Source organism: Neofelis nebulosa, chromosome 11 (assembly GCF_028018385.1).
Source record: "Neofelis nebulosa isolate mNeoNeb1 chromosome 11, mNeoNeb1.pri, whole genome shotgun sequence".
Classification (NCBI taxonomy): Eukaryota; Metazoa; Chordata; class Mammalia; order Carnivora; family Felidae; genus Neofelis; species Neofelis nebulosa.
The window spans coordinates 2,081,903-2,153,991 of NC_080792.1; the positions used below are offsets into that span (position 1 = coordinate 2,081,903).

The window sequence follows — 72,089 nt, forward strand, 5'->3', positions numbered from 1 at the left end:
CAGTTCACTGGGCTCACAGGCCAACGAGAAGCACGCGTACCCACAGGCTCGGGCCCACGGTCCCCAGCCCAGCAGCGGTGTCCCCACGAGAGGCCTGCGGCTGCCTGACAAATGGCACAGGCCCCGTGGCCGGCCCGGCGGAAATCTACTCTCCCACAGTTCGGGAGGCCAGAAGTCTGAAATCAAGGTGTCCAAAGGGCTGGTTCCTCCTGGGGGCTCTGAGGGAGAATCCAGCCTGCCCCGGGGCCTGCGTCCGTCTCCCCTGCTCCATGTGTCTGTGTGTCTTCTCTGGTGAGGACACCAGCCATTGGAATCGGGCCCACCCTAATCTCAGCTACATCCACAGGGATCCTACTGCCAAATGAGGTCACCTTCCAGCATGCCGGGTGGACACGAATCCGGAGGCCCCGTGTGCCCCGGGACAGGCCACCAAAACTTCCATGCGATCGTTCCCAGGGCCGTGGCCCTCTCTTCTTTGTGCAGCACTTACTCAGAAATTTCTGCTGGTGTCTTTCACTCGTGTGGGTTTTTTAAGTTCCCTCGCCTGTGCCTTTACAGTCCAGTTCCTGCGGAATGAGACAAGCATCTTGCCATCCCCCAGCCAAAGTCCGTGAGGTTTACAGCGTTTCCATGGGGTGACCTTGTTTGAAATTCTTTAATGGGATCCACGCGAACTGTTACATACTGCAGATAAAATGTCCCAGAGGAGCCCATTAAAACGAGGAATGAATAATGCAGACTATGTCTCTCCATTATTGTGCCATATTGGCAAGTTTTAGCCCCAACCGCATCAAGAAATGTCCCGCTGTAGACTTTCACTTGTAACGCAGATTTAACTTATCAGAAAGACATTTGTTTTTGTTACGTTAGGGTAGGTCTGAATTTTACCCTGTGTTCTCCAGAGGAAGAAACGGAGCGTCTGAATTCAGTGAGAACGCTCTCCCTTTTATGAACAGTTTACATCCGCTATGTCTTAACCGGTCTAAAACCCCTGTGATATGACCTCCTGTCTGGAAGGCATGGGCATTAGGAAGTTCCATACCCTTGAGAGAGATGACGGGGTTACAATCAGCAAAGCCCATGCTTGTCAGGCTCCTGGCTTGAGACAGTTCCTCCTCGCTGGACGTCTACCATTCGTCACAGTATTTGTTTGGAGAGGGGACAGGGGAGCCGTTTGATGGGTGTCTGCCCACCATGAAAACCAAGCTCTGTATTGTTAAACTTAAGAAATGAGAAACTGGGACGCCTGGGCGGCTTAGTCAGTTAAGCCTCTGACTTCAGCTCAGGTCACGGTCTCACGGTTCATGGGTTCGAGCCCCGCGTCGGGCCCTGTGCTGACAGCTCAGAGCCTGGAGCCTGCTTCGGATTCCGTGTCTCCTCTCTCTGCCCCTCCCCTGCTCATGCTCTGTCTCTCTCAAAATTGAATAAAAATACATACATACATACATACATACATAACATAAAAATCAGCTTCAGCAGTAAAGATCCAGAAGAGGCACAGAAGACAGAACACATTTTAAGAGAGTTACCTGTGCTGAAGTCACACCTGATTTTTATTTTCTTCTTCCGGCTGGCCTCCGTGTTTCAAAGCTTCTACGCTGAGTCACCAGGACCCAGAGTCAAAAACAAACAGGAACTCCAGAACACCCCGGGGACGTGCCCTACCTCGTGGGGCCTGCAGGTGGTTCATGGTTTCCACGTGCGCCCCGCCCCCGACCCCGCATGCCTGACCCCTTGGCCCATCCACCTGCCGCCAGCCTTCTGGAAGACCTGGGCCAGCGCCCCGGTGCACCTGGACCACACACGCGCGCACACCAGCAGCAGCGGCAGGCTGACCCCCTCCCTGGGGCCTGTGACTGGGTCAGGGCTCCATAGCTGGACGCGCACGGCCAGGGCACATTGGGCTTTTTACACGGAGTCTGACGATTGCAGAAACACCAGTGATAACTATGAACGAGTAACTCCGCCAGAGCCCTGGGAAAACGAAGTGAGCATTCTGCAGCTTTCCTAATACCCTCCTGTCCCTGCTGGCAGTGGTCGCGGCCCAGTGCAGGAGCAGGGACAGAGGGGACAGGCCTCTCCAGGAGCTTTACGTGCCTGATTGCCAGGCACACCTGGGCTTCTTTATTTAGCCCCGCGCCTCCCTTCGCTTCCTTCTGCCTCTGTATTTAGGTGGCTCCGAGTGGGGAAACAGCATTTATAAGCCTCCATCAAACACATGCATATACCGTTCCTGGGAAAATATCGATTTGTGGGGTTTTTCTTAACTCTTTACAGAAATCAGTACATACAAAAATAATTTTATACCAAAAAATGCAAATGTAACTTTTTTCCTCTACATGCACCTTTATCAAAAAAAAAAAAAAAAAAAAAATGAAGCTGGTATTTAGTAGCCCCTATTCAAACTTGTTTAAAAAAATAGGGAATTATGGTAATTTTGGGCTTCAAAACTATGCGTACCTGCTCCTTGGCGAAGATCACTGTAAATTCTCCAAAGTATTTAAACGCTTCCAGGTTTGAATCCTCCCTCCTCTTATCTTGGGTCTAGTGCCCTCTGGTGGTAGGTCCCTGAAGTGCAGCTCCAGGCCCCCGCACGCAGGGGTCTGGGCTGGAAGTTTTGCCCTCCGCTGGCCTTCGCTCTGAGCTCTCTCATCTCTCTCTAGATGTAGAGGTTGGGTTCATCTTCTTTTCTTACACGGACTAGGTGCTATGGAAACCATATAGAAAATACTGCCTTTCAGCTGCGAGTCCTCAAGCATGGTAGCCCGATTGTATTAAGATCATTTTCTCCGCAAAAGAATCATTCTCGTATGTTACATAAACTATATTTAATACAACATATTAAATATTGTATTTAATATTTACTGGGGAAAATATTAAAAGGCAATCCAAGGTGACCTCCAAAAAAGTCAATCAAAATTGTTCATTAAAAATGTGGAAAGAGATATACACCGGGAATATGGCACATTGCAAACCCATTCCCCAGTCTGATGATTCCAACTCTTCCTTGGAAACACTTTCTTGGCGGTAATTCCTACGGAAGATTAGACAAAGACAATTGCTTAAGGAAGAGAGCCGAGAACCTCTCAGGCCACTGGGGTTTTGGCCACTTTATTGCTAAGAGGAGAGCAAAGGAGACAAGGCCCAGAAGATCTGGGCTCAGAGAAGGAGAAGAAACAAAAGATCCATATTTAAAGGGACTTGTGTGCCTAGACTCACACATGGGGAATTTGAGGGACCTCTTGCACAGAATCTGTCTCGGTAAGCACTAATTAAACGGACAAGTTAATCCATGCGATCTTTTGAAACTCTGCTAAAGAAGATGGGGCTCCAGGACTCAACTTTTTTTTAATTTTTTTTTTAATGTTTATTTATTCTTGAGACAGAGACAGAGTGTGAGCGGGGGAGGGGCAGAGACAGAGGGAGACACAGAATCCGAAACAGGCTCCAGGCTCTGAGCCATCAACACAGAGCCCGATACAGGGCTAGAACTCATGAACTGGGAGATCATGACTGAGCAGAAGTCGGACGCTTAACTGACTGAGCCACCCAGGCGCCCCATCCAGGACTCAACTCTTGATTCAGCTCTGAAGGTGCTAATCCAGGCATGGCCCATGGAGGGAGCCGCTCCTGTGGACGATCGGGATCTGGACTCTTCCATTGTCAGTGGGCACAGTTTGGAAATGAACGCATGAAATGGCACTGGCTCTCACTGCACCTCACGTTACGGAGTCTGAGAACCTTTCACCCCTGAGGGCAAATTAGACTTGATGGCTCACTGCCTTGTGTGGCGGCCTGGTTAGAGACGTTGCCAAGATGACGGCTCTGGGGGGGGGGGGGAGGGGGCAGCCTGAGGTCTGAGATGTGTGAAACGACATTGACCAGCACCAACCATAGGCTATGGAGTCGGAATAAGTTCCCGTGATGATTAAATTACATGCTGCAAACAGAGAGCCTGGCGAAGCCAAGGAATCGTGGTGAGTTCTCAATAAATTCTAGAACTTCTTTTCCTATTTTCAGGATTTGATTCAGAATTCCACATTCTTTCCTCCACCAGCTCTTGTGCTGTGCGTCTGTTCACCCATCCACATCCAACCCTAGTCTTGTTGAGCTATGTGACATCCACCGCTGCTCCCTCATTCATCTCCCGGACCATCAACTTGCTGCAAGGGCTCCTACCAGGACTTGTGGTGTCTATATGCAGTTCCCAAGTCCACTCAGGTCAGCCTCACCCGGGGAGTCCTCCATGTGGCCTGTGCACTCCTCCCTGGCTGCCCCAGCACCCGGGCTTCTCCGGTGGCACTTTGGAAATCAGGCACCTCTCTCACCAGCTCGTAATCCTTCAAGGGCAGTGTTTGTGTTCCTGTTGGTTTTTACGTACCTTGAGATTAGACCAACGCCTTGCCATGGTAGGAAGCACAGTAAAAACACACATTAAGGACCCGACAAATGGGCAGACTAGATATATATCCTAGATATAGCTGTATTTGTGCATTAGGATATATATTTATGTATTTATGTATAGTTGTGTGTTTGTATGTGGATATTTCCATAGGTAGACAATGGATGGATAGATAGATAGATAGATAGATAGATAGATAGGGTTTAAATTTAATGACAGAATTGTTTGTAAGAGCCAAGGATCAAAACAATTCAAAAGTTTAAATGCAGACATATCAGAGAATAGATATGTAATTTGTGCGATAACAATTTCATACTCTAGAAACATAGGCGTAAATAAACTGGAATCTAGATCTATCCATAACAACATAGATGAGCCTGAAAAACAGTATTTGCAAACTAAGAAAGGCACCAAATAATACAGTATAATTCTGCTCATGTCAAGTTAAGAAACAGGTGAAAAGCACATTATACACAGTTCAGTAAACACGGACGTGTGAGGAGATTATAAAGGAGAGCCAGGAAATGGTGGTCCAGGCCCAAGGACTGGCCGAGGCCCCGTCGGGGAGATGAAGGCACCGGGGACACCGATGAGGACGTACTTCTTCACCCAGACTTGGATGGATATTTATTTTAGGTCTTGGAGAACTGATGCTATTGTTAGTATGAGCTTTCTGTATCCCTGAGAATGTTCCTTGGCCCCTGGTCTCCTCTGATATTAAATGCACGACCCTGCTTTCTTTGGTGTTTGCAAGACCTGTCTTTCTCCTCATTTTTCTTTCAACTGCCTTTGTCTTTATGTTTAATGTTTATTTATTTATTTACTTTGAGAGAGACGGAGGGAGCGAGAGAATTCCAAGCAAGCTCTGTGCTGTCAGCACTGAGCCCAGGGCGGGGCTCGATCCCACAAACCCTGAGATCATGACCTGAGCTGAAATCAAGACTCGGACACAAACAACTATGCCCCCCAGGCGCCCCATCAACTTGTTTCCATCTTTATATTTAGGGTGTGTTTCTTGTGGGTGCAGGGAGCCAGGCTCTGTAGTACAAGCTCATGATCGTAGTCTGGAGCGTTCTGGCAAGAAGTTCACATCTGAGGTGATGAGTAATTTGACTGACATCTACGATCTTGCCATTTGTTTCTTTCCCTCCGTTCTCTTCTCCCGGCGTGAGGTCTTCCCGGCAAAGTCAGAGCCCGAGGTGCAAACGTTGGTGGACAATGTGTAAATTCAGTCCTGGGACGTTCTTATTCTTAACTATCGAGTGGCTCTGATGGAATAATTTTTGTTGCGGAGAAACAAATGATCGCTCTTCACCTACAAGATGCCAGTGTCCGCGTCAAGGTAGCAAATTTATCAGAGTTTCTACGACCTTAATCGCTTTTCTTCCCGAAAGGTATGGATCCCTGGAATTCTGCCCGCGCTGGCACGTGATGAGCAGGTACAACAAGGCGGCCGTGCGCCTCCATGTTGATATCGATAGCATTTCCCCTTCCAGATGTGTGGTCGCTTCTTGCATCAGAAGCAAAAGGCAAAATTAGGTCCCCACACAAAGTAGCTTCTTGATTGTGTGCAATTTAAAGTCAGTTTGACAGTTAAACATCAGTGTTAAAATGTTTCTCTCTCAGGACGCATCCTTCTGCCTACATACTTCATTTATGGTCAATTGGGTAATTTGGGGCCAGTTCATCTTTTCTTAGCTGTTCCTACTTCTGTGTTTTGTTTATGCTAATTTCCTTGTTCACTTGAACAGCACTTGCTAAAATTCCAGAGCCACTCACGGAATGACACCATTGTGCACAGCCTCATTATTTTCCACGTTCATTACCTCCACTGTATGATGCCTTTTATAAATTTAGGCTGCTTATTTTTTTCGGTCAACTTTTGAGCAGTACTTGTGTGTTTACACCATCATTATAATATCATTGCCTTATTAGTTAATTGTGACTTCAAAGCTTTACAGGAGTCAGAGTTACTAGTTTTATTTTAGAAAGACCCCGTGAGACAGCAGTGAGTCCCTGTTCTCACATTTAATAGCTTGTAAGATGACACCGAGGTTTACGTGACTCATCACACAGTGAGAACCGTCAGTTCAGATTCCCAAATTAGAACCCGCAGCACAAGTTTCCAGATCGTTGTTACATTGTGCGATGGAATACAGGTTATGTAACTGTATCGTATGTATCGTCCATCCGCGTCATATGCACGTAAAATATATATGGCAATGAACATAACCAATGTCACTAGGATCTGTATTCTGCATGATCTCAGAGCCTCCTTCAGTGGATGAGAAGAGAAGCAGCACCCGACTTTCTGCCGTGGGGTTAACTCAGGAAACTTCGTGTGCTTAAAACATTTACATCCGGGCACCTGGCTGGCTCAGCTGGGAGAGTATGTGACTCATGACTCATAATCTCAGGGTTATGAGTTCAAGCCCCGTGTTGGGCATGGAGCCGACTTTTAAAGAACGAAAATAAAACAAACAAACAAACAAACAAACAAACAAAAACAGAAAAACCATTTGCATCAGAGCACAGCAGCAAAAGCCATTTTTATTCCAGCTCTTTGCTTTGACAGGGTCAGAGCCAAACCCTCAGCAGCTCAGTATTGTATCATTGTTTGAAAACTCCAAGGAAGGAGATTCTAGAATATCCTTCCATAAACCACTCCAGTGACCGTCAATGTCTTATCCATATTCCAACTGGAAGCCCTCACACTATTAACCAAAGACGTTCTCTTGTTGTCTTCATGGGCACTAAATTACTTTGAAGTCTTTAAAAAAATGTGTCATTTTAAACCACCGAACTCCCCTTCCAGTGTCAGTCAGACCAGTCCCCGCCCTGAATTTTGGTCCCTTTTGTTTCCCATTGTGCAGGTGTTTCCACAGTTGATTGGAGGGAACGTGATCCTTCCTTTCCAGCACTCAGGCTGAGTGGGCCAACGCGGGGCTGTTTCCAACTTTGTTGGAATTTTGAGGAAGTCTCACCGAGAGCCTTGCAGATTTCAGAGAAAGGACTCCAGTGAACTCACAATGGTCCAGATTCCTGTTAGATACTCTGTGTTAACGGAGTTATGTAACCTGTAGACCACAAGTTCATACAGGCATAATCAGCGTCTTTACTCAGTTAACGAAGCTGAATACTGGAAAGAATCTTCCTTGTTTCTGTTTTCCAAATTCTCATGTCTATTAATGACAATTTCAACTAAGTGTAAGTTTTATCATTATTTCAGTTGGTTTAGGTCCCTATAATTGACTTTTTTGTCCCCCCAAACAACATTAAAGATCAGCTTCAAAATGTATGTCCCTTTAAGGATACTGTGACTCTATTCTCTAGTGTTTTCTGAATTCGGTTAAGCCTACTTTGCCTAACATGGAGCATTCTCGCACATTACTTTAAATAACTTTGATGAAAGCAATAAAGAAGATACGATAACCATACAATGCAGAAAACACGATAAGACACACCCCAAAACGTCCATGATATCTTAAGCTTACATGTTTAAGGTTTGGGTGTTTTAGTTCAATGAACTGGAAAATATGTAGATTTTACTATAGTTTCACCGATCACTTCTCAAGTGATTTTAAGAAAGTCAAGACTCAACTACGTACCAATGACAACATTTTTCATAAAAGGTGAAAATCTTTTTCTAGGCAACAGAATGCCCCAGCAAACTATTTTCCTTCAATTTTTCTCATTGAAAATCATTGCATTTTTACAGCTTAAAATGGCAGCCATCTATGATGGGCCCCTTTAGCTACTTTGAGGATAATGCGATTTTGTTTTATTTATGTTCTTTCAACTTGTTGATGGGGAAAAATGTCTATGTCACAACAATCCGATATAAAATCGGTCCAAATCAAAAACTCTATTTTAATTTTTTTTAATGTTTATTTATTTTTGACAGAGAGAGAGAAACAGAGCATGAGCGGGGAAGGGGCCGAGAGAGAGGGAGACACAGAATCTGAAACAGGCCCCAGGCCCCGAGCTGTCAGCACAGAACCCGACGCGGGGCTCGAACCCACGGACCGCGAGACCGTGACCTGAGCCGAAGTCAGACGCTCAACCGACTGAACCACCCGGGCACCCCTCAAAAACTTTATTTTAAATAACGCACTCCCTAATTGTGAGAAAAAAAAGTGTTCTTCTACTAGCTAAATAAAAACTGTTTGAAGTAGCACACTGGATAAGTTAGAGAAAAAGAGGCGCTTTAATGTGATCTGAACAGCTTCTTGTCTGATTAGTTTAATGGGATCTGATGTATTCTTAGGCTCATCAATCACATTATATCTGTGTCAAGATCTGTGCTCCAGATTCAGGACATGCTGCTGACATGTGAGCGGTCAAACAGGTACCCTAAGAGCGATTTCGTTTCTCAAGCTCCAATTCGTGCCCTAAATCTGTTATATTGAAATTTTGACTTAAAAAAATAATAATAATTGATAGTATCTTCCTAATGACAAAGATCTGATTGTATGGGGCGTTATTTCCGTGGGTTCTATGTAATTCTAAATACGGGAGGATGATGCACATCTCTCTGCTTTCAATGTCTATTGTTAGATAACGCTAATATGTAGAGTGTGGTATCTTTGAGTTTGTTTTGTTCATCATCTGAGAGTCACTGGACAGTCTCCGTTTCACCAAGTGCACATTTTAATCACCTCACTGGCCCCCCGCAGGCTATTTGTTTTCAAGTCAGATGAAACTTCTCCCCGGCGATTCCTATAACTGCCTCCATTGACCTTCTCTGGGGTTTTCAATCTTAGCTGCGTTTTGGGGACATGGCCCTATTAATTTGTACTTTATACAAGAGTTAGATTATTCTGTCCTTAATTATACTCTGTCAGTTTCCTGGCTCAGTGATCTGTAATTATGGAGGTCTTTCCTTATGACTGGGTCCCATGTCGCTATCTTTCCATTCTTGAGAAACAGTTTCTATTCTTGGAAATGCAGAGCCACTTCCTTCAATTTCTGTTCCCTCAGGACCCGTGGGTGACTTCCTCCTAAACCTAGTAATTTAATAGCCGTAACTTACACCAAAATACATGCTTTAGAACTTTTCACTCCGTAGGTCAGCTCACAACGTCCCATGTGACAGGTGACGGCTACTCTCAGAAGTTGTGTGGTCGTAGATTTTCCATCATCCGACAGGCCAGCAGCGAAAGTCTTTGCCTTTTTTTGAGGGGTCTTTTTCTCTTTGGTTTTATTTTATTGTATTTTAGTAGGAATCAGGAGCCTGTTTTCTTTCCCAGAAAAATGCAATGTCACAAAGAGAGGTCTTAATCCAAATAACACATTTATTTTCTTTCGGTTCAAATTACATTACAAAAGTTGGTTTTATATTTAGGAATTTAAAAAAGGTAACTATTTTTTGCTTCTTAAGCTTCTCACAAGGTGTTTCTATGTGATAATTTCCCTCATTCGATGCTAAGTGATATTCAAATAAATCGATGCCCCAAAATGTCTTAAAACATCATTTTCCCTTTTAAAGATGGTCTCACGCGTATCCTAATTTCTATCTCACATCAAGAAGGACTTTATAATGCCTTTGATTTTTGCCTTATATTTCCTAGTTAACGAGTTGTATAAATATTTTTTAAATAAGTTTTGACCACTTCACATGATGTACTTTCCTTCATGAAATGGTGGAATTATAAGTACATCTCCTCACATAAAGAAAGGCACATTTTAGGACACGTTAATTTTTAATTCAATTTTAATAAAAATAACTTCTAATTTATTTAACATTTTATTGACTTATTTATTTTTGCGGTCTTTACAAATAATGCCCCCCCCCCTTAGGAAACTGTACCAATTCTTAAAAAAGATAAAGAAAGGAAAATTATCTGAAGAGTTCATTCTCTTTCATTGCTGGTACTGAAAGATTTGTAATTGATCATAATTTCTATGTGTTTTTCAAGATAAAGTCATATGATTTGCTGCTTTTAAAAGTCAGTATTTATTTTAAAGATCCAGTTTGAGTTTTATCAGTTAAGTAAGTGAGGGTTAGTCTGGAGTGGAAATGAGTTTACTCAATATGTCACATGAAATATGCTTTTTTTCTCTAACATCTTACATTTATTTTTTTTCTTTGTCCCAATTTACTATATTTCAAGGTGTTCTATTGGTCGTGTTGAGATGAAAATGGCTCCACAAAGCACATTCTTCAAGTGTCCTGAACTACTCATGCACAGATGTGGTAACCCAGTGCTTATAAAAGTGTGACAACATTATAATTTTTTCTGTGCATCAGTGTCTGTGCCAATGACGTTGACTCTGTTTTCTGTAAAATGGTTTTCTAGAATATTCCAATGTTTCCTCGGCCCTAGTGTTACCTCTGTTGAATTGTATTCATTAACCTGATCTTCATGGAGTATGCAAGGATGTGCCTTCTTCTTTGCTTTAGAAAGTTATTCTCTAGAGCGTCATCAACGGGCATGATGCTTCACGCTGAACAAAATACCTTGAATTAATACTTATCTTGCGAGGAGCTCCAGCTGGGAAACACAACTTGCCATTTATATTCTCAGCGGGGCCATGCAAAGCTTTGCAAGTGAGAAGCTAGATGTGAAACGGCTTGGTCACTTCTCCAAGGCAGTCGTGGGATTGAACTTTCCATTGGAATATTTCAAGAGTGAATTTGCATTTGGGCGAGAGGTCCTGCAAAGCACGGATTTGCACACAGCCGCACACAGAGGAGAGCACACCCAAGCTTCCAGTTGTCACATCCTGCTGAAGAGCTGAATGAGACAGAACTGAATGTTAGATTCATTCCTTATCCAAATGGAACATTATTCATTAGGAATCTACTCATTCCAAAGCTTCCTTTAGCTAAGGAAGGCTGACGCTCATATAATGCCTGTTGACTCCTTAAACTGTCTATGTAATGACATCTCGAAACATAAGAATTTTGTTTTCAGATACTTTGAAATAGTTCAGAAGCAGAGAAAATAAAATTTATAAATTTGCTATCCTTTTTGTGTTTATTCATATGGAACAGCCACCAAATTACGTGGTTAGCACAGCTTGGTTTATATTTGACCAGAGCTATTTTTGAAACTATCCTGCAACTTAGAACTTCCTAATTCAGTTCTGTTTTCCTTTACATGTTTTATTATTAAGGCCAATTAATTTCATTCACCATTTTTACCAAGCTTCAAACAAATACTCATCCTCACCAGGACACAGTGACAAATGTCCTGGTGTCACTCTTGGTCACACAGCGGTTATCGAGGAGACCTTGGGTTATTCTCTTAAACTCTCTGGCTGTCTTATCTTCAGCTGTAAAGTAAGAGAGATGTTATCTGGATGATTTCAAAGCTTCTCTGAATTCCAGAATTCTATATAGTCATACTTCCTTGTGTGTCCCACAATGTTGGTTTTTGTTTTTGTTTTTGTTTTCAACTCTTCTAAGGTGACATAGAGGAAGGTTACAGGAATCAAACTGGAGATTAAGGAAAAGTCATGTTTTTCTTAAAAAAAAAAAAAAAAAAAAAAAGGAAGCAAGGAGTGCCTGGGTGGCTCAGTCGGTTAAGCGTCCAACAACTCTTGGTTTCGGCTCAGGTCGTGATCTTGCGGTTCATGAGATCGAGCCCCACGTCAGGCTCTGCTCTGACGGAGCGGAGCCTGCTTGGGATTCTCTCTCCCACATTCTCTGCCCCTCCCCTACTTGCTCTGTGTCTCTGTCAAAATAAATAAATAAACATTTTTTTTAAAAAAAGGAAGCAGAAGGAAAGAGGGAAAGGAAAATGAGCACAGAAAGGGAGAGGGCAGAAAGGCTGGAAAAGGGAGGGAGCAGCTGCCTGTCTGCCAGGCCTGGGCCCTGCACCTGCTCCTTGGGGACGTGATGCCGCACAGCATCTACCTACCCCAGCGCCACTTGGTTTCCCAATGCCAGCCAGGTGGAGGAGGCCTGTGAGCCTTGCAACCAACAAACTTTGATAAGAGCGGATGGAACCCATAAGAAGGTGCATCGCGATGAAGACACAGAGCTCCGGGTGCTTCCTGCATGGATGGCACCCGTGTGGGCAGCACGAGCCCGCCGACCCACCGACACACAGACCCACACGCCAACAGTGTCGCCCATCATGTTTGTGTTTCCTGGGACATAAGGCACGGTCGTTAACCTGATAACAGAATTTGTAGTGGGAGGATACATTACAGAAGTGTTTCCTCGATCATAAGACAAATCAGAGCCCAGGTCCCTTCAGTGTACAGAGGAGACCTTCGGGACGGAGACACGGGCACTGTGGCTCTCACAGAACAAACGAGCATTTCGATTGACACGGATGGCCCTTTTTTCATTTCTTCGTTCCTTGAAGAGACTTTCTGAAATCCAAGTAAACATCTTTAAACTGCATCACACAGTTGGTAAGACAGCATTGCCATCTGAGACCCTAAACCTTTTAGGTGTTTCTCATGTTTCCTCACTGCCACCAAAGTCTAGCCGGAATTTGTAGAGTTTTACAGCGGCTATTAAACCAACCAGGCACCAGCGTTGAGTTTAACAACTGTTCAGTAACCTTTCTCTCCGGAGAAGCATTTCTTACCTTCTCTTCCTGACCTTGACCTCTCCACAGACCTTGACATGTAAGGACACCTGTGGTCTGTGGTTGTGCTAACCACAGAACCCGATCTCCAGAGTGGGCGCGGTCCTCCAGCACTAATGGTATGCTCGGAATCATGAAAGACAGGCTTTACACAAGCTCTTTGTTCTGCATTTTTGTCGTTGTGAATAAGAAAAAGTAGATGGAGAAAGTGAGATGTGTCAAAGGACCTCAACACAGAACTCAGACTCCTTGTTATTGCATATTTGTCTATGTGGGGTGTCTCGCCTTACCTCAGGACCAAAGATCAACCGATTCCGTGAACACTGTTGCTTTAACATAGTTGGATCCCTTGATTATGGTTCCAGTTATTTGATATTGGCTCTTTGAAATAAAATCTCTCTTTTTTTTTTCATTTTAGAGAGAGAGAGCGCACATGAGCAGGGGAGAGACAGAGAGGGAGAAAGAAAAATCCCAAGCAGGCTCCACTCTCTGCACTGAGTATGGAGCCTGATGTGGGTCTCTATCCCATGACCTAGGATCATGACCTGAGCTAAAATCAAGAATCAGATGCTCGGGGCACCTGGGTGGCTCAGTCGGTTGAGCGTCTGACTTCGGCTCAGGTCACGATCTTGCGGTCCGTGAGTTCGACCCCGCGTCGGGCTCTGGGCTGACGGCTCAGAGCCTGGAGCCTGTTTCCGATTCTGTGTCTCCCTCTCTCTCTGCCCCTCCTCCGTTCATGCTCTGTCTCTCTGTCTCAAAAATAAACGTTAAAAAAATTAAAAAAAAAAAAAAAAGAATCAGACGCTCAACCAACTGAGCCACCCAGGTGCCCCAGAATCCCTTTATATGTTAACAACTGAGGAATATACAAGCATCGGTGACCCCTGAAGTGAGGCTCAGAGATGTTGGTGTGCACAATTTTAAGAAATACTGCACAAGCACCGTGCATGGGGCAGTTACATAGAAAACAAGGATGTTCATGAGTCTGTAAATGTTCCTGGTAGGAAATAGTCAGAAGTGGGAAGAATCATTATGGACATGCCAATTGATTTCATTTATGTTTGTGTTCCCTTCTCTCTCTCTCTCTCTCTGTATACACACACAGAGCCATAAAATATATGCATGTGTATATATATATATATATATATATACACATAGATATATATACCACATTTTCTTTTTTTAATTTTTATTTATTTTGAGAGAGAGAGAGAGAGAGAGAGAGAGTAGGGGAGGGACAGAGAGAGGGAGAGAGAGAATCCCAAGTAGGCTCCACACTGTCAGCACAGAGCCCAATGCGGGGCTCGATCTCTTGAACCATGAAATCACGACCTGAGCCGAAATCCAGAGTTGGACGCTTAACCGACGGAGCCACATTTTCTTTATCTCATTACGCATCTATGCACACAGGTTGTTTCCGTGTTTTGGCTATTATAAATAATGTTGCAGTGATCATGGGAATGAAGATATCTCTTTGAGACAAGGATTTTGTTTCCTTTGGATAAATACTCAGGAGTCAAATTACTGGATCGCGTGGTATTTGCATTTTGAATTTCTTGAGGACCCTTCATCCTGTTTCCATAGTGGCTGCACCAGTGTGCATTCCCGCCAACAACTGTGCTTACGTAGTTTAAAATTTATATCATCTACTAACATCTTCATACAATTATTCGCTCAAATAGTTAGTCAGCAGCTACTTTGCACATGGCCCTATTCGTAACAAGCCCCTCGGCAGCCAATATACGGCAAATGGCAACACCAAAATTCGCTGCTGTTTCAAGTTTCAAGGGGAGAATACAACAACAAAAGGGAGTAAGATGTGCCTAATGAGTAGAAAATTCTGGGAAAATAAAACGCGATCTTTCCTTATTAGATTTTTTATTGATTGCAATTCTTCATTTAATTATTCACTTATTTATTGAAAGAGCTTACTTAGACTTATCTGGATCTATTTCTTAAAATAATACATCATGCTGATATATATATATATATATATATATATATATATATATATATAAAATCTAATAAGGAATGTTCAGCATGGTGACTATAGTTAATAATACTGTATTAGTTCCTATTTGAAAGCTGTTCAAACAGTGGATCTTAAAAGTTCTCATCTCAAGAAAAAAAATAATTGTAACTATGAGAGTTGTTGATGGATTCTAATTAAACTTATTTTGGTGAAGATCATTTTGTAAGATCTAGATCTATCAAATCATTATGTTTTATACAAACTGATACAATGTTACATGTCGATAAAACTGGAAAGATACCCAAAAGACTATATAAGCACCATCCAATCAAATAGATGTCCTCTCGATGCACATACGCTCCTAGTTTTTATCTAGTTAAGATTATTCACCAGAAAGAAAAATCTCTATGTTCTTCAGGATGAAGTTAAAAGACCTGACTATGCTGTCATTTCCTACTAAAGTTGTATTTTGAAAAGGTGAAGCTTTGCTGGAGGTTCTTTCTCCAGAAATCACATACTCTGATTTCATCAGAAGAAAGATATTTTAAACTAAGAGATTTTAGAATTAAAAAAAAAATCCTTTCTCTTTCAATAAAGAGTCTCGTGTACATAAATTTTGAAGCATATTTCTCCAAATAAAGAACCCATAGTCTGATATCAGTCCTCCCGAGAACAAAACCTCTAAGTCAGTAGTTGTGATAAACAAGGAAGGTGAAATTTTTACAAGTGCAAAGAAATTGAAGGGAAGAAAACTAGGAAAGAAATCCACACCAAACATAGATAACAGGCTGGATACTGGCCATCCTTTACAGACCTATTCTAAATAATTGATGAGGAACTAATTAATAGTGAATTTTGTGTCTCTTATAATTACTAACATTGGTTAAACTGAACCCTAATAAATATCACATTAGCTATTGAAAAGTTCATTTTAGTCAGTATCACTAATCCTGCCCTCAAACATCCACATAAATTATTTCTCTGAAGCTGAAAGATTCTTGCTCTTTTCTCCTGTAAAAGGGGGCATTGATTGATTCTTACCACCAATATTTTTTACATGTTTGTAGAAATAACACAAAATTATTCTCAATATTTGAGGTCTCACTGTTTAGTTATAATTAGATGAATCAAATCATATCGATAATGAGTTTTTCAAAAGACACTTTACATTTAAAAGGAGATTTGTACCTTATCACAACACTATCCTTTAAAAAAAAAAGCAGCTGGGAAGTACCTTCCCTTTGAGATGAAGTTTGAATTGACCTACAGGTAACATTATAATATCAATTATCCGTTTGCTGCCTAATTTTGCCAGGACATCTATTGTTGATTCCAGAAATAGGTATTTCCAGGTTCTGATGAATTGTATTCAGTAAAGCTAATCCCAATAGCGTATCGTTAAGAACCTCATGTATGTGACATGTTTCAAGCCCTGTTAAGGTGCTCACACTCGGTACCTTTGCAGGATGAGGTATAATGACTGGTTCTGGCTGAAATAAATCTTCAACCAAACTATCCTCGAGAAATTAGTAAGTTGGGATTATATAAAATAATAAAAACGTATCTACGCTATTTTTCTTCGGTAAATTTCTAAACAAATTACCTCTTCAATGTTTCAGAACCATAATAAGTCTAATTTGGCTCATCCTGTGTGATGGTCATAGCAATTGTTTTGTAATACGTTGAACACGTGTGTTTTAAACGTGAATTCCATGAACCACGAAAGGGGTATTGGTAAAATTTTGTGAAGGCTCTTCCGATGCTACCAAAGTTGTTCTTGGGCTATTTCTTTATCCATTATGCAAATATTTCAGCTTATTAATAATTAAAATGGCAACACATTAATAATTAGGATCTCCATTACAAATCTGACCTTTAATTGAATTCTATAAGAATAGTCTGAAAAATGAGCCTCTTGATTTATGCTCGGAATAAAGGTTAAGCACCGTTTTGCCAGGCACTGTAGAGCTCTTTCTTGCTGAACCAGAAACACGGAGACAACTTGCCTTCTCTCCGTTATGCTCCGTTTTTACTAATGAGCTAACAACAGGGCAGCACATAGAGAAGCACATCTATTGCACGTTCGGGCTCCCTTGCCTAGAATGGATTGGGAAGCTCCCCCTTTCCAAGGGTTTAAAAACCAAAACCAGATATGAGTTGTGTCTACACAGAGCCCTCAGTGAGGCATTTTAAATGAGTTCAGTCAATTCAGACACAGGCCTGGGGAATCCAATCAATCAATGTGACTGCATTTTTTTCTCATTTAATTAGTCATTGAGGTACAGTGATTGACTCGATCCCTTGTATAGACACAGCTTTTGTTACATACACAAATTCAGGCCGGCAGACCCTGCGGAATGGGTTTATAATCTGAACTCAGTCATGCCCCTACTTGGAGGCAGCATCTGGGACCTCACATCTGTGTGGACGTTGGGGCGGGGGAGGGGCTTGTGTTGTGACAGACAGAATGACAAGGAGGGGCCTCGGATTTCTTTGTCCTCCACTTAGAGAAGCATCTTGTCACAGCCCTGAGCCTTGTCCCTGCCGTGCGTCTACACGGACACCTCACCACCTGCAGGCACCGTGCTGACAGTCAGAATCGAGATAGGGAGGAGGCTACTTCGTACGTGGGAGGAAGCGTATGTGCTGAGAAAGGGGTGCGTCCACAGGAAGACCAAGGATGGGGCGAGACAGTGCACAGCAATGTTCCCTCTGATGACTTCTGTGGACTCCGTGTTCAGAGGGACCCAGCAAGGCGGCCAGTGATACCGCTGTGTGAACGGAAACTAACCGCGGACTGAGGTTGTGTGAAGGAGCTCAGATCTGGGGCGCCTGGGTGGCTCGGTTGGCTAAGCACCTGACTTGGGCTCAGGTCACGATCTCGCGGTTCATGAGTTCGAGCCCCGTGTCGGGCTCTGTGCTGACAGCTGGATCCTGGAGCCTGCTTTGGATTCTGCGCCTCCCTCTCTCTCTGCCCCTCTCATGCTCTGTCTCTGTCTCTCAGTAATAAGTAAACGTTAAAAAATTTGTTTCTTTAAAAAAAGGAGCTCAGATTTATGTTGTAAAAGAGCTAAGGAAGGGGGTTTAAAAATTGTCAACTCACAAATATGTTTTGTTTGGCCTGCTCAGTTCTTCGTATATTTTAAAAAATTAACCACCGATGTTTCGGTATGAAGATTACACAGTGATGGTTCTTTTTACTGTATCTGTTTTTTAACTTTTAATCTGGAGCTGCAAGTGAATTGACTACACAGCACCACTATGATATTAGGGAATCTGCCTGGACAGTATAGTCACCATTACCAGGGAGTTCTACACAGTCCTATGCTTTTGTGATGTTAATTCCCCTCCTTTTATTTCTGTTTTTGATCTCCCAATTTCACTTTTCGGTTTTTATCCCAAGGAAATAAGATCAGTATCTCAAAGAGGCGTGGGCCCTCCGACGTTTATTGTAGCATCATTCACAATAGCCAAGACATGGGAACAACCTAAGTGTCCTTGACGAAGGGATAAAGAAAACGTGGTGTTCGTACACAATAAAATACTACTCAGTCATGAAAAAAGGAGGAAATCCTGCTATTTGCGACAATGTGTATAAAACTTGAGGGCATGAAGCTAAGTGAGATAAGTCAGTCAGAGAAAGCTAATGGCTCTATGATATCTCATTCGTATGTGGATCTGAAACAATTGAATGCAAAGGAACAGAGGCCAGAGTGGGTGGTGGGGAAATTAGGGGGAGGGGGTTAAAAGGTGCAAACTCCCAGTTATAAGATGAGTAAGTTCTGGGCGCCGTGACTGTAGTCAGTAATATTGCATTCACATTTGAAAGTTGCTAAGAGACTAGATGTGACAAGTCTCAGAAGGCACCTAAACAAATTGGAACTTCCGAGGAAAGGGAAGTAAGTAACCTTATTGCCGTAATCCTTTTGCGATACACGTGTGTATAAAATCACTCTGACTGTAAATGATGCAAAGTTGTATGTCGATTACACCTCAATAGGGCTAGGAAAAAACCTTTAAAAAAAGGAAAGAGAAAGATTACATAGTGAACTTTGGATTTCTGCATTCTTTGAGAACATTCGGGTAATTTAGCAACATTAGGACCCTCGTTTCTGCACGTAACAATCGACCCAACTTGGGTGGAGGTGTGTCTCATCTAGAAGGTTCACAGTAGGCCCTCTGGGTTCATTTCATGCTGTCTGTCTGCCTTCCTGAGACACCTGGACTTGGATCTTAAAGTACCTGCTATCAAGCTCACTGATCCACTAGCATTCAGACCTGTCCGAAATTGCACACGGCCACTTTTGGTGTCTCCCTTGTAAAATCGGCTGGGCACAGGTCACTCCGGACTCCCTTCAAAGATGATCCAGTGGCCGTGGGCATCTACTCATAAAATGGATTTTAATTTGGGGGCGCCTGGGTGGCTCAGTCGGTTAAGCGTCCGACTTCGGCTCAGGTCACGATCTCGCGGTCTGTGAGTTCGAGCCCCACGTCGAGCTCTGGGCTGACGGCTCAGAGCCTGGAGCCTGTTTCGGATTCTGTGTCTCCCTCTCTCTCTGCCCCTCCCCCGTTCATGCTCTGTCTCTCCCTGTCTCAAAAATAAATAAACATTAAAAATTTTTTTTAAAAAATGGACTTTAATTTGCATCTCCGCCCTGAAAGTACTGCATTAAATTAAATTCTAGGAAATGCAGTAAATTAGTTTTCTGCGTGTAGAAAAATGTAGAAGATGTAAACAGTCACAAAAGTAGTTACGAAGAACATTGTGACTGATCACAGCCAGCTCTTTCCTCACTCAAGGAGGTAATTCTGGAATTATCTGAACAAATGATTTGTTGGCATTGCTCAATAAGGGCGATGAGGAGAGTTACCATCTTGGACATCATTTCCTTTCTTATTTCTTCCCAGGGTGATTCCCCTTAGAACCAGACTTGCTCCCAAAGAATTCCCCACCCCTGGTCAAAGTTCACTTAAAAATGAGTGTTTCTCAGCTCTGCACACATTCTATGAATAGTTCATTATGATAAAGCTATTAATATTAATGTGGTATTTATTGCACACAGTCAACTTCGGATGAGGCCACTTATCTATCGTCCCAGACGAATAATAATTCGTGTTGAACAAGTAGATAAGCTGGTAATTTAGTTAAATGAATGACTTCTCTGATGTTACTCCCATGAGGGAGGGGAGGCTAGATTGTGGAAACACAAAAGACGTATCCTCTGGTATTTTCCCTACTTTTTCGGACAAGTGTATGATGTTCTGCATACTCGTGGCAAGAGGCACGGGAAGTGTGTCACAGACAGCACGCAGGATTGCTTGACCTGGTGATGGTCAAAGCGGGTCGACCAACGTACAGGCGGCTTCATTACTATTTTCACATTCTCTATAAACCACCTTTTCAAAAAATTTTTAGTGTTTATTTATTTTGAAGAGAGAGACACAGAGCGTGAGCAGGCGAAGGGCAGAGAGACAGGGAGACACAGAATCCGAAGCAGCTCCGGGCTCCGAGCTGTCAGCACAGAGCCCGACGCGGGGCTCGAACTCACGAACGGCGAGATCATGACCTGAGCCGAAGTCAGAGGCTCAACCGACTGAGCCCCCCAGGCGTCCCAAAGCACCTTTCTTTCATTCGTGTACCGGGATCCACGGTCCCACTGACTGTTTCTCTGCACGCTGCTGGCACGTGGCTCCTCGACACGGAGGGTGAAAAGGAATCGGGGCCGGGGCTCTGTGCCCAGAGCTGCAGGGAGATCAGGTCTGCCCAGGGCACTGAGCATCATGCTTTGTTATCTCACTGATCACGGTGTGCCATGTGCCTTGCAGACGGCACGACAGTGTGTGTGTGTGTGTGTGTGTGTGTGTGTGTCCAGAGGGAGAGAGGAAACTATGCGAAACAATAAACAGAAGGAGTCACATGTCACCAAATTCCCTTTAGGGACATGTTGTGGGACATGGGGAAAATACATTAAAGTGGCTTCTGGAAAGTCTTTCTCTTATGAAAGCTGAGCAGCTTATGCACATGATACAGTTTTTCAAGGGCCATTCTTGACATCAACCTGTCACCATGTTCTCATGACTTCACTCTTTGCAAGGCTGCATTTTGACACGGCCGGCTCCCCGCGTGGGATGCGGTCCCACAGCCTGAACCCACGAACGCGGCTCACTCCTGCCGACATCTGGAAGCTCCGTGCTCACCTCTGATGTAACCAGGAGCTCAGCATCACTGCTCACCGCCGCTCGCCCCGCTCTGGGCGTCTACGCGGTTGATGTGTGCTTTTCGCGGCTTTTGCAAAAAACACTAACCAAAAACAATGAGAATGGATAATTAACTGGGGTCCAAAGTGACTGCAATCCAGTTGGTGGTGGCCACGTGTGCGTTTTAACTCTGTTCTCTGTCTTGTCCTGCGAGTCTCAGAGATGATGTGGCAAATACGGAATGAAGTCTTTTCTTGCTTCCCATGTCGACGGGTACTTTAACAAATACGATAGAAGGACTTTGTTCATTTAGTTACCAAAATATATGATAACGAATGAAAAGAAGTTAGAAAACTCTCCAAATGATTCAAAGCATGAGAATGGTCCCAATGTGGATTTCTACTGACCTGCACTGTGCTACGAATCCTATGTGGAAGGACGCAGGGTCTCAGGCGACTTACCATAAACATGATTCGTTCATGTTTGGTCATATAATAATATGTTTAATTTTTCTTTGTTACCAACAATTCCTACTGAATAAAATTTGACCCAAATGGACATCCTCTTTACGTGTCTGAAGCAGAGACAAGCAGGAGGCCGAATTTTTACACCCTGAGGACTTGACTCTCCTACTTTTTTCTCTCAAGGCAAAATGGTTTGCCTGATCGGGATTCTTTTTGAACCAAAAGAGTAAAAGTCTCCCCAGACCCAGCTTGTCATTTCCTTGTACATCTCGTTGGCCACAAGAGCTGGGTGGCGGCCTTCCCGGAAGGGGGAGTGGGCCCATGGGCCCTCACAGCACCTGGACCGGGGTGGCAGGGCGGCAGGGGAAGGGGTCTGTCACAGGAAGCTGGTTCATCCAGCCTCGGCCACCATCGGAACCCCCACTCACGACACACTCTACGCGTGGTATACGTTGTGGCTCATTTGTGTTACTTATTTTTTTCCCCTAAGAAAATATTCAAAATAACTTTTTGAAGCTCCCAAAACCCACTAACCTCAGAGTTTAACAATTCATAAAAACAGTTTTCATAATCTTGATTTAACATAGCAAAACATACATTTTATTCCAAATCTGTAACATAGCTAAGTAGATGTATAACGTTTGACAATATTTAAAAATCCAGCTTTACCATGCAATTGTTATAATTTAACTTATTCTTTTTGTCTTCATTCTTCAAAAATCTGTAACTTGATACATGGTCTCAAAACAATGAACTCCCAATACGTAGCCATTAATTGTGTTCAAGTCAACCTTTTTCAACAGCATGTGCGTAAGAACCTGTGCATGGAGGGAGGGAAGAGCTCAAGGAGCTTATGAGAAAGAATGGAATTAATGGAATGAATCCATGAAAAACTGAAGTAAACTTATAAATAGTATGATTTAAGAATGTGTAGGTGAGCTTGGAGAAGTACAGATAAAGTACTCTTGTGATCGTGGTAATAATAATGAGACAACATTTACGGCATTATTACACATCCCCTCATCAGCCTTCATAACAGCCCTACGAAACTACCATTATGGTCACCACCGCCTTTCCGGTGAGGAAGTTGAGGCTACACAGGTAATTCCCCGAAGGTCATACAACCCAAAAGCTGTGCAGCTGAACTTGAGTGCTAGGGGTCTGCCTGTAGGGCTTGGGTGTGCAGCTATAAGACACATCACTTCCGAGTAGTGGGTTCATGGCTGGAATGGGTGGGGATGTGTGGAGAGAAGCAAGGATCTCCCTCCCCCTGTATTTTGGAATCATCTTTTAGCCACGTGAATAGAGTGCTCACCTATCCATCAGTCCTCTGCTTATTGGGTTGCAAAGGCCTCTGGATAGTTTTTGTGATCGAAGCTACTCTCCGAATAGGGCAGCTCCGAGCAGGTCTATCACAGAAGGTCCACTGTGGATGCTGGAAGACTCAACGTGGGGCAGGTGACATTTATTATCTACACCCCAAACACCAGGCAGTGTGCAAGCATTTATTATAGCGACGCCGTGCAGGGTGTCATCTTACAGGAAATCAGCTGGACCCAAAGAACAGGTGCACCCCCAGTGTCTCAGAGTCATTAGATGCCGAGCTGGCATGGAGCCCCCCCACCATCTGATGCCTAATCCTCAACTCTTCGCTCTCGGTTCTTGTGATGTGTCTCATTGCTCACATATGAGCCCAACGTCTTTTCCCCAGATCCTTTATAGAAAGTGCATTTAGAGGCACTTTCTTCACCAGGCAACTTTGGTTATCACTAGGACAATTGTTGGAGGAACCCTTTGTATTGGCGGGCTCTATTGTTATGTAAAGTGTTATAGGAACACAGATTCGAAACAAGCCTTCCGCTCACCTAGTTGAACAGTATTGCTGGTCTCGAAGGCCAACTTATACAGAAATTCTGGAGTCGTCGCACTCACAAATTTGTCCAGCAATGGCGGATTGGTGTGTGCGGACTGACACAGCAGAACTCTATGAGGTGTTGTCGGTGTGGGGGAGCAACGAAGTCTCATGGGCTCTTTGTTTGATGTTTTTAGGCAAACGTGAGATAGCTAAATAGGCAGAAAAGTTGCTGGAAGGTGGTGATATTCACCGAGACTTCATAAAGGTAGACTGTTACTTTAGACTGTCAGAGGGTGAGAGTGAAAACACAAAGCGCAGTGATGGGCATGACGGTGGCGCTGGCCACTGAACATGGGTGGAAGGAAGCACCTGCTGGTTGGAGGGCAGGCAGCGTCCACAGGAAATTTCACGCCCACTGATGAAAAAGAATGGGAAAAATGTCCACAGATAGGTAAACCTAGAGTGTTCTCAGCCACGGAAAGTTTAAGGTTCTGACTTCATTTTTTACAAAAATGTTTATTTATTTATTTTGAGAGACAGAGCAGGGGGAGGGGCAGAGGGAAGGGGAGAGCCCGATGCGGGGCTCGAACACATGAAACGTGAGATCATGTACTGACTGAGCCACCCAGGCGCCCCCTTACTTTACTTTGAACAAATGGCCTCGAGAGCCAGAATGAAAAGAGGGAGAAATCAATGGAGTCCCTGATGTCTGGAGAAGGCGATTAGTCCTTGATATGGGAATTGGAGGGCATTTTGTCAACCACCTGATGGATGGATACACCAGTGAATTTAAGGGGCAAGGACTCAAGTATAAGCAGAGATTTGGGATTGCCTTAAATGTGTTATTTTAACCTGTGCTTGCCATGGATCTGCAGATCTGAGTACAGGAGTCTACTGCTCAGCTGGGGGCACCCCACACCCCTGCAGGCCAGTTCCTGTGGGGGATTCCACTTTGCTCACTCAGCACCAGGCACCCCCAGAACCCCTTACTCTGGGTCACTCACAACCTCGTGCTGAAGACCACCCTAGGACTTTCCTTCAGAGGGCTAGTCCAGCGTTGCCCAGGGAACAAAGGGAAGGAGACCCTTCATGCCCCCCAAATGCAACAATTACAAGCAAGCAAATACATTCTGAATATGATCTTGGATCCTTTGGGGATGGAAGTGTGTGTGTGTGTGTGTGTGTGTGTGCACATGTAGGGTTTTTCAACAGTTTAAAGATAGCCAATCTGGAAAAGAAAGCCCAGGTTTTATGACCCTAGAAAGTGATTCGACTCTGCTTGTCCCCACATCCCCAGTCCTCATCTCACAAATAGGGATAGTTGCACGAGCGACTTCATGGTTTGGGAAGAACCGGTTGAGTTAACCCATGGAAAGCCCTTGGAAGAGTGCCTGGCATATGGAAAATGCTCAACATTGGTTAGTTTCTGTTAAAATTAAGTTCTGAGAGAAATTTGAACATGCATTTCTTTAGATCAGATGAATTACCATGGTTCGGCTGGACTTGTATAGGAAATATATATGAAATACGTGTAATGGGGCGCCTGGGTGACGCAGTCGGTTAAGCGTCCGACTTCAGCCAGGTCACGATCTCGCGGTCCGTGAGTTCGAACCCCGCGTCGGGCTCTGGGCTGATGGCTCGGAGCCTGGAGCCTGTTTCCGATTCTGTGTCTCCCTCTCTCTCTGCCCCTCCCCCGTTCATGCTCTGTCTCTCACTGTCCCAAAAATAAAAAAATAAAAAAATAAAAAAAACGTTGAAATACGTGTAATATGTGTACACGCACACACACACGCACACACACACACACACACGCACACACACACACACTACTGGAATTAGTACCATTTTCATCACAATTTTAAATGTAGCATCACCTGCAGCCGGTAAGCAGCAGGTTGGACATAAACTGATATAATCGGACTGTAAGTCTGTGCCTTTATATCGTGTATAAATAAGAAAACACACTATTAATAACAATAGCACATGACAACTTAAATTTGTACAAGACAAGGCTTTTAATTTTCTTTAGCATACCTTTTCAATGGTTACCTTATTTGATGCAACTGAGAAAATAATAAGTGTTTAAATAATTTGAGATTCAGATGATGTGAGTGAGGTTAATTCTTTAAAAAAATTTGTTTAATGTTCATTTATTTTTGAGGGGGGTGAACAGGGACAGAGAGAGAGGGAGACACAGAATCCGAAGTAGGCTCCAGGCTCCAAGCTGTCAGCACAGAGCCTGATGCGGGGCTCGAACTCACGAACTATGAGATCATGACCTGAGCCAAAGTTGGACGCTCAACCGACTGAGCCCCCCAGGCGCCCCCAGTGTGACGTTAATTCTACATAAAACCATAAGATCCAAAAGTAAGTCATCTGAATTTTGCATTGCCACTTCTGCTCTTCCTTTTTCCTACTATTCACCCTTGAGCCATTTCATGTGACAGAGGAAAGAGAAGGAAAGGAAGGTAGGGAAAACGTCAGGTTTTATATTGCATTGGTAATGGTTCTTCCTATAAGAAACTCGGGTTTTGACCCAGTGACCATTATTTGCCTACTGTGCTCATGACACCCTACTGACTGCGTTTCCGGGCTAAGAATTTCACCCAGTTCTACCATTTCCCCATACCCTACATTTCCTTGTAAGAGTTATTTTTTATTTCTTTTAATTCGGGGGTGAAAACATACCACTTTCTCTGCGTGGCTTAAGAGGACCTGAGAAAACGATGTAAGTTGTCAAAAAGTATGTAAGTATCGTGTGCTCCTCACCGGAGAACTGAAGCTTTCGTTTTATATCAACAGCTCTCTGCTCCTTTACTGAGAATCAGGGCCACCTCGAGGACAGAGGCGGTGGCGTCTTTCTCATTGTATCCTTAACCCTGAGCAGAGTGGCCGGCGGTCACTAGCACCTCCAGATGGGCGTGTATTTGAACTACAGCCTACCTGAGGAGAACTGCCCATTCTCCATTTTGATAGAAGTCAATACTGAGAAATGAGATTGGATATCAAATCAACATCAGAGAACCATGGGCGTTAAGTTCATGTTCTGATCTCCTGAGGCTAGTAAAGGGTAGACCATGGTTTAAATAGATATTTAATGTGAACAGATGGTTGGTTTATATATATTAATAACTCACGAATCCTCCCCCTAAACCTAAAACATAACCAAATATGTGACCTCAGGGGCACCTGGGGGGCTCAGTCAGTTAAGCATCCAACTCTTGATTTTGACTCAGGTCATGATCTCATGGTTCGTGCAGTCGAGACCCACTCTGGGCTCCGAGCTGACGGCACGGAGCCTGATTGGGATTCTCTCTCTCTCCCTCTCTCTCTTCCCTCCCCGCCCCAAAATAAATAAATAAACTTTAAAGAAATATCAAGGAGAACTCAATGTAACTGAACTAGTCATAAACGAAGTTTGAAGGAATATCGATTCTTTTAATCTCTTCTCATCACAGTTATGAAAGTTGTTCTTTATTCATTGTCTCTTTTCGAATTAAAATTGCATGCCATCTAACTGGGACCTGGCATCTGTAAATTAGAAAAAAAGCCTGTTCTTTTCCTTCCCGTAAGTTGATTTTTCTCAAAAGGTGGGAAAATTCTGAATACTTGTGGGGGATGTTTTACATTTAAGTAGGTACCAGTCTTCAATAACTTTGGATAATGGTATTTGTCACGGAAAAGTATTACATGTGCAGAGAGAGGACCCTGTGATTGTAGAGCAGTGAGGCCAAATCGAACACCTCAGAAACAATGCACTAATCAGCAAAAGGTGGGTTGGGAAGGCAGACGAGCATGAGGGGCGCTTGTAGATTGAGGCCACACTCACAACCGCAAATGTGGCAAACGCATCCTGAGTTAGAGGACACGATGGGGGAGAATTACCACCGGGAGAGTGATGGATATTTCCTGTATGGAACTGAGTAAATATGAAGCCTCTGAGTTGGTTGTTGTATATATTCTTTTTCCTTCGTTTTCTTAATTCTACGTACAGATGGTTTTACGTATGGCCACAGACCACTCTAGAAAGAAATAAGAATTTAAATTGCTTTTTTGAATGTTTGGACATCCTTTCTATCTTCTCTGGGGAGACGTTCATTTACAAAGCAGCCTAAATGATGTGTCGTGTTATTTATTATTGACGAAAATAATAGTGACAGAACCAAAGAGTTTGTTTATGACCAGAGGTGGGATATGTGCAGTGAAAAATTTGCTACCCCTCATGAGTTAGGTCAAATGGAGTTAAGTTTTTTTTCTATTTATAATATTCAAATTATATGGATTATTTGATCTGAGGAAGCGCGACTTTGTAAATATAATTCCTACGCCAGATGCAAAATCTTACCCCTTCGCCAGTGATCTGAGCAGCACCCGGGGTGTGTGGAATTATCACCTGGAGAAGCAGATTTAGTCATTTTTCGACTTTGATCTATCAATTTCACTAAGCTCTGAAGCAGAGAGAATACAAAATAATATTTTAAGGAAATTTGATTCTTGTGGCTGTTGTGCTTCCGTATACATAAATTACCCTTAAACCACAGTGGTTATTGAAATAAAAAAATCCATTTCCCTTCCATTGACAGTTCCTTTGGGGGGCAGGGAGGTTTCCTTCACCGAGTTGGATAAGCAAAATTGGCTGTGACACCAATGTGATTATTACAGTCGTGCTTTTTATTTTTAATATTTTCCTCTTGACAGATTTATTTCTTTTCAAATCAGAAATATTTCTTCTTAGCAAAGAATATATAGCCCCCTTATATTTTCTGATACTGAAAATTACCAGATGCCAAGCTGTGAACATAAGGAAATTGAAGACCTTTGAGGGTGACCTTAAGAACCACAAAGGTGGAGAATTGTGATATAGTGGTTTAGGCAATTTCATTGTAGCTGCTTGGTTCGTGAAAAATGAGAAATAGGTTTTCTATTACTAAATATAATGAATTTCCTTTCTACCCTGTCACAAATTGTCAAACTTCATTAAATGGAAGAAAGATCTGGACCAAACGTTTATGGAGGGGTGGTATGAATATCCATGTTGTACGGTGGATAAAAGCCATATAATTTTAGATAACTGCTTGATTTCAGCCTGAAATTTTAAACTAATGAAGTTAGTCAATGAGGTCATACTGGACACACTTTGACCTATAAATAGAATATTCTTAAATGCCCTGCACTAACGTTATATATGCATATATTATGTCACATATATTAAATATTACATCGAAGTGGTTCCACGAAGAGGTTAATCATTTTCTAGGCAACCACAGGGGTTTTATTGAGTACCTGTCATGAAACAACACCGACAATTTCATGGGTAATTACATACGATCCAATGATCTATAATACTGTAAGGAAGGAATAAATGACAATGTTAAGTACCTGGTCACCAGCTGATATATGCCATTTTACTTAAAGGTCAATAATGTCCAGTGAGTTAGAATACTTGTATCATCATCTTTGTGTTCCATATGCTCTCAAGGTTTGCAAATTAGCCTCAGTGAAAATAAAGCTTCATAGTTACTTTTGGCCACTTCATCCCTTCAGAAATATTACGTTTTGTTGCTAACTTTCCATCTCCTGTGTGATCACCTCCTAAGAGGGAAAGAGAGGGACTGGAATTCGATGACCCGATTCCCGTCCCTGGTCTGTCTGTGACCACCTTGCCAAGATTCTTGGAGCCCCAGCCTCCTCCTGCAAAACATATGGGAAGGACAGGGCCTTTTTCTTACTTGAAGGACAAATGAAATATTGGCAGGTGCTCCTCTCAAGGTTCCCAGCACCTAGGGAACCTTCACACGTCTGATGGCTATAGACACATTTTAACTGAAATCAGAAGGAGTAGGGGAATGGGAGAGTTTTACCCAAACAGTATTGGAAAGCAGATTGAATAGAGCAGTTCAGATAACCACTAATTCTCAGAAAATGATAACGTAGAAGACTATTGTTACTCTTGGACAAATAACAACTAAGAAGTGTTTGGTTATACGACAGTCATGAGAGGCTGGGAAGAAACTGATGATGTCCCTCAACTACGAGTTATGCAATGGATGTCACGTGCAACTCAAATATGTGAGCGTTATACTTTCCTAAAGGTAGATGGTAAAAAGTCTGGAGGAAACATCAAGTTGGCTCCATATCTAAAGGCTCTGAAAGAGAAGACAACTTATGAGACAAAGAGAGACAGAGAGACAGAGAGACAGAGAGAGGTAGAGAGAGAGAGAGAAAAGAGAGAAAGAAGGAAGACGAGAAAGGAAAGTTATAAATATTGAAATGTTAGAATACATACAACACAAATGAATGGAAAGTAAGGGAGAGTTGTCCAAAGAAATCAACAAGGCAACAAAAAGACATTTATTTTGTACACAGAGTTTAAAGAGGCGGATTTCATAAACATCGTTTCTTCTGATCCACATATAAGACATGAGCATTTATAGCATTTTACAGACAAGATCACAGAGACTCGGAGAAGCTTGGATCATCCCAGGGCACACAGACGAGCCACGGTTAGAATAAACAACCATGCATTCATCTGATGCCAGACCCAGTAGCCTTCAATGTGTTATTTTCAAATTAAAAAAAAGAGAAGGTATACAGAGGGGCACAAAATTAAAAATACATTCCAAATTTTTCTACTGATATATCCAGTCCCACGATCCATATAGTTAAGCATCCAGTAAATTCTAGAAGCAGAGACTGTCAATTAGCAGTAATGTCAGGAGCTGGAGCTGTATATCCAGTCGGACCCAATTTCAGGATTTGGATACTGACATTAGGATATTTATGAGTCTTTCAGTACCAATAACAGAGACACCTGCTTAGCATTTTAAAATTTTTATTTATTGTATTATCTTTCTCTCCTACTGGACACTGGAACATTCTCCCTAAAAGACAGCCTCAGACAAAGGGCCCTGAGGTTCATGACCCTCTCTCCCTAATTCTCATTCCTAATTTGCCTACCTCACTCCACCAAGCACCTGTTTTTAAACACACCCCCCCCCCCCGCCCCGACATCCCCCTGCTCAAATTGGTGGCTGGCTTCATAACAAGAGGTTGGAGGGGTTCCCTCTTCTTTACTATTTGGAAAAATTTTGAGAAGGGGTGTCATTCTTCATTCAATGTTTGGTAGAATTCACCTGTGAAGCCAACTCTTCTTGGACTTGTCTTTCTGACACGTTTCTGATAATGATGCCGTCTCCTTATTTGTTATTGGTCGGTCAGTTTTGCCATTTCTTTATGATTCAGTCTTGGTTTTATGCATTTATTGGTATTACCCAGGAATTTGCCCCTTCCTTCCAGGTTGTCCAGTTGGCTGGCAGGTACTTTGTCATAATAGTCTTCTATGACCCTTGTGTCCCTGTGGTGTCATCTGTAATGTCTTCTCTTTTATTTATGACCTTGTTCACCTGAGTTCTTTCTTTTTCTCTTGGTAAGTCAAGCTAGAGGTTTGCCAAGTTTGTTTACTTTTTCAAAAATCCAATATTTTCTGTTTTCCCTGGTTCTATTTCATTTATTTCTTCCTTGATGTTTGTTTTTTCCTTCCTTCGCTAATACTTTCTTTGTTCCTCTTTTTTGAGTGCCTTCGGTATACAGTTAGGCCATTTACTTCCGGTTTTTTTCTTAATGTAGGTGTTTACGACCATAAACTTCCCTCTTACAGCTATAGTTGCTGTATCCCATAAGTTTTGTTACAGTTTGTTTCCACTGTCATTTATTTCAAGACCTTTTTTGATTCCTCTTTCAACTTCACCTTCGAACCATCGGTTATTCAGGAGCGTGTTGTTTAATTTCTATATACTTGTGAATTTTACAGTTTTCCTCCCGTTACTAACTTCTAGTTTCGCACTGTCGTGCTCAGAAAAGATACTTGATATGATTTCTATTTAAATCTTCTTAAATAATAAGATAATCTTGTGTGTGATCTAACATATCATCTCTCCTGGCATATGTTCCGTGTGCACATGAGAAGAATCTGAATCCTGCCACAGTTAGACGAAATGTTCTGTATCTTCCAGTTAGCTCCATTTGGTCTAAAGTATAGCTCAAGTCCAAAATTTCCTTATTGATATTTTTGTCTGGATGGCCCACCCTTTGTTGCAAATCAGGTGTTAAAATTGCCTCCTGTCATTATATTGTCCGATTTTTCACTTTAGATTTGCTATTATTTGCTTACTAGATTTAGGTGCTTTGCATTGGGTGCATAGCTAATTGTTATATCCTCCTGATGAATTGACTCCTTCATTTTTTATATACTGACCTTGTTTGTCTCTGGTTACAGTTTTTTGTTGTTGCTGTTTTACTTAAAGTCTATTTGCTCTGGCATAAATATAAATACTACACCTACTTTACCTTTCCATTGTGGTTGTCATGAGGCTTTCATGAAGCATCGTATAGAGATTTTAAGCTGGTAACAACTTTGATTGCATACAAAAATGTGACCCTTTTAGGCCCCCTGCCTTTTATGTTTTTATCACACATTTCACATCTCTTTATATTGCACACCTATTAAAATTATTGTAGTGATAGTTATTTTTAATACTCTTGTCCTTTAACTTTTGCACTAGAGATAAATGATTAAGACACCACCATTGGAGAGTATCAGAGTATTGTGAATTTGACAATGTCCTTACCTTACCAGTGAGTCGGACGTATTGTTTAAGGTTTATTTATTTTTTAGAGAGAGAGACAGACGGAGACAGAGCATGAGTGGTGGAGGGACAGAGAGACAAGGAGACACAGAATCCAAAGCAGGCTCCAGACCCTGAGCTGTCAGACACAGGGCTTGAACCCATAAACCATGAAATCGTGACCTGAGCCAAAGTCAGATGCTTCACCAACTGAGCCACCCAGGTGCCCCTACCAGTGTACTGTATATTTAACATGTTTTCATGTCACTGATTAGCATCCTTCCATTTCAGCTGGAAGAACCCCTTGCAACATTTCCGGTAAGGTGGGTCTCGTGATGAACTCCCTCAGCTTCCATTTGTCTGAGAAAGACTTTCTATCTCCTTCATTTTGAAGTATAACTTTACCAGGTAAAGTATTCTTGGTTGGCACTTTGTTTGTTTGTTAGTTAGTTGATTAGGTAGTTAGTTAGTTAGTTAGTTTTAGCATTTTGAATACGTCATGCCATTCCCTCCCACTTGCAAAGTTTCTGCTGAGAAATCTGCGGATAGCCGATGGGGTTTCCCTCATCTGTGAGAAAATTATTTTTCTCTTGTTGCTTTTAAATCCTTTTTTTTCTTTGATTTTGGACAACTGTATTATAGTTTCTAAAACATAATTATTTGGGGCACCCGAGTGGCTCTGTCGGTTAAGCGTCCAACTTCAGTTCAGGTCATGATCTCGCAGTTCATGGGTTCGAGCGCCTCATCGGGCTCTGTGCTAACAGCTCAGAGCCTGGAGCTGGCTTTGGATTCTGTGTCTCCTTCTCTATCTGCCCCTGCCCTGCTCGCACTCTGTCTCTCTCTGTCTCTCAAAATTGAATAAACGTTAATTTTTTAAATAAAATAAAATAAAATAAAATAAAATAAATTTCTTTAAATAAGCCCTCTGTCTCTTTCTCCCTCACTTCTTCTCCTGGAACTCTCACAATGTGTAAGCTATTTCTTTTCGTGGCGTTCGTAGACTTTCTTCACTTCTTTTCTTTTTGCTCCTCTGACTGGATAGTTTCCAATGAGCCAACTTTGAGTTCACCGTCCTCTCCTCCGCTTGGCCGAGCCTGAGGCTCTCTATTTAACTCTTCTCGTCAGTCATCACATCTCTCCTTTCCGAGACGTGTGTTCGGTTCCTCCTCCAGTTTTCTCAAAGTTAGATGGTGCTAGGGACCTGATCAGTGACTTGGCTGGCATGGGACGTGGCCTCTGTGGCCGGGCTTCCTGGTCACACTCCATTATTTCTTTGCATAGTTTCTCTGCAACCGTCCCTCCCAGCTCTCCTTCTGGTGTTGCCATTACACTGTGTTGCTGGGCTAACTGTGCCCTACTTGATGCTGAGGCTGCCCCCATTTGCCTCTCTTGTCTTTGGATTCTATCCCCAATGACCCATCTTCAAGTTTACCGATTCTTTTTTTCTTAACTTAAATCTACGTGTCATCCCCTTAGTGAATGTTTCAACTCAGTTATGGTGCTTCTGAAAACTAGTATTTCCATTTGGTCTGGTTTTTTTTTAATACAGTTTATATCTCCTTATATTGATAGTTTCCATTTGATGATTATCAGCAGCATCGTACGATTCTTTTTAATTTTTTAAGCATGGATCTCTTCAGTTATCAGAACATATTTATAACTCTGTTTGGAAGTTTTTGTCTCTTAAATCTAGAGTCAGGTCTCTGTCCCGGGCAACATCCTTCAGCCCTCCCCCATGTCTAGGTTACACTCTCCTGTTTATTGAAAACTTGATGATTTAGAGAATAGATTGTAGGAACACTGGGTACTGACCCCTTCTGCCCCTTCTGCGGAACTTGTTAACATTGACGCCTAAAAATGAAAAAGCCTGCTCAAACACATTGACAGATATAGCGATATACGGACACTTATGTAAAAAACAAATGTCTATCAAGTTCACATCACCTTTTCCTCTGCCATTTAAAATTAGATGAAAGGTAAATAGTGAAATCGGTGTGAGTACAGATCCCATCTAAGAACTCACATTCTGTGTGCCATACATTGTCACTAATGTTTTCAAAGTAATCTTGGAATAGTATTAAATTATGAAAGAGCTGAGTTTTGGAGTATCAGTAAGGCATTTGTTCATCAGAGAATTTCAAATTCAAGAATAATTAGTGCTGATCATAACTCCTGATAACCAAAGAAAAGGATAAAGACTCATGATCGTGTAAACATGTCTCAGAGCCACTATTGACAGTGAGGTAAGAAATCAGGGGGAAAACAGTATCTGGAGATGTTCAGACTTTACTATTTCTTGGTTTCATAAAAAACAAGTTATCTTTGAGTATTAAGCTAAAATCACCAAGAGATTATGACTGGTAAGATGGCAAACGTTTGAAATAGCTTCGAAAGCTAGGATTTTAAGAATTTTCTTTTATCCACAGGGCCCTCTAGTGGAAACAAGGGTGCCAAACCTGAATCTGCAGAGAAATCAGGCTTCCCTTTCCCACCAATATAAAATCTGGGCTCGGGAGACCTCTCTAGAAGTAGCCAGCTTCTGGGTCATCCCTTTCCTCATCAACAATGCATTTGCTTAGGGAAAAAAAATGCCAATGTAGGTAAAAATTATAAAAGCTGATGTAATTTAGAATAAGAGATACTGTTTACATAGCAGGTAAACATATGACAATGATCTGCAGTTTTCCGGGAAATCTTTAAGTTGTAAGTTGTCTGTTGCTGAGTTTTTTTGTTGTATTTTTAAGACAAAGGATATTAATATCACTGGGCACGCATAAATCACCTCTCCGAAATCACTGGCTAATAAATATGCTGACCCTTTTAAAGTTATCAAACAAATATTTGAATTTTTGCTCAAATTTGTCTCTTAAGTTTGTCCTTGTATTTCTTTGTAACCTCTTATTGTGGAAAACTTCCAACACGCACAACATCCCGCCTATTCATTATCCGACTTCAAGAACGATCAATTCACCCACTCCATCAGCGCATAATAATTTCAAGTCTGGCTAGACCTTCTCATAAGCTAATGGGTGAAAAATATTTCCGCCCCTGCTGTCCCTCTATATGCTGCCTGAAGACCAGGCGACCCTGAGTCTAGACTCAAAGCTCTCTGGAGCCTCGCTGGTCCCTCCAGCAGTGACTCACTGTGGCTGCAGGGTCTGTTTACCCTCCCCTGCGGGAGGCCTCCCATCTTGGCCAGTTGTTTCTGCAAATGCCTTTCTCCCTTGCTGCACGGAAGGACAGAGGTTGTGCCCTAGGCTGTTTTCCGTGCCCCATGTCTACTGACGTACACAGATACCGGGCGCACGGGGAATTTCAGAAGACCTGACCTTTGCCTCAGGAGCTCTTAGAAGGTGTTTCTCTGCCAGCATTAGGGCACCTGTGGGTTGTCCAAAATAGGGCTCTTTTCTCTCTGGAATCCAGTTAGGAAGAGACACTTCTTGGCAACCGGCCTCCAGCACGTCCCTTCCCTCACTACAGCATGAACTCGCGGACTTGACAACTCGCCTGTCAACAAGGCTGCTGGGGGGCACAGGGGGCACACGGGCCAGGCAGGTTGCTGTAGGGTAGCGGAACCTTGCCCTCTGCCCACAGATCAGACAGAAGTAATGCTCAGAGAGGATTCAGTGGAGAGAAGATGCGTCAGCACGGAGCACGAGTCTGCAGTCAGGGCCCTAAAATGGGAGCTGGCCTCCTTGCACAGGTGTGTGAGTGAGGGAGGCAGCTCTAGACTGTTCCCAAAGCCACCCCACGACACTCGCCCCCAGCCTGTCCCGGAAGCCTTGGACCCACCACTTGAGCTTTATGATGTCTTCTGACCCACTGCGTGTTTTCGGCGCGGTGTGTGGATTCCATCCCTCTTAGCAAATCCCTTGTCTTCATCAAGCTCCAAGTTGAAGGGCACTTCTGGGAGATCATATTAGAGCGGAGCAGATGCCTTTGCAAGTATCTCTCTGTACTCTCCTCACAGCGCAGAAGCTGGAAGACACATTCCCTCGTCCCACAGTGGCCAGGCTCCTCAGCGATGCACAGGTGTGGTTGGGAGGTGAGCTCTGGCGGTGAGCGGACCCGCAGGCTCCCGCTGCTGGGGGGGCTGTGGTGGGCTGGCACCCCCACAGCTCTCGCCCTCGGGGACCCCACTGTGGGCTATGAGGTGGTGCTGCTTCCAGACATCTAGGTCACCGTAGCGGTGACATGACCCCAACGGCTTCTTTCCGGGTTTTCCAACAGTCTTGAGACAACTTGATGTCTATATGAAGCCTTGTTTTAAGCTTGCATTGTTTGTGGTCCTGCGATGGTTGCTGGAGAATGCACACCTCGTTGGATCCCACCTCCTAACGATCGCCACGGCGCAGGGCGCAGAACTGATGGAGGCGGGTAGGAAGGAGGGGAGAGGGGCCCGTTAGGAGGTTAACCCGGAGCCCTGGGGAGACTCCTTCACGACTTGTACTGCTGTGCGGCCACAGAGCCGAGGAGGCGGACCGATTCCTGGGCGGCTGGGGGACAAAATCAGTTGGGACTGACGGGGCGTAAGGGAGGCGCTGGTTCCCAGGATGCTTCCTAGCCATCCAGATAAAGTAACTGAACAGGCGGCCACTTGCCACCGAGATAATGGATGATTAATTCAGCCTCAGACGTGGACTGTGGATTCAAGGTTTCATCGAGTCTTGAGAGTGGACAAGTCATCTAGATCGCGCCATACGCCCACTTTCGTAGCTCGGGGGAGAGGTCAGGATGTGATAAACATCTGAGAATTATCATCAGGTGAAGGCGGGCGCAGTGGAGAAGGGTAAGCGTAGACAGAGAGACGGTTCTTGCGTTGGTTTTTGTTCTTCCAACTTCCCGTCTTGTCTCTGTCTGCCTTTATCGCCATAATCCGCTATCCATACCGTTGGCCGCTACACTTTCTGAAACTCTTTTCCTTCCTCCGGTCCCTCCTAAGCATTTGACGAGTCCCCCGAGGTTAACTCAGAAGTTTTGCTTGCTCTGCTCACCACCGAAGGGCTGGTCTTGCACAGGGTTCTGAGCCCCGCTTGCACCTGCCGCGGCCTCCAGACCAGCACCGACTCACCTGTGTTCACCCTCCGCCCAGTCACTGGCTCACCCGTGCCGGACAGAGCACAGCCCGCAGCGGCAGTAAGACATGGGGCTTGTCACAGACCGGGGCTGGCATCGGTGACTCGGGGTGGGGTGCAGGGAACGCGCAGGGGGCGATGGCAGTCATTCTGCCTCCAGCGGAAGGCCCCGGGCAGGACCCAGGCGGTGAGGCAGTCGCTAGCTCCGGTCAGCAAAGGGGGGCCGTCTGGGCTGATGCTCCGGGTCCCGTCCTGCTGGGACCAGACCAGCCCCAGCTCCCAGCCTGCCATAGACTCTGCCTGGCCACGCACCTGGCGTGTGGCTCACTTGCCTCCTGTGCGCAAGGCACTCCGAGTGGCCTGTCCAGCCTCGTTCTGTCACCGCCCCTCCCTGCCCGGTGTTCAAAGTCTGTGAGTCCCAGAGAGAAGGACTCACGCAGTTACTCCCAAGACTCTCCGGCACAGCACCGGCCTCTGGAAGGGCAGCCTGCCGACACCGGCTCTCCTGGCTTCCCGAGCGCGGTACGCACCTTCAGACCCCGTGGTGCGGGCAGCCGGGGCCCCATCTGGCGGGCTTGCTCCTGGCCCCCGTGCCTGAAATACTTCTGCTCATTGTGCATGGCCTCGTCTGATGTACTCCTCATATCCAACTTCGTCCAGCAAACGTCAGCTGCTCTCCCCCACGTCCAGCCCCGCATCCACACCTCTGCATCGTTGGAGACATGTTGTTAATCCCGTGTCCCTAGTCCTCCGTCCTGGGAATGTGAGCCCGCGGCGGGGGCGGGGGGGGAGGGGTGGAAGGCAGTGCCACCGTGCCCAGGAAGCCCTCCCGGCCTGAACACACCCTCTCCTACCCCAGCCTTGGAATGAACCCTAACGTCCCCCTGACTTCCTCTTGCTCCTTTTTGCTTAACAGTGAAGTAGTGGACTGTGTGTAAGGCGTCATTTTATAGTTTACAGTATTTAACCCTGATGTTTAAACCATATTAAATACCTAATACGTACAATACTTCATATTAAAGACGTGTCAATGCATTACACCAGGTGTCACTTTTGACCATACGTTTCACCCTGTGTGATGATCACAAGGCTTCACCGGGTTATCTCAACTCTACTGAAGGCACAAGTGCCTTCTCTGTCATCAACAAATGGCACCGATAGTCAGTACACACGCGGCTCTTAGTTTATTTTCTGATACGTTGTATGTTTATATTCTTAGGAAGATTAATAAAGGCCACACACTCTTTGGGACTGGGAATAGATTTTTCTGGAAGCTGGATAAAACCGACATTTGTCAAGTGCCCCGAGCCAGCAGATGGCAGCAGTTTCACACGGTTTTGGAGTGAAGGCCCCGGCTGATCAAGCCGGAGGTGACGTTGCCTTTTCCAGAAAGCTTCAATGCCGTTCATACCACACTTGGCTTTTCTAGTGGAATTAGAACAAACTCTAGACCAGCGCTCGTCAAACCACCTAACTGTTATTTGTTCAATGTCCATTGTTGGGAATGAAATTAAATGATCAAAACCCACCGAGGTTCTAACTTTGCGATATTTCCCATTAGCGTCTGCGTGAAGTCATGTTATCTATCGCCCAGGCACGTGGACCGCACGCAACAATGCAGGCCAGAGTCGTTCCCAAATCTACTGTTTATGCCAACACGGAGATGCATTTGCGTGTCATGTGCGATTTGGGGGAATAATCATTCAAATAATATGTCCTGGGTACTCCAAGAGATCTAGGTAGTCTTGCTGTGATCATTTGTCTCCTTCATGATGTCTTAATATTCAAATAATCTTGACAAACTGTAAGATTTATTATAATGGAGCAGTTAACGCACATCGTAAAAATATTTAGTAACGACTGTGCCGCTGTGTTCTTGAAGACCTTGCCCCTTTGGAGTGACAAGATCATGGAACCAGAAGGGAGTTCCAATTCTTCACGGCAGATGCTGCATTTTCCCTGGAATGTGCTGGGTCCGTGCGGCCCATAATTCCTTCTCAACCTCCCGGAAGAGTGCCCACCACCCCCAAAACGTCAGCACTCATAAGCCTTAGTTCTAGGTTTATTTGTCTTCATCTGTGTGCCTTCCCTGGTACATATGTCTTCCCCAGCTTGGTTACCAGCTTAAATCAAATCAGATCAATTTTTTTAAATCAGTTCATATTTTCCCCCAGCAATTAAGAATATTTTCTATTGGGAGGGGTTTATCATAACTCTAGTTGCCACACGACCAGAGACAGAAAATCTTATTATTTTTAACCTGTCGATCTGATCAGAGATATAAATAAAGTAATTGTCTTAAATTTATTTTTCTTTGTCTATGTAGAGCTTTAACATCTTTCCATGGGCTAACTGAGCCCTTATCTGTTTGAATGCATATAATATTTTAATATATCTTTGTCACATTGAAATTAAAACAAAATCCATAGTTGGTTAAACAGATAAGTAGTGAACTTGACGATGAATCTGAACACATTTGTAAGACTAAAACACAAAAGAAATAAAAGGCAGGGGGAGACAGAATAAGATTGAGGTCCAAGGACACAGAGGCCAGAGTGAGGGTGCCCAACACATCTAGTCAGAGCTACCGTAGGTGTTAATGGGGAAGATGGAAATGGGGGAGAGATTATATTTCCAAGAATAATGTTGAGAGCATTCCAGAATTAACAAAAATATTAATTTTTGATGTATCCAAAATACTACCTCACTGGATAAAGCAGAAAAAAATCCACAACCAAAGACTTAATGAAACTTCAGAAGACCCCAATCCCCAAAATAAAGGTCTTAGTAGCAGCTTGAAAGAAAAGACAGTTTTCCTGTGCCTGACAGCTGGCTTCTCAACAGTAAATACGGAAGTTAGATCCCCGTGTAATAGCGTCGTTAAAATACTCGACAGAGTAACTATCAGCCTACGATTCTAAACCCAAAGAGACGGAATGATGAAGCAAGCGTGAAATAAATATATTTTCTGGCCACAAAAATGGAGACCATTAGCTGCCATAAACACCCTAGAAGTGTAAATGTTGTCTGTCCTCCAGGAAGAAGATACATGAGGACTGTGACCAAAGAAGGTGAAAACCTTGCAGGCAAATAAACACCAGGCGCAAAGTTGTAGTGACGTCTTTGCCACACCGACTAGGATGCCCGTTGACAGTGAGTCCCGCGTTTGGATCGCTAAGTGTCCCGCAAGGACAGAAGAGCTCTGGGCAGTGCCTGGTCCCGCTCTGTGCTGCAAACAGGTCCCCACTGGGAACCACGCCTGTGAGCAGACCAACCTGAGCGGACCGAGCAGGCTCGGCCGTACTGGATTTCTGAGGCTGGCGCAAAACGAATGCGTAGACAACTGAAAAGCGCGTCAATCAGGGGAGCAAATTTATGTAGTGCTCCCTACGGCCTCTATGTGGGAGGAGAGAAAAAGTATTTTCCCATAGGGGAAGAGTCAGCCACTGCATCACAGGAGGTCCTAGATTCAATTCTGTCAAAGACAGGCAGCGGTGAACGCTGTGAGGCAGCTAGCATCCAGGTTACTATATTACTTACTTTCGTTACTATTCGTTACTATTACTGTTTCGTATACTATTTCGTTACTATTCATTCCTTCCTATTCGTTACTATATTACTTATTTTTCTTAATTTCCACACATCTGTGTCCTTATGTCTCACATATGCAATATCTAAATACTAAAAACTGTAGTTTCCATCTGTGTGTGAGTGTGTGTGTGTGAGTGTGTGTGTGTGTATGGTGTAATTAAATTGTACAAAGTGCTTTGGAAATCCATTCTGATTCATTGTCTTTGTTAATAAATGTGAACTTCCTGCTACATTTACCTGTTGTACTCTACCTTTGTCCCACTTTCTGCTTCTTTTTATGCTCATCGTTTGCTTTTTTTAATCTTTCAGGTTGAAAAGGTACATGCTGCTTGTTTTATTTGAAAGACACGCTGTGTAATCTCACCACATATAAGACATCCTATAACTAATCATCATTCTCTTCCTGAAAATCTGAGAATATAAGCACCTCCTCCCGGCTCAGGTATTGTTGTTAGTATTTCACTTCTCTTATGTATGTATGTATGTATGTATTTACTGAGGGAAAGAGAAAGAGAGCGCTCTATTTTTTAGAGGGAGAGAGAATCCCAAGCGGGCTCTGGGCTCAGTGCGGAGCGCAACGTGGGGCTCGATCCCACAACCCTGGGATCATGACCTGCACTGAAATCAAGACCCAGACGCTCAACCGACTGAGCCACCCAGGTGCCCCACTCCTTTCAAAAATAGAATTGTTTGACACAGAAAACGGTTCTTTATCTTTACCGATCTATTCCCTATTTTCCTTGCTTGTCATTCCTCCTCGTTTCTCAGACCATCTAACTGCCAAGAGCTTCTTTCTTTTACAGGCAATTTCTTTACGAATCGCTTTAGAAAAGATTTATTTTTATGAACTCAGTTTTCGTGGAGCTCAAAGTATTTTGTGTGAACTCAGCGTCCAGCTTCCTGTCTTTGTACCTCTAAGTGTGCCATCACTGGAACAGTGTCCCTTCTGTGAGCGTTCCCCACTTGTCTCCAGATGCTGTAAAGTTAGGTGTCTGTCGTGAGCGCCACGGGGCTTCACTAACACGCGGAGGGATTTGGGTTCATTCGGCCTGATTTGATGTAAACTGTGCTCTCTGCACTTTAAGGCGTCGACGGCCTCCCAGACAGGGCCCAGGAGGGCCGCCGGTGCCGCTCTCTTCTCTAGCACTGAGCAGGTGTCCCCAGCCTGCTGCCTTCCTTCCCAGGAGCCTCGCCCTTGGTCTTCCTGGCACCTTACATCTTCGTGCTGCTCTGAAACTTGGGGCGGCTTGTTTACGTCCCGCTCTCGCCCCTTTCTTGATTTCCTATTCCGTCCACTGTGTTTCCATTGGGTTCCCGATGTCACTAAGCGTAGGTTGAACACTGTATACATGTATTTCACCATTTAAGATTTTTATTTCATTTTTTATGATCTTCTTGCTAAGTTCTTATATTTTTGCCCCTTGCTCATTTTACGGGAGTCCATCGTTTATCGCTTTAGATATTTTACCCATTTTCTTTGTACGCACTGTCTGAAAAGGGAGTACCTGAGGTTTCTGAGGGTAAGTGTGACACCTGCTGTTTCCTCTGTCCCCCGATAGCAGTGTGCCACTCACTGTGGTGACCTCATCTGCGTTCCGAGCCACCGGGGAGGCTGTGCAGGTGGACTGGGGTGACAGCAGGCCAGTGCCAGCCCCAGAACCGCTCTGGCCCCTGCAGTCCGGGCCACAGGGCCCTCACGCCTTCACCCCCAGACTGGGCTCCATGCCTCCATGCTGTCACCTGCGCCCGTCCCCAGGATAAACCAGCTGTGCCTTGGCCAGCTCAGGCTCACACCACAAGCTTCCAGGGCTGTTTCGTGGCTGGTGTGGCCACCTCGGTGGTTTCAGTCACTTCTGTGCATCCGGTGTTGTGTTACCCCCGCCCGTGGCTGGGGTCTGCTCTTCCTTACTGTTGCAGGGAAGGGGTCTCAGCGTGCCGCGTGACCCCAGCCTCTAGAGCTGCTGCTGGGCTCAGTTCCCTTCCTTCTCAAGGAGTCCTTCACGGAGCATCCGTGCACGTACCACGTCCGACAACGTCTGTGCGTTACCCTCAAAATAAGAATACGGTGTTAACTATGACGAAAGCCTTACCTGGAATGACAGCTGTTTTCCACCAGCCCCGGAACCCAGTTTCTCTGTGCCTTCACGGCCTTAGCTGTCGCGTTAAAAAGTCTTATTGCCCTAACCGTCCTCCATTCCCAGTTACAGGTATTTTCTCACTATGCATTACCTGAGTGTAAATTCATCTTCATTGCTTTCTTTTGGTTTTCATGACGCTTGCTGGGCCGTTGATATCACGTCTCCCATCAATTCCAGAAATTTCTCAAGAACTGTCTCCCATATGCCGCCTATCATCTCCTTCGAACATTCTCACTAAGTTGATTTTGTATCTTTTCTTTGTATCCACTTTTCTCTTGAACTCTCTCTAATATTTTAATCTCGATCACGTTTTATAGTCACACACTTTGTTGTAGGTGATGCTGACGTGCCCCGGCTGCTCTAACAAAATACCACAGATTGGTGGGCTCGGACAACAGAAAGGTGTTTCTCATGGCTCTGAGGCTGGGAGTCCAAGATCAAGGCCGTGGCCCTGGTGAGGGCTCTCCAGCTGGCATGCAGATGGCCACTTTCTAGATGCGTCTCCATGCGCCTTTCCCCGGCTTGTACACGTGCGTTTCTCCCCTCTGGTGAGGACACTGAGCCCAGCTGGAGGGCCCCTCCTCAGGACCTCATCTAAACGTAATCACCCCCTCATGCCGCTGCACCATCAGGGCTCCACACGGGGTGTGGTGACAGATGTCGAGTCCGCACCACAGCTGGTGTCCTTGCCCACCTCCTGCAAGTCACTTGCTGTCTCTCCAGTCACTTTCTGTCATGCGACCCATCTGTTGAGTGTTTTAGCTTAGTGACTATGTTTGTATTTATTTCCAGAAGGCTTTCTTCTAAGATTACGTGTGCATGTTTGTGTGTATGTAGTGAATACGAGACGAACTTTTTCACACAATCTTCTTCTCTGACGACGGGGAGATATTTTCTGTCTATTCCACACATAAACCGAGAGCTCACAGGCAGACGTCGAGGATTCCCACTTCCGATCTGGTCCTGATTTCTGCACTCAGGCAGGCTCCCGTCCCAAGCTTTGGTTCCATCAGGGGCTACAAAACAGAAGCTCTGGGTCGCCCCATCTGGAACCGCCCTCCCGGTGGGCTCGCTCTCCATCACGTGCCCATCTCCTTGCAACACAGTCAAGACACTGGAGTTGCTAATCAGCTTTTCATGTTGCTTCTAGGGAAGTCCTCTCACTTACCTATGTACGGACATGTGCTTCTTAGTGTGTGTTTTGAATATTATTTCAAAATATCCGTAGAAGGTGACCTATGACACCAGATTTTCAGTTCTGACTTTGCTCTACAGCAAGAAATACTTTTTAAATTAAAATTCAGAACATAGGCACACATACCGTGTGATGCTTTCTGATATTTTGTATTTTCTTCCCCTTCGTCTGTACTCGTGTGGTTGCTGTCAATCAACCTAATTTTATGACCCATTAATAGTTTTGACCCACCAGTTGAAAAGCACTGATCTCTCTGGCTGTTTTGCTGGCATTGTTCTTAAGTAATTAGTTTGTTTACCATAGAATGGAGGTTCTCCCAGGAACAATGGACAATGGCAGTAAGGAAAATCGGCCAGTATGGGAATCCATGTACAGGAGCAGACAGGGAATCTCTTGCTCTGTGCACGACTCATTGAAATTGGCCGGGAAGCAAAGAGTTTTCAGTTCAATTCTTGTGTTTGTGGCCAGTGTGGCTTGAAGTTTAGAGGCCATGAGTCCAAGGCTCAACCTTAAATCTTTACTCAGCAGAAGAAAAGTACACTTGTGCCTGGGTTTTCCCACACAGTTGACATAGGGCATTGCTTAACAGAGAGGACCTGACGGGAGGGTCGGGGATCTTGACCAACATGGAAGCACTGGTCTTCGCTCGGCGGATGATGCACGCAGCTCTTCCGGTGCCACGTGGCCTTTTGATCTTACGACACCTAAGAGAGAAAATGGACACATTTGCAGTGGGCACTGGAATAACTAGAAAAGGTTGCTCATGATGGAAAGCGATCGGCCGTGGTTTGGGGAGCCCCAGGCACAACTCGACTGCCAAGAGCTGAAAAGATATATAGCCACATAACCCAAGTACATTCAAGACTGTGGAACGTTGGTTAGGAAGTTGTGTCAGACTCCAAGTGTTACAAGTGCCAGATTTATGAAGAGAACCCTACCCAGCATTTGGGGAATGCATTTTTCTTGTCCTCGGAGTTAACGGAGATACGTATTACATATAATTGTTTATATTTATGTTATAAATACAAGTGTGATATAAATGCCATATAACATAAATGTAAATGTTATATATATGTCAGCTTTGTTCTAAGTGCTTCATTAGCATTTATCGTTTACAACAATCTTACGAAGTGGTTACCACTACCGCTCTATCTGACAAGTGGATATATCTTACTGTGAAGATAGTAAATGGTATAGATGGGATCAAGCTTTGGGTTACTGAGACCTGAGAACAGAAACTGAATCCTAGGCTGGCTACCTCTGATGCAGCATACTTCTCACATCAAAAAAGTCCATGATGGAAATGTGCTCTTACATGTTCAAGAACTTAGAAATACTCTACTACAGAAGGTATCTTCAACAGAAGCCTTCAAGGATGCCCTTATTGGATATGAACAGACCTGCAGCTCCTCCTGGGGGCTGCCCCCTTTGTGGGTGGCTGGGAAGGGAATTGATTGAGTCTGGGACACTAGACTCACGGTTGAGCCAGTGCTTTGCACAACAGATAAGGTTGTGACACAGATAAGATAAGATACTTTTGATCAGGACCCGGGGAAGGTCTATAGCAGCTTGACGTGCCCGGTCCCTGCCAGGACAGAGGTTTTCACGAGTGTATACAGAACCAGGATCGCAACAGAAGACTGGAAACTGACTGAGACCAGAGCCTGGACAAGGGCTTTAGGGACACCTGGAGATGGGCTTAACCTTCATGGGCATTAGAATCACCCAGGGGCTTTATAGGCACAGGTCACTGAGCTGTACCCCACACGCTGACTCAGAGGGTCTGGCGCAGGCCACGCACCTCATTCGGGAGCTCCCCAAATGTTGAAGTGGAACCCAACTTTGAGAACAGGTATCCTAAAGAGAGAAATTGGTGGTTGACATCCATAATAAATTGAATGTTACACTAGAACTTCGTTATGTTAGAACCTATTAGAAAAAAAGAAATAGGCCAACAGGAAGAGAAAGTCAGCTTAGCACGGCAGTGGAACGGCTCCTGTATAAAACGTCACCACGGGGCAGATAAAGGAGGCAGAAGTGAGGCGCAGACAAGGAGACTGTCGACGGGTGCAGGACCCATTCCTGCAACGTGATAAGGCAGGACCAAGCCGTGGTGTTATGTCAGTGATGAACTCAGAGGAATCCAAGGCCACAGAAACCTGCAAGGGGGCGATCACCGAGGATAAGGCTGGGCACACGTGAGGGATTTTTCCCTTGACTGCTTTTGCGTTCCCCACGCTTCTTTCTCTGTTTGTCTATGTTCATCAGGTCCTTCTGCCTCCCTAGCACCGTAGTGAGTCAGAAGAAAATGGCAGCCAACAGGTGTAGCTGCCCATTATTAGTTATTATATGCAGTAATGGAGGAGAAAATACTGGCTGCCTCCGTAAAGATCCACATTCCACAAATAGACAGGTGTCTTCACAGAAACACAGCTTGGCTTGTGGCCACCACGAGTGACGAGAGATGGCCCCCAGCCCGGAGGGTCCAGGGCGGGTCTGGGTGGCCCATGAACATGGCATCTGCCGTCGGGTGGGCCATGTCCTGAGTCATCCATCCAAGTCTGAAAGGCAGAAGAGCAACCAAATGGCCCATCCCCTTATTCCACTTTCCCACCAACTTTGTCAGCTTGATGATATTGGGAAGAAAGCGACAGACATAATTGCAGAGGAGACTTTAAGTTTTTGTTTTATTTTTGTTTTGAATGGTTGTCTGGTTCTTTTTAGCATTTTATGCTGCTTAGTGTAATGGTGCCTGAGAGCTATTAAGACAGTCATTTGTGTCTAGATGTGAGGGAACATGGCATAATCATTTTACAGATGAGAAATCTATAATAGAAAAAAATGTGATTTGCCTAAGGTCACAAACTGAGCCAGAGCCGGAGTCTGAAGGAGTTCATCTGCCCTTGTCAGAGAAGCAGCGTCCGCGTTATGGGAAATGGAAGAATGCGCATTAGCGTTCCTTGAATTGACTCAAGAATATATTCAAATTCTTATGCTTAGTCAAATCTGTAGCTTGGGGAAATGAATGGGCGATTTGCGGGATTCTGCGTTGGGAAAGTAATGAGTCTGACTGTCGTTTTCCCCATAGTATTGTTCTCCCCCATGTCGGCTTGGTTGCCCATTTCGGAGCTAATCATCTCAAAAAAATTTTTTTTTTTTTCGTTTAGGGAAGAAGTTAAACTTTTGATGAGGAAAAAAATCATAATTTCTACTGCTTTTGAAATTTTCGGAGTCTCCGTTCCAGACGTAGCAGAACTACGGTGCTGATATTCTGAAAACAGAGTACGAGCTGAAACTCTGTGTTCATCTGTTTCCCGGTTTAGCGATCAGTGTGACGGGGAGAGATTAGTATCAGCGCAATAAAATTACCATATGTTGGGAACGCACGTGTTTTGTTTTCCAGCACTCAAGTTCACGGTCCTGAATCCCTACACCCCACACCAATAATAGGTGTGACATAAACGCCTCTCCACATGGCCTGTGTGCCAAAATTCATTTCCAATTTCTGTTGCCTCCTACCTTGACTCTAGCAGGAGGGTGAGAGATGGTGTCAGAGCCAAGGAGGAGGTCAGGGGCAGGAAACAGGCGTAAGTAAAAAGTCGAGTTTACCATATATGTATTCGGGATGTTCCAAGTGCAAGAACCCAGTTATACCTGGACAACATCAAACTTCACGTTACCTCATATATTTTAGGATTAATAAGCTTAAAATAGCTTCTAATCAGTCTTAGTCAAATAAAAAATGTGTATCGATCACATCCTTCTCTTTTCCATTATGAACCAAAGCTGATGGAATGAACCAAAAAGCCTATTTACCTGACGTGTTTATGAGCATTAATTCAAGTGCCCCTACGATTTTAAAGACTGAGCAATGTGTTTGTTGCAGAAAATAAATAGGTTATAAGGGTATATTAGAAATTACTCTTTCCCAACTTGTAATAGCCTATAATAATGTCCATTTTATCACATCAAATAATACCCTCAATCTAAAACATAGGGGTGGCCATACCGTCATTCGCTTTAAATGTCAAAAACTGTGGGGCAGCTCGGTGGCTCAGTCGGTTGAGTGTCCTACTTCGGCTCAGGTCATGATCTCAGAGTTTGTGAGTTCAAGCCTCATGCTGGGCTCTGTGCTGATGGTACAGAGACGGCTTGGGAGTCTCCCTGTCTCTCTCTCTGACTCTGCCTACCCCGCGCATGCTCTCTCTCTCTCAAAAATAAATAAATAAACTTTTTTTTTTTTTTTAATGTCACAAACTGAAAAAATAATTACTTGAATTCACTAGGAACTAGTGTTTTGACCTTGCTGAACCTAGAGACCTGGGCATGGACATCATTTTCCCTGATCTACACCACAGGGTCCAATCCCCACACAACCTTGAGATCTTTTTCTCACATTTCCTACCCATTCCTGCAGGAAACCTTGTTGCTCTGCCTTCGAGGAACATCTGGAATGTCACCACTTCCCACAATTCCCACCGCTAGTGGGCACCGCAGCAGAACGTCTGCAGGGCTAGGGCACCCCATCTGGATAGTTGTCCCCACGTCAACCCTGGCAGTCCTGCCTCTTCTTCCCAAAGAGAAACCAGAAAAACGTGAGCCAAATCGCGGCCCTCCCATGCTCTCCCTTTCAGAGAAAGGATGGACTCATGTTCAATGCGGTCCGGGGGGCTCGGCCCTCTGCCCTCTAACCTCTGCTCCCGTGTCCCCGTCATCCCGCCTTCTCCAGCAGAATGCCTGCTTCACCCTTTCTCAGATGGGCTGCCCTCTCCTCCCCTAATGACTTCCTTCTGCAAAACACACTCACTCAGATGCTGGTTTGGCTAAGTGTCGGCTCAGAGGTCACGTCCCGGGCCAAGGTCTTGTCCTGCATTACTCGCTGATGTCTCGTAAGGTCCTAGGACGATGGAGGTATTCAAACAGCATTTAAGGGGAGAACGGAATGTATATTAGAACTGTTAGTAAAAAAATCTATATCAATAGTTTCTGGCAAAATCAAACCAGATTGTAGTTCTGTAGCATTTATTTCGGAAGAGCATTTTAAAATAGAACTTCAAAGGGGGAATTTGAGAGCTGCTCTAAAACCTGTCATTATCAATCTCCACCTGACCCATGCAGAAATGGGCACTGTTGGTTCTTTGTAGTGTCCTCTGGTGAAAGCTAAGCGAAGAACAGGCAAAAAAAAAAAAAAAAAAAAAATGTCATAATTGACTTGTGCAAGAGGCTATTCACTGCCACTTGTTTTATTGAAACGAGGCTGAAAATAGCCCCATCAGCAGGGGACCATGACATTCGAGGAGCTGTAAGTACAGGACGGGGAGATCCCTTGTCACTGGTGGGGAATGACCTCTGGGACACACTGCTAACTGATTAGCAAGGGCTGTATGATTGTCAATGTCTAGAACCGTATTCTTTCCCCGTCCAGATCCGTGCTGCATCTGTACATGCAAGGAGTTCGAGCCCTGCGTCAGGCTCTGTGCTGACAGCTCAGAGCCTGGAGTCTGCTTTGGATTCTGTGTCTCCCTCTCTGTCTGCCCCTCCCCTGCTTGTGCACTCTCTCTCTCTTTCTCTCTCTCTCAAAAATAAATCAGTGTGTATTTTTTTTAAAAAAGTCACACCTAGATAAATAAGTAGATGGAAATTGTTTTAATTTTAAAAAATTTTTTTTATGTTTATTTGTTTATTTGTTGAGAAAGAAAGAGAGAGCAAGCCAGGGAGGGGCAGAGAGAGAGAGGGAGAGAGAGAATCCCAAGTAGGCTCCGTGCTCTGAGTGCAGAGCCCCATGCCGAGTTCCAGCTCACAAACTTTGAGACCATGACCTGAGCCAACACCAAGAGTTGGACGCTCAACTGACTGAGCCACCCAGGACACCTGAGAGAGAGAGAATTTTAATTATTCTACCAATATTTACACATTTGTTTGCTTCTGAATAAAATAAAAATTAGGGACAGAAACCAAAACCATACAAATGTTTCCCTCTAAGAAAAGAGAGCAAATCTTGGAGACTAGAAACCTTTAGAGTCTGTATTTTAATATTCAGAACCATACAAATGGTTTACATTTTTTAAACTGTGATTAAATCAAAATGAGAATGAGCAAGTCCTGAAATTTGAAACTGAATCCCGATGAAGGCACCAGTGGGTCAGGATAGTGGCCGACCCACACCCACCGCAGGGGAGTGTCCCCAGGCCTTGAGAGCACGGCCAAGTGCACGTCCACAGCCCCATGCACCCAATGCCAACAAGACTGACAAATCAGTATATGCTCTGTGTGGCTGTTCTGGTTATTTATGGCGATGTTGGTCAGATGTTTCTCTCTATATCTATCTATCTATCTATCTATCATCTCTCTCTCTCTGTATATATATACAGAGAGAGAGAGAGAGAGAGACATACATAGAGCAAGAAAATTAATATGAAACTACTATAATACATCACGTTAGCAACCAAGCCATTTTGGGTAACGTTCAGATTTCTCTAAAGTGAAGGAAAACCTGACACTCAAAACTCCATGCTGTTCATAACCCTCTTGACGTTCACACAGCCCTCGACTTTGCCAGGATCATTCCTTCCTTTCGCGAAGATCCGCTAATAAGACCTCCATTTCTCAAACACCAGAATTTGGGCCTGTTTTTTTAAAGGATTTTTTTTTTCATTTTTTTTATCAGTCTTTTGGAAGACTAGAAACTTAAATATGCACATTGTATTTTTTTTTTTTTTGGCTTTACTAGACACACATTGTCTTCTGCATCCATTTCTCCTCTACTTATCAGCAAGCTCTTCTCTGTTCCCCAGGGACAATTCCAGGATTTCTAAAAGTCGATGACTTTTCTCCCTATTGGCCTTATTTCTAAATTTTATATGTTTAAATGGCTTCCTCCTAACGAGAGGTGTTCAAAAATACTTGCCTTCTACAAAATCGAGCGAGCTGTGTAAAAACAAGTTCTCTAAAAAGCAACATTGAGCCATTTATATTTTTTAATTTTTTTGTAATGTTTTTATTTATTTTTTGAGACAGAGAGAGACAGAGCATGAGCAGGGGAGGGGCAGAGAGAGAGGGAGACACAGAATCTGAAACAGGCTTCAGGCTCTGAGCTGCCAGCACAGAGCCCAATGCAGGGCTCAAACCCATGAACCGTGAGATCATGACCTGAGCCAAAGTCAGACGCTTAACCGACTGAGCCACCCAGGCGCCCCCAACATTGGGCCATTTCATCCGTTAATCAGAGTCTGAGCAAACAAAGTGGAACGATGAGGTCACTTTCCCAGAGATACTTAGATTACGTTCAAAGGTTATTGCTAAAGTGGAAATTATAGTTTAAAGTCTGTCTGAAACCCTGAGCACGATCTTATGAACACAATAATATTAAGTAGATTAAATTAATATCACACATTGTAAGGAAATTAAATTCTAAAATGTATACTTAAAGTATCTTTATAAAGCTTTCTTTGTAATCTGGATAAAAGCGACCTAAGATATAATTATGGGTTTAAGAAGTAATCATATTAAAAAATGCTACATAAAATATGTGACAGGCATCCCAGATCATTCACATTTTGTGCAGATTGCTGACTTATAAACTGCACAAAATCTGTGAGTATACTCTCCTATGTGTTTAGTAGGAGCTAAAAGTTTATTTTTTTCTGTTCCACAAATCAAAATGGAACAGGAATAAATGTTAACAGAACTGAAGTGGCACTTTTTCAGAACAAAATACAAATTTTCGCCAGTTATGGGAAAATTACCAAACTGGAAGCAAAGTCAGGTGTAGACGTTCGCAAATCAAACAAAATCAGCTACAAATCTAAATTGATCCAAAGCTTGTGCGTGAAGCTCTCTGAAATCACTCACTCAGACTCATTATTTCTGGGACAAGTGGCATCTCCTGAGGGCACATTAAGTGACGCAGCTCCACAGTGCCTTCTGGAAGGATTGGACATGCGGCCCCGGGAAATGTTTTAATATCCTCCAGCGAGGAAAAGTTTATGAGTCAGTGTTACATTGGCGCAGGAAGATGGCCTCCCCGGCCGGTATGTTGTTAATATTATGTCTGATAAATCTGCTCTGTGGAAAGCTCTGAGCACTTGTGCAATTGGGGTACGCACTCCTGGGGCACACGCGAAACTCCCCTGGCTGCCTCCTCATTTACCCCCTAAATGCCAGTAGCCGGTCGCCCCGGCAGGCGTGCCCTGAAGCAAAGACTGAACACAGTTTAATGAAGGTGAACTTCTTATGTCTTTCGTACATAGACGTCAAGTTTAGAACCTTGTTGACAAATCGCCCATGAAATTAAAAATAAATAACTTCTAATACAACGAAGGCGTCTACTCGGGATTACACAAATTTAGGGTGTTATAGAGACACTCATGTTGATGCTTCAGTAAATATTTTAAAATGCTGGGGGTCGGTTTCGAGAGCAGTGTTCTATGGTTGACAACGTATTCAAATTTCTATTCAAAAATCTTTTTTACGGATAACATCCTCTGATGACAAAATAAGTATACGCTTATTTCAGAATATTTAGAAAAATTAGAAAGATGTAAAAAGGAACACTGCACGATCAAACATCCCGTCACGAGTCAATAACCACGACTATCATCTTCGTTTTCTCCTAATTTCTTTCCTCTGCGCAAATCTGTACATATCTGAAAGAGATTGTGATTCTGAGATGCGATGGTGAAGTGTGTGGTTTTCATTTAAGAAATCATGGATATTTTATATTGCTACTAGAAAGCATTTTTAAAAGACTACTTAATATCTCAGTATTAGATAAAAGATTTGCTTATATTCTTTTGTTGGGTATGATGGTGTGATAATTTAACTTTACAACTTTTCACTGTTGTGGGTGCATATTGGAGAATTATTTAGGTTCACGTGATGATGGATTTGCTGGAAGAAACACAAGAAACAAGTAGGATGACAGAAGAATAAGTTTGCCAAAATGTTTGTAATTGCTGAAGCTGGAAGATGGCTTCACATTCTTTGCAGACCTGTGTTTGTCATAGTATTTATGTGACGGTGAGAATCCAATGTTATCCACAAATATAGTCCATTATGCTTATGCTTTAAAAACAATATCTATTTTTCATGTCTAAAATGCACTACTCCTTATAATTCTAAAGTTAATTTCTGGGGCGCTGGGGTGGCTCAGTCGGCTAAGCGTCCGACTTCAGCTCAGGTCATGATCTCACAGTCTGTGAGTTCGAGCCCCACGTCAGGCTCTGTGCTGATGGCTCAGAGCCTGGAACCTGCTTCGGATTCTGTGTCTCTCTCTCTCTCTGCCCCTCCCTAGCTCACACTGTCTCTCTCTCTCTCTCTCTCTCTCTCTCTCTTTCTCAAAAATAATCATTTAAAAACAATTTAGAAATTTAAAGTTATTTTCCGATTCTTTCTTTGTTCCACTGACCTACCTGTGTTTGCATTAATAACGTGCCCTGTTAACGTTACAGATTTTAATTCGGGTTAATCAGATGAGAACAAGCCCCACGTTCAGGGCAGGCCCCCTGCCCTCGTGTTCGGTCTCCGCGGCTCTGGTCTGGCCTCTCAGCTTCTGCCATTGCCTCCCGTTTCTCAAAGGCCGGCGTCCGGTGTGACAGGTGGGCTTTGGCAAACCCTCCGGCCTGGTAGCAAATCGTCTCCAGCTCCAGGTTTCCTTCCGACCTTCAGGCTGGTGTGGCCTTCTCTTTCTGGCCCGAAGATCGGCTGACTATCCCCTGTTTTCAGTTTGCTCACAACTGAACCACTTGAGCTCTCCTCACGCCCAGGGCTTGCTAGGTACCCAGACGTGCGGCTGCCTGGCCTCAGCCTTCCCGCTAAGGTGCTGAGCTCCTCTGGTCCCACCACTGCCGGTCTGTTGACTTGAGATGCTCACCAGTTAAACCCACATCGCTGAGTGTCCTTTATGGCCACGCCACCCTTTTGGACGGAGAAGGGATGGTCTCTGATTCCCCCTCTCTGGTCTCCGTCACCTTGGAGTATGGACTGTATTTGCGAAAGATCCAATCCCCCGACCCCAACCCTCTTGCAGCTTGCTGCAGAGTGTGGTTTACAAAGATCAGGTCCAGGCATCACCCACCTGTCTTCCTCCTGTTCGTTTCTGGAAGATGCAGTTTTCAGTGAGATTCTATTTCTTTTCTCTCATCGTGGACAAACTAGCCCGTTGAGCAGGGTGACCACAACCCGCCCCTTGGGCATCCAGCTCAGTAGGGCGCGTGTCCCGCCAGGCTCTCGGGGTGGCTGGGAGTGCCATCTGTGGCTGCGGGTCTCTCCCCCAACTCACCCCTGCTGTTGCAACAAGTCCCTCCTCATGGCTGTAGGACGAGTGTCCCTGTTTCCCGGCGGGTGTCAGCAAGTCATTGCTGCCCCGTGTGTCTCCATCCGCAGGGCCAGACACCTGGGTCCTGCCCACACTGTGCATTTCTGGCTTCCCTTTCTGTAACCAGACAGAGAGAACTCTTCCCAAGTGGCTCCTGCGAACAGGCCAGGCCCACACGGAGAACCTCCTCATTTCGTGGTCAACGGTGCCTCACAATCTAAGTTGGCCATGGGAGTAACATCCCTCACACTCCTAGCCCCGGCAACGTTGTACAGGTTGTGCACATAAGAACGGGAACGCGATGTGCATTGCCTCCGACGGGAACGAAATTCTGGGAGGGTCTTGGCTGACTCTGGAAGTTGGTGTCACGGGCTCTGCTCTTCCTGTGCACATCTTCATAGAGAGTGAAAGGTTGTACGGTGGGTATGAAGTGAAGCTGCCCACGAAATACTTGTTTTTTAAAATGTTTTAATTTTTATTTATTTTTGAGAGACAGAGAGAGACAGAGCATCAGTGGGGGAGGGGCAGAGAGAGAGGCAGACACAGGAACCGAACAGGCGCCAGGCTCCGAGCTGTCCGCACAGAGCCCGAAACAGAGCTCGAGCCCACAAACCGTGAGATCATGACCTGAGCCGAAGTCGGCTTTCTGGAAGTCCTTCTGGTTGGCTGCCTGCTCCATTCTTACCTGGGGCAAAGGAGCTCGAAGCCAGTCTACGTGGGGTGGGGCGAGAAAAGGCAGATATAAAGAGAAAAATACATCCGAAATAAGACCTTGTACGGCTACACGGAGGCGGCTTCCCAAATGTCAACTTAAACCTGAAGCTCCTGCACTACAAAGTTGCACAGAATTTGTGCTGTTTTCGTCGATCGCCAGGCGCCTTGAGTGCAACCAGTGCCAGCGGTCTAGGGAGGGGTGAGAAGAGCCCCGTGTGTCACAAAGACGTGTTTGTACCTCATCGCGGTCTCCAGGGCACTGCCACGGAGGTTCTTACTCGAAACCCCCAGTTATCCTGAGAAAACGTATGAGACTGCTTTTCTCATTTTAAAAATGATACAGATTAGATTTAGTGATGTACTTGATACGTTTATGTAAGACAGAGTAACATAGATAAATCTTGTGATATTTATTCCAGAATTTATTTTTCCATTATAACTCCATCTCAGCCAAAAATCTCATTGGCTTCTAATATTGTCAAAGTAAATAATGGTCGTTTCTAAGGAAAATCAGAACTGTTACCAGATATGGCTTTTTGAAAGGAAAAGGAACAGACATTAGCATTCTTTGGAATAAAAACAAGAGAGAGCTATAAGAAAAATAATTACATATAAACAACCCAAGTTTATCCCATGAATATTGGTGTCTCAATATATTGTCAGGTGTACAGGTACATAATAATACATGTGTACAGGGTGAATTGTGAAAGAAACAAAGTTTGAGAATTAAGTATGACTACATACTAAAGATCTAATTAAAACACAGAGAAGGGTTACCAATATTATGTTCCACAGTTATGCATTTATAATCTGTTCTTTCTTTCAAGTTCAAATGAATATAATCCAACATAGAAAATGCATTTAAAATCTTGCCATGTTCAATCTGATATATCAAGAGAACAGCCTATTCTTCTATAGTTTTTGCGAATCCTTTGGACACAAAATTCAATAAATGTTTAATTATTAATCCTTTTAAAGTGCGGACTTTCAGCCATAAAATTCTGACTCCCCATTTGGCTTGTGTGTCATCCTGAAAGCGTATCGAGTGATGGTCTCACCTCTCTGGTCAGGTCAGGTCGCCTCACAATGGGTATTGATCACCATTGGCACGGCTCGGGAGGAGCCGGACTTGCTTGGGAGCCATTCACTTGGGGCTTCTAGAAATGACCTTCAGATAAACTTGGGAGATTGACAATGATGTACCTCTGTCAGTCTCCATGGAAACAGCCATGTGATTTCCCCCCCAGAATGTCCTACCATCCAATGTCCTTTTCCAACACACACTAAAGGTAAAAATCTCAACATCTCAATAGAATCCGTTGTTCTCATAAGTGTGAAATGTATGCCTTGTAAGAAACAGATATTAAAATAAAACCTTTCTCTGTGAAGTTCAGTAAACTTAACTGTCTCTTTAGCTTTATCTGACTCATTTTTTCTAATGCTTAGATAACCTCCCAAGCATGGAGAATGGCATATTTAAGAGCGGTAGCAAGATGGAGAAAATACTGACACTGATACAATTAAAACACAGATTACTTGGGATTGATTTTCTTCTCAAGAAGCCTCCCAGCGACAGAAAGTATCTCCTTCATCACTGACTACAAGCTGCAAATCTATTTTCAATGGTTGCAACTATATCCCAAACAAAATAAATATAATGTGAACAAGCACATCACGTACTTGTTCATCCTATTTAATTGATGTAACATTTCCCAGCCCGGTTATTATATGCTCCTGAAAACATCTGAACTCGCCTACAGAAGGCAATCTCCCTGGCTGAGTAGGTTGAGCAATTATTTATTTACTTATATTTATTAAACTGCGTTACATGTTGCAGATGCCACGAGGCACGGAGACAACCAACTGGAGAGGGGATTCCCTGCAGGCACCTTGGGAACCAACTGGGAGAATGAGAGGCAAGAAACAAATAAACTGTTCACTACGCCACAAGTTAATAAATGAACACTGTAACCACGGTTACGGGGTGGCTTGGACGCACGATGATGGGGACCTGAACCAGGGTGAGAGGGAGAGGAGACGGCGTCACATCGATGCTTTTGATGCATCAACAAAGGTTGATAGAAATTGCTGATGCATTCAATGGGGGGCGGTGAGGGAAAGAGAGGACGGGGGGCTCCTGGGTTCCCCATGAGCCACGGGGAGCTACCAGTACCATCCACTGAGACCCCAGTAACTCCCGCTTGAGTGTGGGCACCAATCCAACCACCGGACCACGGTGAGGGGAAGCATAGACAAGGGAAGCTGCTGTGACTGATTCCCCCTAAAACCTGACCCCGATATTCCTGGCCACATGGGAGCTCCGAGCCTTCTGTGTCAAACGGTGCTTGTTGGAGCAGAGCAAACACTCTCCAAGCTCCCTGAGGTTGGAGATGAAGAACACTTGAATAACATAACTACCCACACGGAGCCACAGGAGAAGCCACCCAACTTATTAGAGAAGGTCACTGAAAACCACTACCTCTTGTAAAGAAGAACGTACCCAGGAAGAACCAAATGGTTCTAAATGGTTTGGGGAGAAGGCGATTGGGAACATTTTTATATGTGAGCTTCCAAGAACCTTATAGGCCACTTGGAAGTCTGACCCACGGGCATTTCTCCAATGGTAGAAACAGAACAAATTAAAAATAAATAAATAAATAAATAAATAAATAAATAAATAAAGTGATAGGAAATAATTAAAATAAAATAAAATAAAATAAAAATAAAATCTCCACCCCTGTCAGAAAAATTGATGAGGCTATTAAAATGGGAATCCTCTCCAATTTGGGTGCCTTTGTCTACTGCCACACTATAATATAATTATCACATATATTAAAATACTTTTGTTAATAACAGAAAGAAGCAGAACAAATGAATAATCAGGGAACTCTCTCTGCTTTTTGTCTATTCATATCCTTCAGACACATTTCAGGGTTTAAGAGAGCTGAGTGCCCATCATTTTCGAAAGTTAAATTCTATCCCACAGGTAGATTAGATTATTCAGAGTACTAGAATACTAGTATTATTCAGAATACTAGAGCATTCAGATTAAATATTCAGAGTGACTTTCTTTCTTTCTTTCTTTCTTTCTCTCCCTCTCTCTCTCTTTTTCTTCTTTTCTTTCTTTGTCAGTAACATTTCTAATTATTTGGTAAAACGGAAGAACATTTTCAGTGGGGAAACGATGAGCAAGGTGCTTGAAGGCATATTGATTTTTACCATCGGACAACCATTCTCACCAGAAACTATAAAATCTCACCCGATCCATTTTCCTTTTTACCTCCATGTGGTGTTGGAAGCATGAGGAACATTTTCTGAGGGCCTCAGGTGGCCAGTGCCTTCAAAATGTAAGGAAAACAAAAGCGGTTGAAAACAATTTTTCTGCCCTGAAGGAAGGGATTCATGACAGCCTCCTTCCCAAGTGAGAGAACAGGCACTTTCTGCAAACTCTCGCTGAAAATAATAGGATTTGTGGGAACAGAAAGGCGGGGCCAGTGCTCAAAGTCTGGCGGACCCAACAGAAACGTGGCCACAGGAATGTCCCCACAGCACACCAGTCACTGAAGACTTAAGCGCGAGGTTCACCCGTGTCCTTTGTCTCATCATTCCTGGAAACACTGTCACTAACGGAGACCGTGTTTGAAAGAACTGAAATTCTCGTCCAGGTTGGACTTTCGTCATCAATCTGTGGCCTTAATGGAAAACGTCTTTGCTGCTTATATGAGTTTCCTGCGGCTGCTGTAACAAATTACTATCAATGGGGGGGGGACTTAACACAACCAAAACTTATTCTGTCTCAGCCTGGGGGACAGATGTGCCAAATCATCGCCATGCTCCCTGTGAAGGCTCTTGGGGAGAACCCCCGGTCTCCTCCTGCTTCTGGCGTCTCCAGAAATCCTCGGCATCTCTCCAATCTGCCTACAAGTTCACACGGCCTTCTCCTCCATGTCTTAGACTTCCAGGGACACCGATCATTGTGTCACGGCCGCCCTTCTCCACGAGGGCCTTGTCTTAACTCGATTACATCCGAAAACCCATCTCCAGATAAGATCGCATTCACCGGTTCTAGGAGGTGGGCACAGACATGTCTATTTGGCGGACGCGGTTCCTACCAATCTATTTATCTTGGTCTGTCCTCGGCGTCTCTCCAGGTAGCTTAAGAGAGTGAGAGGCAGTGGGTTTTGAAGCCTCCAACTTAGCCAGGATTCCATGAAACAGAAGGCGCTTACAACTCACCGACCAAACTTTTGAGAGAAAAGGCAGTCCAAAAATTTACAAATGTACAAAAGACGCAAACCACACCTGCCCCAGACAAACAGGGGGCAGAGTTGTCTTAACCAAGAAAAAGTGTCTCTATGGAGTTTCACCTTTTTTCTTGAAGCCTTCTTACACTGTCAAAATGTTTCACGTATTTGTGAGAAAACGTATAAACATTACCTAGGAGCTGGTTATCTGTCATTGGGGGATATTCCTCTACAAACTTAGTGAAACAAAGCAGCCTCCTTTGTGGTCATGTCTCACGGTACTAGGGTGTGGTGTGGGCTCCTCCCTGCCTCCCATCAATGGTTCATGAGGATGTGTTCCTGTGGGTGAGCGTTGAGTCAAACCGAAGGCTTCTTTGCTCCTGTGCTGAGCTGCCTGGGGAGACCCCCACAGCAGGAGATCCTGGGGTGTCCCTCCCTCCCTCTCTCTCTCTCTCTCTCTCTCTCTCCATCGCTCCTTCCTCTTCTTGTTCCCTTCACCCCTCCTCTCCCTCCTCCCCTTCCACCTCCCCTCCTCCTCCTCGTCATTCTTTTTCTCCTTCCAGGCAATTCACAGAGGAGGCAATGAAGCAATGAACATGGAGTGACCGTGAATAAGGTCCCTAACTAGATCCACATTAAATCGCAGGAAGATCTCTTGTGTTACAATGATGGGCATTTTTAAAAAAGTTGAATAACATACAGCATTGACAATGGGGTAAGGGTATCATTTGTTTTAACCCTTGTTGGCAGGACTTCTGTGTAACTAATCAAGCGTTCGGAGAAGTAGAATGGTTTCTGTACGAGTCGGGATAGGCTCTCTGCTAGAAAAATAATTTCCCAAATCTCAGTGGCTCACCCCGCCCACATGCAGTCCAATGGAGCTGGCGGGAAGGTGTCGAAGAGGAGTCCCTTGGGGGTTACTTCCCCTTGGGCACCTCACTGGGTGCTAGCCCACCCCCCGCCCCTGCCGAGTCCTCCATTGGACTCCTTGCAGCCAGCGGGTCAAGAAGGAACAGGTGCAGGGGCCTGGCAGAAGGTTCCAGCAGTCTCCAGGTCTGACTGACCATGGCCCAGTTCATCCTCCAGAACTCAGTCTCATGCACCGTCCACGTCCACGCACAGGAGGCTGTGGCTGAGACTCAGAGAACCAGGAAAGAGATGTGATGGAGACACGACGTTGCCCCGGGCACACCCATTAAAATGCTCCTGTCACTCATTCATGTATTCACTGCTTCCATGGCATTTATTTAATGCTTACTGTGTGCCAACCACTCCTCTAACAAGTACATTAACAGAGGACAAGATGAAATGAAATGAGCGTAGAGCCAAAGCATTCCAAGTGGAGGGGCAAGTCACAAAACAGACGGTATTATTCTAGTTTAGTCATTATCTCAAGTATGTACCCGTATGGGGATGATGGAATCGTGAATCTGTACAAAGTATTCACAGTGTTTCGTGTGAGTGGCATTCTGGCTTCTTGTACACTTTACGTTTTACACATCTTTGTTGTTGGGTTGTGTCTTCACAGAACAAGCAAATGTTTCGTTTGTGATGCATTCATGGTGAAGGATGAATGGTGAGCAAAGATGAGGCCTCTGTGGAAAGAGCCCTGGATATGGAGAAGGAGCCAGGGGTGTGCAGCCAGGCTAGTGACTGAGCGACCCCCCTTATACCTCCTTGCAGCTAAGGCCATGGAGTTAGGGACAGACTCTGCCCAGCAGCTCGGAAGCCAGCAGCCCTGGGTCAGCTGGGGAGTGTGGACAGCCGGGACCTGGCCTTTTACACACAAGGTTTTCTTGTGGCTAAAACAAACCACAAAACAGACCTTTACAGGGCCACCTGGGGGGCTCGGTCAGGTAAGAGCCTGACTCTTGACTTCAGCTCAAGTCCTGATCTCACGGTTCCTGAGATCGAGCCCCAAGTCAGGCTCTGCGCTGACAGCATGGAGCTTGCTTGGGATTCTCTCTCTGCCTCTCAGCCCCTTGCCTGCTCGCTCTCTCAAAATAAATAAACATTAAAGATAACAGACTCTTAGACACAGAGAACAAACTGAGGGTTGCTGGAGGGGAGGGGAGGATGGGATGGATGGCGGACGGGCACTAAGGAGGGCGCTCGTTGGGATGGGCGCTGGGTGACATATGGAAGTAATGGATCACTGGGTTCTCCCCCTGAAGCCAATACGACACTGCATGCTAACCCACTAGAACTTTAGAAAGATTTGAAAAGAAAATAATAAATAAATAAATAAATAAATAAATAAATAAATAAATAAAATGGAAATCGTAATTTTTTCACGAATGGATTCCCTCCTGATGTTCCCGCTCCTACCGAGAAGGAGTGAGACCACTCGAGGGGGGTGATCTTCCTAGTTTTTCAATGTCCCTGATGTGACGTTGGTCTCTTGGGACCAAACTGTTGAGAGTTCTCTGACAAATGCAGATTGCCAAGAGACACATGGAGAATACAGAAATGCGTGCAAGACCAAAAAATACATGTAAGCATCGAATGAAAACACGAAAGGACCACCTCAGGAGGTTGGGTCTCCAGTCAGAAGTTCCCGCGTATGTGCTAGGAGGGGGACGTGGGCAGGCCTCTGTCCGTGGGGTGACATTCCGGAGGCTCGGTTTCGAGCAAATGTCCCCACCGTGCAGATCGGTCATCATCACTACACGCCTTGGTCCTGGGGAGCGGAGCTCCCTGATGATGAGGTTTTGGGGGTGGTGGTGGGGTTTGGAGCTGACGGCCAAGAGAGAATTCTCGAAGACGTCTTTGGTGCAAGCATGATTGTATTAAAGCATGGGGACGGGACCCGTGGGCAGAAAACGTTGCACTATGGTTATGAGGAGTGACTGGTGATATACTGTGGGGTTGGGGGAGGGAAAGGCACAAGGGAAGCCTCCAGAAGGACGTTCATGTGCTAACGAGGACTCCTGAGATACCTGAGGCCCAGGGATTGGCAATCTGAGGTTGCTTTTCCTCTAGGAAGACATTAACATTAGGACAGTGGGGGTTCCTAGAGGAATGTTAGCTACAAATAAAAATTTACAATGATCGTATGCTTTTATGAAATTTTTAAAGTTCTAGAAGCAAAACATAAATCGTTGTTGGGTAAATCAGCGTAAGTCAAAAAAAAAAACTGCTTCTAAATGGACAGATCTAAGAAAAGGTGATGTTTGAGCGAGATCTTATAATATCAAATAAATTATTCCTCCAACATAGTCCCAAAATACAGCAGCACTGGATCCAGAGGCTGTCATGAAGCTTCTTTCCCGGTAAGTGAAACCCCCAAGCATAATAATACCTCCCCAAGTGTAAAACACAAGGCAATCTCTGTGTTTGCCCAAGGATTTGGTAGTACCCTCAAGGTAACTCCCCATTGTAATGGAGCAAAATAATCATCTTTATCAGCAAAGCTTCTCTTGTTATCTTGTTTATGCTGGGAGGCTGAGGAACATTCTGTACTGTCAGTTCTCCTCCACATTTCTTGTAACACTGCAGTGTGTCTGCAGGAAGCCGGTTAGTTCCAAGCTCTTCTAAAACCTCACATTTGTAAGCAAATGCGCCTCCCCTTCACTCTGGGAAGCGGGGTCTAGAGGTGCATTAGGCCTGATTCACACAGTGAGGACACCAGACCTCAGCGGATCTTCACCTTCTGGCGGTCGTGAGGGGCCCGGGCCTGGTCCCCTAGCAGAGGAGAGGCTATTTTCCATTTTCCTTCATAGGCAACAAGCATGTCCACCCACAGAGAGAGTATCCACGAGGAGCATTTCCCGAGTTCATCATTACAACTTAATCGTTGGTCATGGAAGAGTATCCAAGAGCAAGATCGAATCTACAAGCCCATGACTGAAATACATGAGGACTTTTGGTGGAAATAGTGGAAGAAATTCTTCCAGCCCCAACCCACGTTGGGCTGAGGCGAAGCCCTAAATGTTCCCTACAAGCCTCAGAACATCCTCTTGAGCCAGTGACACTGGCCGCCTTCCCCCTGACAGCACTGAGCTCAGAAGACCCGACACACCCAGGGCCATGGGAAGGCCCGCGTCAATGTCAGGGCGTCTGAGGCAAAGAAGCCAAGGCGAAAACGAGAAGAAAAAGTGTTAAACAGGCTTCATTGGAGCGGACTGCTGTATACTCGTTATTCACATCTGTAAAACTAGGGGTTTTTTTCATAAGAAAAATTTTATTTCAAAATGCTTCAATCCCATTATCCTAATGTCCACTTGTCTTGCCTGTTCATGTGTTTCTGCACGAATATGAGCTGCATTTCCCCACGGCTGGGGTATAGGTCCACACGGGCCAGCGTGGCGTCTTCCCTGCTCCCTGGGTGTTCAGCGCCAGAATTCTGGCACAGGGAGCGTGGACACAAGATTCCCAGGGGGCCACGCCTTCATTTCGAACGTACAAGAATGTAGCAACTCCGGATGAAAGACAGTGATGAGTTTGTGCTGAACAAAATATAACCCCTGGCTGTACTCATATTTATTTGAAAAGCTGATTTCTACTTAATATTACTTGGAATTTTACAATGAAAAAAGGGACTTAGTTGCACGGCTTTTACAAAAAGAAAATAAGCCGTTAAAATTATTTAAAATCGTCATCTAGGCTCACAAACGTGTAGCATTTCCCCTTGAGATATTGCACGTTGTCTAGATTTCCTTTCGCCTCATTGCCTTCTACTTCCAATTACTAAAGCACTGACATTTCTCAGCTCTGCCAACAGGGTCCCTGAACTCATCACAAACAACTCTGGACGACGGCATGGTGTCTGCTCCGTGCTCGTCCTCCTTGGAAATGTCCATCGTCGCTCTCTGTCCACCTTCTTCAGTTTATCCACATGGATACTTCCCGAGCACGACCTAGTCCCTGTCAACCGCTCTGAGCATCTGTCCCATCACTGCACCCCAGCCTCGGACCCCACGCTGGCCTCGTGGGAAGCCTGAGTCCGCGATCAATGCACGATTTATGATTTGGTTTGATCCACAGTCTTATTCCTTCATCTTTGGAGCCTTCACGGTCTGACTTCTAACTTCTGGCTCCATCTTTAAAAGACATTTTAGGGGCGCCTGGGTGGCGCAGTCGGTTAAGCGTCCGACTTCAGCCAGGTCACGATCTCGCGGTCCGTGAGTTCGAGCCCCGCGTCGGGCTCTGGGCCGATGGCTCGGAGCCTGGAGCCTGTTTCCGATTCTGTGTCTCCCTCTCTCTCTGCCCCTCCCCCGTTCATGCTCTGTCTCTCTCTGTCCCAAAAATAAATAAAAAACGTTGAAAAAAAATATATAAAAAAAAAATAAAATAAAAGACATTTTAGAATATACTAGAATATATTACCACTTTAATAAACCATGTACAACATTATTATTTCAAGAATCAACTTTGATGTCGAAATCTCTCTGAAGTAACTCTTACACAGATCCTGGAATCAGTAAGAAATGGTTTCTCAGCTTTGATGCATAATACTCCCTAAATTTTATCTCATGAAGTGTATTCAAGTCTTTCCCCAAAGTCAATGTTATATACTAAATGACCTTTTATCTAGTTTTGCCTTCGTTAGGGAAAATATACACACTTACTATCAACTGAAAGGATATTCCTTATGTTTAATCTCGTTTAAAGTATTATTAAATATTATTATAATGTTCTAATAATTGATCAGATAGTGAGACGCCTGTTAAATTTCTTATGGCGGCCTTGAAATCCCAGGACTAGAAATTGTAGTAGAGAGTGTCCTTTGATTATAAGATTGTTGCTTTAGGAAACTGCACAGGAAGCACTATGAGCTTAGGAAGCGAGACACAGGCCCGCCTTCTGAGAGCAGGATTACCCTGGTGCAAAACCTCAGGGCCGCGTTGTTGCCCTGCGGCCGCTGCTACCCCCTTGCCCCGCGTCTGCTCAAGGGTGTTCGCGTGTCTCCAGCAGCATTTACAAGTCTGCTGCCTTTCGAATTTTTGCTTTGAGAAGTTGGGGTGCTCGGAACATTTTAGCATCAATGTAGTTAAATGTGACAGCCTCTTCTTCTCTAAGTTTGCCTTTGCAATTATCCTTGACAATCCTTTTAAATTTCCTTTTAGTCTCCTACAAATTATTAAATATCCTCTTGTTGGGCTCCCAGGTAGTTTTGTAACTTTAAGTTTTACACTGACATCTTTGGTTCAAATGGTATTTCAAATTATTATTTGAAACGAAATGGAGAATCGGGGCCCCTGGCTGGCTCGGTTGGTTCAGCATCTGATTCTTGGTTTTGGCTCAGGTCACGATCTCACGGTTCCTGAGTTCAAGCCTCGTGTCGGGCTCTGTGCTGGCAATGCAGAGCCTGCTTCAGGTTCTGTGTCTCCCTCTCTCTCTACCCGTCCCCCACTCACACTCGCTCTCTCTCTCTCTCAAAAAAAGTAAACATTTTTTAAAAAGAAAAGTGGGGCACCTGGGTGGCTCAGTCAGCTGAGCATCCGACTTCAGCTCAGGTCACGATCTCACGGACTGTGAGTTCGAGCCCCGCGTCGGGCTCTGGGCTGACGGCTCGGAGCCTGGAGCCTGTTTCCGATTCTGTGTCTCCCTCTCTCTCTGCCCCTCCCCCGTTCATGCTCTGTCTCTCTCTGTCTCAAAAATAAATGAACGTTAAAAAAAAATTTTTTTTAAATAAAAATAAATAAAAAAGAAAAAAGAAAAAGAAAAGCAAAGAAAGGAGACCAATGTTTTGCTTTTAATGTTTATTTCTTTATTTTTGCTTTCGTGGTTATTCCCTTCGTCCGATCCCATCTGTTTGCCACAGGGGTGATATGCTACCTTCATCATACATTACATTCTTATGTACTTTGGTTTGAGTTAAATCATCCATTCTGATCCATTGATCTGTTTTTGCTTTGGCTGCTGTAACTTTGTAGCGAAGTTTAGTATTATCGAGAATCATTATCTCCCATCGTTTCTTTTATTTTTGGAATTTTCTCAGCCATTCTGGATCATTTATTGTTACAAATGAACTTTACTAGAATCGACATGTCAATTTTTTTTTTTTTAAAGGATTTTTAAAATTGTTTCCGAAAACGACTTCAGTGTTGCAAGAGACTATTCCTGTCCTGGGAAGAAGCGCGTGGTCAGGGTTTGGCATCCAGCACAGGGAAGCGTCCGGCCGCCCCACCTGCTGGCAGATGGGGAAACAGAGGCTCCCAGGGGCCTCCTGGGTGGACTGGAGAAGAGTAGGTGCTATTCCCCGGGACACCTTCCACCAGCCTCTTTCCCCTGGCCTCTTGCTGTGTGTGAGCTCTGGTGTTTCTTCACTCTCTGCCTCTGCCTTTCCCCTGGGAGGCTGCTCTCTCTCTGCCTTCAAGGTCACGGGTGCTTCCCCGAGCCGCAGTGAGTCTGTGGGAAGCCAGCTCCGTTGCCGCTTGTGTTCAGTTAGAGCCCGCGGTCCGTCTTCAACCCCCGTCCTCTGACTCCAAGGTCTCTGCTTCCCTGAGTCCAGCCCTGATGCCGCCTTGGTCCTGGCAGCCGGCTTGTCCTTGCCTTTGGCTCACCCTGTAATGCTTGTGGGAGCCGGGCGTGCCGCCCTGGGGACGGGAACCGGGGACACCGGCTTCCGTGTGCCCTTTGTGTCAGCCCGTCTGGAGCCAGGCGGCTGGTGCCAGGGACCTCAGACCCCGGGGGCACCTCCCCTGCCCCCTGTCCTGCCCCGGGCTTCCTGAGGCCTGCCCTTCTGCTGCACCTGTCGCGGCCCGGCAGGTGTGACTGGGGACGGAGCTGGGGGCGCTCCCCACAATCTCTTCATCACACCTCAACCCCTCCGTGGCCCCCGGCCGGTCGTCCCCCACCTCCCAACCCTTTTCCTGAAAGCCGTGCACCTCGCTGACTGCGGTGTCCTCCCTCAGGTGGGACAGGAGGGCTGGAGGGAGCTGCCCAGGATGGAGCCCCTTCCCCGCTGGGAGAAAATTTCAGGGGACCAGTTTCCCTCTACGCTCAGTCTGAAGTGGTCCCCTGCCCGAGAGCTGAACCACAGCGTTTCTCCGGAGCCACAGGTCCTGTGGACCTGTTTCAGCCTGTCTCCGGTCCCTAACCGTGGACTCCCAGCATTCTGTGAGGGGTGCCACGTACAGAACCCAGCTCACCCAGCAAGAAGTTTCTCGACAGACACAGGTCTGTTCCGTCACGGTTATTCCATTTCGGTGAATGCAAGAGTTTCTCACTCCGATCATCCATTCAGTTGGACCGAGCTCAGCCCCGCTCTTTTTGTTCAGTGCGGTGAAAATTACTAGAAAACTACAAAAGGAAAGAACACATGTCGATTAATACTTTATTGGGGAAATATTACGATATTTAAGATTGAATGTGTGGTAGCTGACACAGGAAGTGCTGATCCAACATATAGAGTAAGTCTTTAGAAGTTGAGGGATGTTTTTAGAGGCTAATTTGCTCATTTACTCCTGAATTATCTCTAAAAATAAGAATTTTAGGGGAAAGCTATTTAAAAAGCCCTTAAAGCAACTTTAAAAAATCACCTAAGAAACTAAAATGTGGACAGAAGGGTGTCATGGACACGATGTGTTGTGTCACTCCTGGAAGCACTGATGAGCGGACCTCATTTATAATGCGGCTATGGAAGGTGGGAATTGAAGCGCTGATCGGATTCATCACTTTGTCCTCCGGGTAATAGTATTGTCTCAGAGCTTAGAGAAGGCTGAAATAAGGTGCTCTTTCTCCTTTGCTTTGGGTATTAATGGGATCTTGCCTATCTGCTCAGGTGTTTCTTCTGAAACTTTGTGCGGATGGGGAGTACAGACAGGGAGATAAAGTTTAAAGAATGTGTCCGTGAACGCCCAATTATTGTGTCTGATAAGACAGATTGATAATCACGAGGCACATCACTCTTACTTAAACGAGAAGCCATTACAATTTTCTTTAGAACGGGACACTGTGTGGCCATATTCATTTGTCATGAAAACAACCAAATAAACATGGATTGAGATGACTTTTTGTTTACTTTCAGAAGAAGTGACGTGCTAAATCCTTTCCTTCGATGCTTATTTACTGCGCGTGCTGCACTGTTTGTAATTAGAAAGTGCATTGTACCTACTCACCCAGAATGGCTGCTACAATTCACTTGTGAGGCAATTAGGAACGTTATCCCTTCAGCGCATACGGGATATTTTTTCAGCGTATTTGATTTTGACTGTTCTACTCCTAATGCCATATTTGACGTAGCTTTTGTATATTATGTAATATGCAGCAGTAATTTGAGGGGGGAAGTAATCACTCACTACCTATTATAAGCCAGGTACTTCCAGATATTTCCTGCACTTCCTACTTTGAGTTCTAAAAGATGTCAACCACTTGGTATCACCATCTTACAAGTGAAGAAAACTAGCGTCAGAGAGACAAAGTAATTTCATCTGTGTTGTTCGGCCAGTAGACTTTGTGGACAATCGCTCTTAGCCACGGGGTCTGTCTCTACCTTTAGAGCCACATAGTCAGAAGGGGAGCCAGCATGGTGTCTGCTCGTTGGCCCAGGACAAGTAGGAAAGAGGAAGACGGAAAACTTGCCTGATTCTTTGCAGGGCTGGACAAAGACCACCCACGCTTTGCTTACAGCCCAGTGAGAGTCATTTACCAGTGTGGCCACTCCAGGTCTCAGGACGCTGGGAAAAGTGACCTCAGGCTGCAGAGGTCGCTGCCTCTGGGGTGAAGGTCTTTTCTGTAAATAATAAGAAAACAGATACCGAAGTGCATTCATTTCTGCAACACCTGCAGATACATCACTAAACCTGATCCTAGACTTGGAAGTCATCTGATTTTTCTTTTTCATGCAGAAAAATAAACATCTGTCTTGTTTCAAAAAAAAAATGGGGGCCACAGACGAAATACCATTGGAAAAATATTGACCATCAGTAAGACCAGTGATAGGTGTACGAGTTCTGTCATACCCTTCTCTCTACTGTGCTGTTCAAACCTTGCACAACGAAACTTAAAAAAAAAAAAATCAGACGCTCTGGTCAGTGCACTGCCTCCCTCTCCTACCTTTAAAGGACCCCGACTTTGAAGCTTTTCATCTTCAAAGGACAGCAGCCCTATCCACCCAGACGGGAGAAATCAAAAGCACAGACGCGGGAGGGGCAGCCACGGAGGGGGCAGGCGGACCAGGGATGACGAAGTCGCGGATATAATAGAACAAGAAGAAATAAGGCTGCAGACACTATCACAGACCTTCTTCCCTGAAATGTGGTAGATAAGGCAGAACAGGTGGAGGGGGCTTCCCCTCCCTTAGCTCAGGTGACCGTCAAAGCCAGAGACTCAGCCCCAGTCCTCACGTATCACTGAACACGGGCAAACAGGACTGGGCATTTCTGGGCACCAGTCTCCTCACTGGCCGAGAATTCATCCCAGCTGCCTCACCTGCCTGGGAGCGATGCTCAGAGACCGAGTTCAGCTGGACAGAGCATCAGGGACCGGGTACCTGCGTGACGTTACCTGCACAACTGTTCTATCTCTGGATAAAGTTTAAGGAGGCTTGAAATAGGGGCACCTGGGGGCTCAGTCAGTTAAGCATCTGTCTCTTGATTTTGGCTCAGGTCATGATCTCAACGTTCTTGGGATCAAGGCCCATGTCGGGCTCTGTGCTGACAATGTAGAGCCTGCTTGCGATGCTCTCTGCCTCTCTCCCTCTCTCTCTCTCTGTCCCTCCCCCGCTCACTCTCTCTCAAAATAAATAAATAAACATTTTTTTAAAAGGAGGCTTGAAATAATTTAATTATATATTTGAATGTTTATTTCACTAGCTGCTCATAATTTCAATGAATAAAAAGACTCATGTAAAACATAAGCATGTAAATAGATCTTAATTAAATACGTCATTAAGTAATCAAATTCATTATCCTATAACTTACACCATGAATTATCATGCTTTTCCAAAAAGAAATTGGAAAAACGAAGACAACAATGAACTAGATTTTAAAATTAAGCTGAGACCTTCAGGTCCAATTTTGAAACATGTTCTTTTTTTTTCTTAACTTTTTTTTAAGTTTATTTATTTATTTTGAGCATGAGAGAGAGAGAGAGAGCATAAGCAGGGGAGGAGCAGTGAGAGAGGGGGACTGAATCCCAAGCAGGCTCCATGCATGCAGTCCGTTCAGAGACCGACGGGGGGCTTGAACGCACAAAACTGTGAGATAATGACCTGAGCCAAAATTAGGAGCTGGTCGCTTAACCAACTAAGCCACCCAGGCACCCCTAGAGTATTCCTTGACAGAGAGATTATTACTATTATAATTAAATCATAATTTGGCAAGAAAACCTGTGTAGCCCCATCCAAAGGGATTTTCTCGCGCTTCTCAGAGGAAAGCAAAAAATCTGTTTTGATCATAATATGTATCTCAAATTTAATCCAGGAATGACTATGGCTCATAAGCGTTTCAGACAAACGTATGGAAGATTCAAGAGAAAAAAAGGAGAGAAGGTGTGAGTGACTTTGCAGTAAATGTCAAATGGCCTGTGGGCCAAGGCAGCCATGAGCCGATGCGGGTTCTATGATCTGGACTGACCTCCAGGGTGCCAGCCCTTCCGTGGGATGGGTACTGAGCATCAGATCATTGTGTGCGCGGGATGGGTAGTTGATGGCTGTGCTTGAAGAATTAGCAGCTCCAACTTTCCCCTCTCCCAGTGCCCGTCCTCTCTGGCATGTGACTTCCCCTTCCCAGTGGTGAAGAGGAATTTTCCTCATTTTGTAACTGGGCTCGGCCAGTGCTTGGCTGTGTCCAGGACAGCTCTGGTGGGGAGGCCAGACAGGAGGCTGGAAAAGTGCTTCTGTGGTTGGGTCTGTTCCCTGTGCTTGGCTCCTCTCTGGAGAAGAACATGCTCCATAAGCCTGCTGGGACCAGGGGGACCCGCCTCCGCCCTCAGGGGCCTGAGCTTGAGCAGACATCAAGAATTTGGCCCACATCTGCCATCCAGAGACCCAGAGACCCATGGAGTGATTGCCGATGAAACCACTGAGCCTCTGGAGGAGTATGTTTTGCAACATTTGCCATAATAAATGGCCGATGCAGTGTCTAAGAATCAAAATATCTTTTCTAGAGACGGAGAGAAAGGCAGCCAAGAGATGTAGTCCAGAATCGTGCATTGTGTACGTCTGTGCCAATTTAATTATAGACATTTATAATTCTTGTAATTCAGGATTACACATTTGAGTTTCCAAAGGTTTCAAGAACAACGATATTAGGAATTTATGTAAGTTCTGTTGGGTGAGGGTGTTTATTTCAAAGCTCATCAGTATTTGTGGATGTGTCATAGAATCTATAGCAGCATTACAGAAAACTTTCAATACATGTAACTAATAGTAAGATATAAACACAGGGCAGATCTCATGGGGAGAGTAGCAGTGACAGTGAACCTGGGCATTTGATGTTTTCCATCCCTCCAGCTTGCCTGTCATGGGACTACATGGACATACTTCACGTGACTGACCCCGCAGGTCCCAGGAAACCTACCAAGTACTTGCTTTCCTACTATAGGAGCTAGACTGTTAACCTGAGCTCCAGCATCCCATGGACATCAGTGGGTGGACTTCAGGTCCACACTATTTTTCGAGTTGGTTGAATCCACTTCTCCAGGGTGGGAATCCATACATTTTGCCTGTAATGGGCCAGGTGGCAAACATACTTGACTTTGCAGGTGAGACCATAATGACGGCCGGTTCCTGCGACTGTAAATGCCCACCCTTTGCCTCAGATGGAAATGTCTCTGAGGGGCCAACAGCTGAGCCCCTGCTGTGTTACA

The 72,089-nt window shown here is 44.6% G+C and overlaps 1 long non-coding RNA gene across 1 annotated transcript; it reads left to right on the plus strand.

The window, feature by feature from the left end:
- The first annotated feature begins 32,357 nt into the window (after positions 1-32,357).
- LOC131489745 (uncharacterized) lies at positions 32,358-56,748 on the plus strand. The gene is made up of 3 exons (XR_009250707.1): positions 32,358-32,469; positions 41,037-41,169; positions 56,536-56,748. It is a non-coding gene; the product is annotated as an uncharacterized LOC131489745 (long non-coding RNA).
- Positions 56,749-72,089: the final 15,341 nt, after the last annotated feature.